The 63,918-nt window shown below is 42.3% G+C and overlaps 1 protein-coding gene across 1 annotated transcript; it reads right to left on the reverse strand.

Moving 5' to 3' along the window:
• Positions 1-19,276: 19,276 nt before the first annotated feature.
• Positions 19,277-43,890, reverse strand: LOC130477341 (lipase member M-like). The gene is made up of 9 exons (XM_056849266.1): positions 43,786-43,890; positions 40,042-40,159; positions 35,570-35,768; positions 33,562-33,671; positions 30,702-30,838; positions 22,470-22,619; positions 22,304-22,375; positions 21,820-21,885; positions 19,277-19,553 (listed from the first exon to the last, which is right to left on the reverse strand). The coding sequence occupies exons 1-9, from the start codon at positions 43,888-43,890 to the stop codon at positions 19,305-19,307; spliced, it is 1,206 nt and encodes a 401-aa protein (XP_056705244.1). The 3' UTR covers positions 19,277-19,304.
• Between the last annotated feature and the right edge of the window lie 20,028 nt (positions 43,891-63,918).

The following is a 63,918-nucleotide window of genomic DNA, read 5'->3' on the forward strand; positions in this document are numbered from 1 at the left end:
CCTCAAACCAAGGAGAGAGAGACTCGAGGGGGCACACACACCCAGACAGAATGGGCTACCCACCCACCGAAACTGCTCCCTCCCCACACACACACAGACTCTGCTTCCCCCCCCACACACACACACACAGGAGAAAAATTATAGATTAAAGCCCCAAAAGGGGTCTTACTGTGGATGTCTTCTGTTCCATCAGGAGGGACGTGGAGGACTGGGTAATCCAATAAGGTTCCATTTAAGCACGGGAAGTTTTGCCTTGGATTTGCTGCTGTCGAGATGCACATAGGATCGGCTGATCCCATCCATCCCAATAGGGAAAAGGGGGGGCATATCTCAGCCCCCGCTGATCCAATTTTTACAAAACTTGGGGATTCTTTCAAGAAGGCTCCTCTGAAGCTACGCTGAAAGTTTGGGGGCTGTGCCCCAAAAAATGCGCCCCCTGCAGCCACAGAAAGGAGCGAATGTGTGCTGTAAATAGAATAAAAATGCACATTAAGGGGGAACCCCTTTTGGGGCCCATAACTCAGTCCCCCACCCCGATCCAATCTTTACAAAACTTGGGGATTCTTTCAAGAATGCTCCTCTGAAGCTACGCTGAATGTTTGGGGGCTGTACCCCCAAAAATGCACCCCCTGCAACCACAGAAAGGAGCGAATGTGCACAAACACCCCCCACGGGGATTTCTCTCTCATACAAACAGATACTCTCTCTTTCTCTCCCTGGCCAGGCCGTGCAGCAGCTGGGCTCATGTACTCAATCGCGACTGATTGGCCAGAAGAAGACCCAGCTTGGCCACCGATTGCCCGGGGGAGAATGCTGCTTACTAACTGACGGTTATGCTGCTGTGCTGAACCCTGAATTTGCCAAATTTATTCACCGAACACCCTGAACTCGTTGAATTCGGCTCCCCGTTTTCCCGCCTTTTTTGAGTTCGGTTCCATCTAAACTAAAAACCGCCGAATCGTGGGAAATTCGGCTGTTTTTCGGTTCGGGATGAACCGAATCGACAGCCCTAGTTATGGGTTCTTCTGCATTATTGGAGTAAACACGCTGCTGCTATAAACAACCACATATTTGACCTGTATAAATAAATGCTAGTAGTTTTAAAAGAAATATACTGTCTAGCTTTGAATAATATTAGGCTTTATGTTGGAAGATTTGTATGGAAGAGATATTCACAGCAAATTATGCTGTGGATCAGATCAGATTGTCTCAGCCCCAAATAACTTACAATGAGGCTTGAGATGCAATTTGTTATCCGCAAATCTTGTCAGCCAACCAGGAGTGGGTGGCAGGCTGCTTTATTCAGCTGCTCCCTCCCACCTAGAGCATTTTTGCTGCAGCTGAAGAACCCACCCTCCCTAAGGGCAACACAGGATTAATTGGTCATTATATTTAGGGCTGAGCAGGGATTTTGGAGGGGTTTGCCAAATGGGCTAAATGCAAAGCCCTTTTTTTTCGCCCGCTCTGTGCTGTCTCTGTGGGCAGGGCTTTCCCCCCATTAAATAGGCCTGGTTGTAAAACTGGTTAGGCCACAACTAGTTTGACAGGAATAGGGCAGGCTGTTCAGGATAGGTAGGGCTAATTGGCAAACACCCTGAGACATCTGGTGTGATGAGGGGGGTGTCCAAAACAGGCCGTCACATGCCTTGCAGCAAGGTGATCTGTGAAGAAACGTCCTTGGTCCTGAATGGCATCTTTTGAACCTGGCAGGAGCCTTGTGCCCTGACCTGGATGGTCCAGGCCAGCCTGATCTCGTCAGATCTCAGAAGTTAAGCAGGGTCAGCCCTGGTTAGTATTTGGATGGGAGACCACCAAGGAAGTCCAGGGTTGCTGTGCAGAGGAAGGCACTGGCAAACCTTCTCTTGCCATGAAAACCCCCAAAAAGGGGTCGCCATAAGTCGGCTGTGACTTGACAGCACTTTACACACACACAGGAGCCTTGTGGCACATCAGGGGAGAGAGATGAAGTTTGACACCTCTCTGCACATGCAGCTGTGCAGGTGGTGATAAGCAAGGCTGGCTTTCCTTTTAAAATTTTTTGCTCCTTCAGATCATTATATTTGGCAGGAGGAGATGGAAAATATAGCAACAACAACAACATAGTATGAGGATCCATCTTTCTTGTGGGGGTTGGGGACAAAAGACACTCCACCTTCAGACTCATAAATAATCAGTCTATCTCCCAGTGTGGCATGTTTTGCTGCCTCAGAAAAATGAAATTTCATTAGAGCTTGGTTGGCACTGTCAGACCAGGTAATTAATCAATTCCATGTGATAAAATAAATGCAGCTATATTACTACTAATGGTAGTAACAGTGCTGAAAAGCCACATTATTCAGCAAGTGATAGTGTTGATGAGCACAGGTGAGACTATTTAGACAAAAAAACTAGTACTCCTATTGATTTTTTTGCAGTTTCAAGATAAATCATGTTGATAAGTTCTGCTCAAATTTCTGCTCAAGAATATAAATCTTTTCAAAGTTTGTTTACCAAGCATTATAAAAAATAATTACTCTTTAAGTAGTGTGTTTATTATTATTTTAAATTAAGAAATATATAACTAGCTGTGTTTTTATAACATGCAACATACATTTCTTAGTCATTTCACAATCTATTTCTCTTTTACCAAAACCAGTAAACATGCACTAGTTATAATTTTAAAAATCAATTATCAGGCTTTCTTACTACAGCCTACATCCCGTATGTCTTTTGTCCTTGCAGGTCTCATGATGCCCAGGTACCTTGTTTGGGTGGTCAAAGGGGACCCCTCTTTCCTTTTCATAATAGAAAAGCTGATTGGTTCACATCCAGTGATTCCAGTGACTCCTGAATTGCCCCTAAATATTGTTAACGCCCCCACAATGATTTGCGTCAGGATAATGCTGCTGCAGTAATTTGTGGGCTTCCTGGTTGGCCACTGTGTGAACAGACTGCTGGACTTCATGGGCCTTTGTCTGATCCAGCATGGCTTTTCTTATGTTTGTTAGGGCCTGATTAAAACATCTCTCCCTTAGGACCTGAGGGATTTAAATCCAGTGTTAACATTTGCCATTCATCTTTGGATATCCAGATGTTCTAATAATGAGATAACAGTTGTGCTAAAGACTATTTCATTGGGACCCAAATCACTTCCATTCGGGAAAGTTTAAAGTAGTGTGCAAGAACTATAAAGATAAACATTCCATTACCTAATCTTGGGATAGAGGTGTGAATCCTAATAGTGCTCTTGTTTTAGAAAATTACCAGTGAGTTGATTGGGTCTGTTTCCAAGTAATAACATTCAACATGAAGCTCTTTAGAAAACTAGCTATGATAGGTGCAATTTACAGAAAGTTAAGTAAGCTTCAACCTCACATTGCCAAAGAATTTCAATAGGATTTAAGCTCTTAATTGCGAGCTTAGCTATTGCTTATTCAATGACATTAAGAATAGTTAATCTGTGCTAATTCATTTGTGTTAAAGCATGCCTAATTTTCACTGGATATACCATGCTGCATTAGTCATTTTATGTATCCTTGTGAAGAAGAGATTTTAGAATATAAAGCTGTTAAAATACTATTTTAAAACACAAAATGTATTACCACAATAAAGACATTCATTGAAGAAGAGGTTCTGCGTACCTGTTCTCCAGTAGATCTTGGTCCTGAAATGGGATGTTGTAGAAGGTGTGGAATTACTCAACAGTAAATAACACATTAAATCTTACAACATGTGTAGATTGGTTGTACGCACTTTTCTAACATGTCTTGGGCATTTTAGCTGATTCACAAATGTTTGCATTTTCTTTGTGCATTTTTTTCTTAGATAAAATTCAGATTAATTCTCCTGGGAATGTGAAAAGAAACAGCCTGGAAGAAAATAGAAAATATGAATGTTGGGTTAAATTAATGTCAACTTTATTTAACAGCTGATAGGCAGCAACGACTACTATGTAATTAACTCCCTCCCTAACTTTTAGTGTAGGTCTCCTTAAAATTATATAGAGTTTGTCTCTTGTGACTTCAATCACCCAGGCAACCCCACCCTGGCAAGCAGCTCAGTACAAGTCATGTGTTGTGCATTGCCTTTCATTGCTTATACAATATTCTGGCTGATAGGTTACTTCCCTCTAAGATCTTAGAAGTAGGGGTGTGTACCATTCCCCTTCCCTCAGTATTTTTCAGGTTTGGGCTTAATAGACCTTGAAATTTTTGAAAAAGCCAAAAAAAAGCAGAATCCCTAAACTGGCTTTTTTTGGATATTCAAAAATTTGGGGGGGGGGGTCTATAAAACCTCTATTCTCTCGGCCAAAACAAGACCAGGAGCCGACTGTGGTACTGATCATGAATTGTTAATATTGAAAATCAAGATAAAGCTTAAGAAAAACACCAAATCATTCATAGCACCAAAATACAATCTAAGCAATATTCCGGAAGAGTTTAAAGACCATGTAAGGAACAGATTTGCATTACTGAGTTCAAGTGAATGTAAACCTGAAGAATTATGGGTGGAAGCTAGAGATATTATCAAGGAAGAATGTGCAAAGACTATTCCTGTAGCCAAAAGAAAAGAAAAACCTCGATGGATCTCTGAGGAAACTCTTAAAATTGCCAGAGATAGACGAGAAGCAAAAGTAGAAAATGACAGAAATAGAATCAAAAGTCTAAGTGCAACGTTACAGCGACTCGCACATAGAGACAGAGACCTATTATAATAACCAGTGTAAAGAAATAAAAGAGAACAACAAAAAAGGAAGAACAAGAGATCTGTTCCACAAGATCCAAGAAATCAAAGGGAAATTTAAAGCATGGTTGGGCATGCTTAAAGATTAGCATGGAAATACATTAACTGAACAGGACAAAATAAAGAAAAGGTGGGAACAATACACTGAAGAGCTATACAGAAGAGATGAAAGAATAAAAGATTCTTTCCAAGAAGAATCTTTTGAAGAAGAACCTACAGTTTTAGAAAGTGAAGTGAAAGCTGCGTTGAGAGCAATCGGGAGAAACAAATCACCAGGAGCAGATGGGATATCAATAGAGCTATTCCAAGCCACAGAAATGGAGTCCATCAAAATCTTGACAAGAATATGCCAACAGATATGGAAAACAAAACAATGGCCCACAGACTGGAAACGATCCATTTACATTCCAATTCCCAAGAAAGGAGACATCAAAGATTGCAGCAACTATCGGACCATCGCATTAATTTCTCATGCAAGTAAAGTGATGCTCAAAATCTTACAGCAAAGGCTGTTACCATATATGGAACGAGAAATGCCTGATGTTCAAGCTGGTTTCAGAAAAGGAAGAGGCACTAGAGATCGTATTGCAAATATACGCTGGTTACTGGAGCATACAAGAGAATTTCAGAAGAAAGTCAGCTTATGTTTCATAGATTACAGCAAAGCTTTCGACTGTGTGGATCAGGAAAAGCTATGGCTGGTTTTAAAGGAAATGGGTGTACCACTACATCTGATCATTTTGATGCGCAACCTGTACTCTGGACAAGAGGCCATAGTTAGAACAGAATATGGAGAAACGGAATGGTTTCCAAGTGGCAAAGGTGTCAGACAAGGATGTATTTTATCTCCCTATCTCTTCAATCTATATGAAGAACATATAATTAGGAAAGCTGGATTAGATTTAGATGAAGGTGGAGTGAAAATAGGAGGGAGGAACATCAATAATTTGAGATATGCTGATGACACTACATTATTGGCAGAAAATAGTGAAAATTTGAAACGACTACTGCTGAGTCAGTTATAATCTGCAGTTAAACCCTGGTCAACCAACTTAATTACCAGGCTTATTAAGTATACTGCCCCATGGGCAATCTAGAGGTCTAGTTCTAAGACAATGAGCCTGTCCTGTGGTGCACAACAATTTGGGAGGTTGCTGTTTCCACAGTGACAAAAACCCTCAAGAACAGTGTGTGCCTTTCAGTTTATGGCACTCTGACCACATCACTACATTGGCCTTTGACTCGATTCAGAGGCCAGCCTTTGTAGATCTTGTTTTGGCTTCTTTCAGGTTTAATTTAACCCAAATATTAAAACGGGGAATAAAGCCAAAGCCGGATAGCCAACTGCTGAATCAGCCGAATAGTTATTTGGCTTTTTTCAGCTTTGGCTTTCCCCAGGCTTTTCCCTATGGGAATTTTTTAATGAGTGAACATTTTAACAAAAAAATGTTGAAATAAGAAAGAAATCTAGAATTAAATTTCAAGAGAAGAATCAACCAAATTTTGGCAATCTATCCCCTTATACATGTCAGATTGATGTTGGAAAAATTATCATTTTAATTCCATATCATAATTTAAGAAAAGGAACTTGTATTGGTTTTAACAATTCCTGGAAATGTGGTTGTCACATCACGAAGACTCATTGGGTTCTGTTTCCATATGATTAAGACTGGATCTGATTTCTACCCATTATTTTCCATGAAGAAAAAAATGGCAAATTTTCTTGAATAGATGTTTTTTTCAACAAAATTATATCACAATATCAGGCAACCTGGTCCACCCTCTCTTCTAAAGACTTCCAAGTTTTAAGTGAATTCAACAAATTAATTTGATACAGGCTCGTGAATAAGGACTTCCCCCCAGCCATTCTCAATGCACAGTTGAAAAAGGCATGAAAATGGCCATTGATTTTCGGGAGCAATTGTTTTAGCAAACTTAGTAACTGTAAGTAATAATAATCCTTCCCAGAATGTCAGAAGAAGAAGAAGAAGAGGAAGAAGAGGAAGAGGAAGAAGTGGTTTTTATATCTCAATTTTCTCTACCTTTAAGGAGTCTCACAACCCAGCTTACAATCACCTTTCCATCTCCTCCCCACAACAGACACCTTGTGAGGTAGATGTGGCTGAGAGAGTTCTGAGAGAACTGTGATTAGCCCAAAGTCACCCACCAGGCTCCATGTGTAGGAGTGGGGAAACCAACCAGGTTCACCAGATTAGAGTCCACCCCTCATGTGTAGGAGTGGGGAAATCAAACCTGGTTCTCCAGATTAAAATCCACTGCTCTTAACCACTACAAAACCCTGGCTCTCAGAGTGGTACCCACCCACCTGCTAATCATGTTGCAGATAAATAAGAACATATTTTAATTGAGTCAAGCTCATGTTGCATTGCAATTGGTTCATTGGGAGGGGGAACAGCACAGTCTCTCTTTGCAGAGCAACCTGAGACCAGGAAAAGGAGCCTACCTATCCAAACCTAAGCAATGAAAAATGTGATGGTAATAGGCAGGCATACTCTGTTAAATTTCCAACAACTAAATCACAATGTAAAGAGATCCAGGAGTTGTTTTGGGAAGTTGCCTCAGATATAGCTTACCCAGTTTGATGCCAAGTAAATCACTTTTATGGTCAGCAATATCAAAGAACACATTGCAGAGACCTGACCATTGCAGTCATATCTTGAGTTTCCAGACCATTACAAATACTCAGAGGTTGCTTACAGGAGCTCCACAGTATCTGGTCCTCCCTTATCACTCTTGGCTTTAGAGTCAAACCTATGGCTCTAGAGTCAAAAGTGGCTCATTACAGATTCAAATATGAGTCTTTAAAAAAGGAAATGAAATCTTTCAGTTAAGGCATATTGGAGGGGTAAGTGGGATAGTAAAGTAACCAGCATGTGAAGGCAAGCAATGGCAAGCAATGGCAAGCAAAGACTGAAGCAGTTCTTCAAGATGCCTTACAGAAAGGGAAAGGGTTGAGGTGAACAGTTGCAGTAAGCCAAGTGTGAACCATGTACAGGGTTATCCCAGAACAGTAAAACAATTGTGCAGGATATTCCTGTGTTAATTGATTATTTATTGTGAGACTTCTTGTGTTCCAGTTCCCAGTAAAGGACTCACAACAACCACTGTTTGGGCTGCAGAAACTTTATAGATTATTAATCATCATGTCAAATATCAGTAAAGTTGTATATCTTCAGATATTTGAAGAGGCCTGCTTCTATTGGCGGTTGGCAATCTCTTACTCTATAGGTTGACATTGCTTGGATCTTTAACTATGAAAGACTGCTGATCCCATATCTATTTAATGAAAAGCCACAGTGGTGTCCATCAGTGCAATGGGTGACTGCATGAACATTTTCAAAAAGAGATTGTTATATTAGCATGGAATGTAGGCAGGTTATGCCTCTCTGAAACATTTTATCTGAATGAGTGCATCATGTAAAACACCTCTGGATACAAAATCTGCATGTCGACAGTCCCAAAAAATATTGTAGGAGACTAGGGCCAAGTCCAAACCATCTGTTTGTAACGTTTCTTGAAACAGTTTAATTATTCATGTCTGCAATGTTTCTCTTCTATTTGGGATTGGAAATGATTTGCAACTGTTTAATCTCTGTGTTATCAACAACCATGTATATGCCAATATTTCCCTTTACTCCGTTGCAAGGATGACTTCCCCTGAGGTGCGGACATGTTTGAATCAGTATTCATTTCTCCACCCCTCCATTGTCAACATCCACTGAGTAGCAAATGTCTCCTCCCCCTCCTCTCCTCGTGGCAGCCATTGTCTGTGCTCTTAATTTTTTTTTGAATGTACTAGAACTACCAAAGAATCGCTGGAGTGTTGAATGAAGCTTCTCCCTCCCTTTCCTCTTTATTCAGGGCAGCTTACAATCAGTCATAGGGGTCTTACTCAGGTTGGGTAGCAAGGACAGGATCCCCCACTGGGATCCGAGATTGCAGGGCTTTTGAAGAAGATACAGCAAAGGCACATAACCAGGTGTGGGAAGCGGGAAGCAAGGGGTTGCTGCAACCATGATGGCTCCAGAGCTTCGGGGCTTCTGCTGTCCAGCTTTCACTAATGGCTGGCTTGTGCCTCAATGAGGACTACAAAACCATGGATATTGTGGGGTGCTGTGTTTGTTTTATTTTGTTGTATTGTGTTTTTGGTTAAACTCATTCTGGAAATCGCCCCTTCTCGACCAGCCCCTCCCCTGCGAAGCACCCTGCACTTGTCAAATGCACCCCAATGTTGGTGATTTAGCAAGCATTGCTGAAAGGGGTATCAAAGGCAGGAAGCAGTCAGGCAAAGAGCAATGGAGGGGTCGATTCTGTAGTGCTCAAGGAAGTAGCAGAGAATGGCAGCCAATCGGAGTGCACCATTGCACCAATGCTGGTATGTATGTACAAAAACAAAAAAAAAGGGGGAAAGATGGGGGAGCATCTGTGACGTCATGAATGACACGGCACTCCCCCAGGGGAACATATCAAGTTTTTGTGAAGGAGTGGACAGGATGAAACGGAAGGACTACAACAGCGAAAGAGGCTGCATGCAGAAAAAACTTTGCATTCAATGCCAAATCTTAACTATTAAACATGAGGATACTCTATAGTGAGTTAATTGTGTGGTAATAGCCTAGATTAGTGATTTGTTGGAGCAACCATTCAATATCCTTTGGGTTCATGATGTTGTCACTCCCACCATTCCACAGTGCTGTTGGCACACACATGTCTTCTATGTTGTAAAATGGAGAAGGAGTCTGTTGAAGAAAATATTAGAAATAGGAAAATGAGCCCCACTGGTATAATTTATATATTTTCTTATTTTTAAGACATTCAAATTTTCTATACCATTGAACCCTTCAGTGTGTGACATTTGGTTATAGAAAATTATTCTTCGACAATTTATTCCATTTTCTTTTCATTTAATACACAAATCTTTTCCTGAGTTAGTAAAACCTCTTACATTAAGTGATCAGCAATGTAAAGCACACTGTTGCAGAACAATTATCAGACTAATTACTCTAGCTTGGTCATTATGCTATAGCACATTGAAATTACAGTGCATCAGTAATTACAGAACGAATTGCTGTTGATTATAAAATATTTAATAGCAAGAATGGTTTGGTATTTTCATCCGATAAGGTAATATGCTAATATACATATTTAATGTTTTACTTTGACTTGAGATGACATTTTAATGCATTCTTTTAATGGTTTCTGATGTTTTAGAACTGAGAAAGCAAATTCCTAACACTGCATACTCTAGTTCTAACATTGCTGTACCACAACCCCTACATTATATTTGTAGATTTTTTCTTATTTGCTGAATTCATCATCAAAACTTGATATAAGTGGATCGTATTTGCTCCCCCTAGTTTGAATTATGATTAGGTCTCCAAATCTGAGCTAGTTGTCCCTTCACTTTTAGTATCTGCACTATCACTTGGGAACTGTAGTGTAAATGGGGGGAGAGGGAAGGTACCAGATTGCTTAGGCAACAGTGAAATGCTCCCCTTCCTTCTACAATTGGTATACATCATCATGACCCCTTGTGTCATGTTTCACCTTTACCAGCATGGATCTCCTCTTGGAAAGAGAAGAGGAGAATGCTGCTATTCTAGTGACATTTACAGTTTCATTCGTAAAAACTGCATATCAGTTTCTGTCATCAGGACATTTTCATCACCAAGTAAGGGGATACAGCAAATCCTGTTCTGAACCAAGAGCAGATACTATCCTTGACTGCCTCATTTGATGAAGACCAATTAGGCTGGTACTACAATTTGCAATTACCTAGCATGGAATATGAATTTACATAGCTGGTAACTTCTTCTACAAGCTCAGAATACAAAATGAGATCCTGCTTTGCTCATACACAAAATGTACTTCCTTTATTTTTAATCGAAGCCCTGGACACAGTGCATAGACTGGTTTCAGAAACTGCCACAAAGGCTTATTTCAAAGTTGCCCAGCAAAAGGATGCATCAGGGTCTTAGCACAAGGAAGATATGCAAAGAATTTTATCTGAAGCCAAAATTCCCCAAAACTTCCAACTGAGAAAATCAAAGGCGTTATTATATTACTATCCAACCTGTCTGTTAAGATCTACCTCTCAAGCCCTATTGTCTGTGCCTCCATCTTCTGAGGTGACACAGGAGGCAACTAGAGACAGGGCATTTTCTGTGGTGGCACCTTGCCTCTGGAATGCCCTCGGTCACCCAGCACCTGCTTTACTTCCTCTTAGGTTCAAATCTATACACCAACATTCCCCATGACGACGGGCTACAAGCCATTAGAAATACCATCCCTGACAACAACACTGCAGATCTGGCTACACTACTCTGCAGATTTGTTTTCACTCACAACTACTTCCGGTTTGGTAAGGACTTATACCTTCAAATCAATGGCACTGCCATGGGCACTCGCATGGCTCCACAATATGCCAACATTTTCATGGCAGATCTAGAACAACGTTTTCTGAACTCATACCCACTGTCACCTCTCCTTTACTTGAGATTCATTGATGACATTTTCTTTGTCTGGACTCATGGCAAAGAAGCCCTTGAAAGATTTCACCAGGCTTTCAACGACTTCCACCCCACCATCAATCTAACTATGAATTATTCCGAACAAGAAATCAACTTCCTAGACACGACAGTACGGATCCATGGGGGACACACAAGCACCACATTGTACCGGAAACCGACAGATCGGCAAACGTATCTACATGCGTCCAGCCACCACCCCAACCATATCAGACAATCCATTGTCTATAGCCAAGCCCTACGCTATAGTCGCATCTGCTCCAATCCTTCAGACAGAGATACACACTTGAGAGACCTACAGCAAACATTTTTGCAACTACAATATCCTGCAGATATGGTGTGAAAGATGATTGAGAAGGCCAGAATGATACCCAGGCACAACTTACTACAAGATAAGCCCAGAGAGGATGACAACAGAACACCTCTGGTTGTCACTTATAGCTCCCAACTGAAACCAGTCCAACGTATTATTAAGGACCTACAACCAATGCTGGATTGTGACACTTCCCTCGCTGAAGCACTGGGGCGGGGGCGTCCCTTTCTTGCTTACAGACAGCCGGCTAACCTAAAACAACTTCTCACCCATGATGATAAACTACTTAACAAGAACATGGACTCTGGCACCAAGGCCTGCAACAAACCAAGGTGCCAACTTTGCCCTCATATAGATTCTAGGAACACCATCTCTGGACCCACCAATGTCAGCCATACTATCTCAGGTTCATATTCCTGCTCATCTTCTAATGTGATTTATGCCATCACATGCCAGCAATGCCCTTCCACAATCTACATTGGACAAACAGGTCAGTCTCTTAGACAAAGATTAAATGGACATAAGTCTGACATCAGAAACCACAATATTCAAAAACCAGTGGGTGAACATTTCAACCTTCCAGGACATTCTGTTGCAGATTTAAGAGTAGCAGTTCTCTTACAAAGGAATTTTAAAGGGAGATTGGAAAGAGAAACTGCTGAATTACAGTTGATATTCAAACTAAAGTCAATGCATTTACCTGGGCTGAATAAAGACCTTGCATTCATGGCCCATTACCAATGCTGATTTCTCCACACCCATCTCTCCCCTGGACATCACAGACTCTTCTGCATATCACACCTAATCCAATCAAGCCTGCTATTCACATTTACATACTGTTCCTCTACTTAAAGACCGATGGATTCACATTCTAGCTGTATCTGAAGAAGTGAGCTGTGGCTCACGAAAGCTCATACCCTACCAGAAAATATTTTTGTTAGTCTTTAAGGTGCTACTGGACTCTTGCCCTTTTTGACTACTATAAAATTGTACCGTATATACTCGTGTATAAGCCGAGTTTTTCAGCCCAAAAAAAGGGCTGAAAAAGCCGGCCTCGGCTTATACATGGGTCAATACGGTAGAAGGAGGGAGGAGGGAGAAGGAGGGAGGAGGGAGGGGGGAACTTACCGCCGCCGCCTAGCCACCGCCATTTTCTCCCGCCGGGAGGGGTCTTGGGCAGCCTCTCTGCAGCCGCAGAGAGACTGCCCTGGCCCCCCCAGCCCCCGCCGCCATTTTCCCCCGCCGGGAGGGGCCCTGGGCAGCCTCTCTGCAGCCGCAGGGAAGCTGCCCTGGCCCCCGCCGGCCCCCGCCATTTTCCCCCGCCGGGAAGGGCCCTGGGCAGCCTCTCTGCAGCCGCAGGAAAGCTGCCCTGGCCCCCCCGGCCCCCGCCATTTTCCCCCGCCGGGAGGGGCCCTGGGCAGCCTCTCTGCAGCCGCAGGGAAGCTGCCCTGGCCCCCCCGGCCCCCGCCATTTTCCCCCGCCGGGAGGGGCCCTGGGCAGCCTCTCTGCAGTCGCAGGAAGGCTGCCCCGGCCCTCCCCAGCCCCCGCCTCATTTTCCCCGCCGGGAGGGGCCATGGGAGGCCCCTGCCCGTCACGCCGCTACCGCCCACGCGCCTGGGCGCCTTCCTCCGGCCGGCAGCGGCCTGGAGGGGCCTCCTGCCGGCCCAGGAAGGACGCGCCGCCGCCGCTTCGCCGCCTCTCCAGGTAAGTAGTGGGTTCAGGGGCTTTCCCCCCTCCCCCCCTTGGATGGCACTGGGGTCGGGGTGGGTCGGGAGGGCCTGGGAGGCGGCGGGAGGGCGACCTGGGGCAGGGGTCCTGCGCTCTAAAATGGCAGCCGCCATTTTAGAGCGCAGCATTGCGGGTAAAGGAAATTTCTTATTGCCCCTTGGCTTATACGCGGGTCAATAAGAAATTCCCTTTTCTGGCCTCTAATTTGGGGGGTCAGCTTATACTCGGGTCGGCTTATACCCGAGTATATACGGTAGGTTATACCTGAAGTAATTGTTGTCAAAGATGATATCCACAAGACTAATTTTGGTTTGAAGGGTGTGGATACTGTATCTGAGTTATGGAAAAATTCTTTTAATCTTACATTTCTGAAAAACTTAAAAAGATCCACACGTGTTTGAAATTGGGAATAATTTGGGGTTGGAACTAAACCAATCCCCAAATTCAAAATACGTAATTCTTCTTCAGTGAAGACCCGACTTGATAAATTAATTACTGTGTTGGTTTCTTTTGCCATCCTCGCAAACGGGGGGCATAGTAAAAATCCTTCTTTCCAGATCTGAGTGAGTATGAGGACCCATAAGAGCCAGAGCTTGACGCATTAGACGAGTCCCGTTCAGTGGCAGAGCCCTCTCAGGAGAAGGTTGGTCGGGGAAAATTCCCTTGAGGTCTGCGTAAGCTTTGTCCATTCCAATAATAGACCCGGTTTTGCGAGCAATCCTCTTGATCACGAGTAAATTTTCTGTTTTTATAAGAATCAATATTTTTGGCATATTGTTCTAATTCATGGTCTATTTTAACAAGTTGTGCATTGTAGGTTTCCTCAGGAGTAGACTGTTTTAATTCATCCTTTATCCTATTGGCCTCTTATTTGGCAATGACGGTTACTTTTAGAGATTCTTCAATGATTAATGTCATAAGGTCTATGGAACATTTATTGAGAATTGCTATCCATTTCTCATTAAAGTCTTTATTCTGTTGATAAAGCGCTGGTGCTTTTTGCATTCTTAATCCCCGTGGGATAATATCTGCCTGCAAATACTCTGACAAATTTAAGGCATGGGCTTCACTTCTAATACTACATTTTAAGTGATTAGTAACTGCAGAAAATCTTTGGTGGCAGTTGGCAACCCTAGTGGGCAATGGTCCAAAAAAGCTACAAGTGCTGGCTGTATCAAGAAATACTAGCTAGCCTCAAGGGGAGAAAAACACATGAAAGCTCTGTCTTGAATCCAGGATAATGTTTTCATACGTGGAAGGATTTCAGCCAATCAAACAAACATTTCTCATCTCCCTTCTACTGCTAAAGCCTAAAATGCTGCTCCTTGCAAATCCCAGGAAGGGGGGGGGGAGGATGGCCAAAAAAGTTGGATGTACTATGCCCATGAAAATGTGCTGTATCCAAGCCTCTGTGACAGCATTCTGATAATAACTGGCACAAAGATGCGCCCACAGGCCTGACAAACTGGAATTTCTCTAGCTTAGCCTTACAATACTATCCTAATTAAAGTGCTGTGTCTGCATAACTTTCAGTCTTAGTACAGGAAATAACAAATCACATTTCATGCACTCTGAGACCTTAATGCAGTATGGAAGTGTTACTCCCTTCACTGATTGGTAAAGACCCATTAAAAAGCCCCTGCTTAGATGCCACTATTCAGCAGATGACATTTTGGAGCCTACTTAATCTTGAAACTGCTTTAGCACCATCCTTTTGGCATAGTTAACATCTTGCATTGAATCCATAAGGACTTCAACCTTCTCATTAAGCAGCTTACAGACCTCATGAGTTGTATTCATAAATAGGACTAGAAGAGGCATGGATGATGAAGACCCACCTGTATTTTCCAGATAACAGCTTCCCTAATTTGTTGTCCCTATCTTGAAAAGCTGTTGTTAACTTACTGCAAATAACAGTTACATCAACACTAGCAAAGAAACAAAAAATTACCCAAATTGTGTGCAATGAGGGCACTATCCAACCCCCTCCTCTTTACTACTTGAAGTTAGAGATAGGGGGGGAATTCAGCATTTTGTTAATCTGATATGTAATTATTTTTACAGGGTTGTGGCGGGGTGCTGTTCAGAAAATTCATTTGAGGTTTCCATGAATGGCCATGTATAGATGCTGCTCCCACATAACCCAGATGAAGATACCTGATAACAACAGTATGGGTTAAGATAAGGTTTGTTGTGAGCCTGACTGCTTATTAGCAAAGGCATCCTCAGAGGCTACGTAATGGGTTTGCCAGTGTTTGAGCAGACCCACTATTACCTGAAGCTTGGAACAGCAATATCTCCTTTCTTTGCCTGCATACCAAAAGGTGCCAGGAGCAGCTGTTGGTCCTGTGCCGATCAGCTGTGGGTTCATATGATGATGTTCAATGCCAGGACAGTTCCCTCCCAGGCCCTTGAGCTTGTCAGCCCACAATATTTCAGTTGGCTAGCTTCCCCTGCATCCACAGGTACCTCAGAGCTCCTACTGATCTAATTAAGTTGAAGCACCAAGCCTAAATAAATACCGCATACCCCTTATCTAGGGCACAGTCTTATGAATACTGCATACCCTTTATCTGGGGCACAACCAATCACAGGGAGACTGTATCTATTCAGCCTAACCCCTCTGACACAAGCAGTATGAATAGAGTACCCAGATACCAGGTAATGACGGGCAATTACCAGGTAATGGTGGGCAAAATGTGCCAGGAGCGACTGTTCATCAACATGATTATCCTGTGCCGGTCAGCTGTGGGTTCATGATGATGTTAAATGCCAAGACAGTTCCCCTCCCAGGCCTTTGAACTTGTCAGCCCATAATATTTCAGTTGGCTAGCTTCCCCTGCATCCATAGGTACTTCAGGGCTCCCCCCCCCCCGACAACCCTAAGTATGAAGCAGATGAGAACAGAAACATCCTTGAGCGATTTGGGAGGGGAGGGGTCAACAAGCTTGTGCATGCAGACCTCCCCAATCTCTCCATTCCTGGGAGAATGGAGGGACGAAGTGGCCATGCATTAATGGCCTCAGTTTCCTCCTTCTCCCCTGCTTGCATTCTGTCTTCTCCTCTTTAAACTGCCTCCCATACCTATCCACACTATTTATGCAACAATATATGCAGGAGGCGGACTGCTTTCCACTGCTTGTTATGTGTAGACAATTTCAATGCATTCTTTTTATTGCAAATTGAAGCTGTTTATTTCCTGTTCTTTTGTTTTCATAAGAAAAAAAAGTTGACCAATTGAATAAGGAACTGCCTTCTTCCTGGCTGTCAGATTCAGGGATGCTTGCAGACATAGCTTGGATATGTACACATAAATGGGCAACTTATCCATAGTTCTTATAACATGTTAGCATAGGTCTGGAAGAACCAGGCATTGTGTGTGTGTGTTAAGTGCCGTCAAGTCGCTTCCGACTCATGGCGACCCTATGAAAGAAAGTCCTCCAAAATGTCCTATCTTTGACAGCCTTATGCAGATCTTGCAAATTGAAGGCTGTGGCTTCCTTTATTGAGTCAATCCATCTCTTGTTGGGTCTTCCTCTTTTCCTGCTGCCCTCAACTTTTCCTAACCAGGGATTAGAGGTGTAGTATTATAAGTACAGATGAGGGCTTCACTGAAAATGGGAGTGGAGTAATTTTAAATAATCACAAAACATTAAAAAGAAAAAGGCTTCAAAGCAATGTATTTCACTGAGAAATATTCAAGATAATTATTTAAGCAACAGCTGCATTGATAAGCAAGATACATTTTCAAAATATAACATACTTCTAAAGGGTGTGAGAGAGAAATAAGAGAAAGAAGTTGTTAATAATCCCTTTGCTAAATACTTCAGTATAGGAGGTGTTTTTTCATGTTGTAAAATGGAAATAAAATGACCTGCTGTTTGTCAAAATTGCTGTAATAGGTGAAATCCAAAGAAGTTAAGTGTGATTTCATACACATTGTATATGTGTGTGTGTATGTGTGTGTGTGCGTGCATGTGCCATCAAGTCACAGCTGACTTATGGCGACCCCATAGAGATTTTAAGGCAAGACATGTTCAGAGGTGGTTTGCTATTGCCTGCCTCCATGTAGACTGAGAGAGTTCTGACAGAACTGTGACTAGCCCAAAGTCACCCAGCAGGTTTTTTCTGGAGGAGTGGGAAATCAAACCCAGTTCTACAGATTAGAGTTGGCCGCTCTTAACCACTACACCACACTCGCTCTTATACATTATGAAGTGCATAAATCATATCAGTTTCACTGGGATTTACATACTTGTGATCTTAACCATTGTTCATTCAAAGGGATTTAGCATAACTAATTTTTGTACTTTATAATAATAATAATAATCAGATCAACTATTGCTAAAAGAGCAACTGATAATTATTTATATATGTATAACACCCTACTGGAAACCTCTGTCTTCATAAAGTTAACATTAACCATTAAAGAAAAGGGTTTTCCTTGCCTGAACCCTTCTCCAGTAGAGCTTCGCTTTAAAATGGATGCCTCCAGAGATCCAGAATGAAATAAACCAGGGATTATAAAGTGAATTTAGAAGCAAAGTACTATATAAAGCCTTGATTTAAAAAAAATGAACACTTGACAAATTAAATCTTTCAGAATGTAATTATTTTGCACCTGTGATTATGGGTAGCTTTAAGGTGAGTCAAATCTTTGATCTAGTTTTTGACTTCTGGAGAAACTATTGTCACCATTAATGTTATGAAATATAAATATCGTATTTGTAATGTTTGTCTGGGGAAATTTTTATTCAACCTCAAGGATGCTCCTTCTCAGGACACACCCTCCATCACTTCTGATGTCTCAGGGTGCTTGCCAATCATCCCTATGTATCCTGAACATCCTGCCATATCCCTGCCACACAAGGAGATTAGCCTAGTTTAACACCCCTTGCCCCTCCTGCAGGCTTTAATGTCTTTCAGGCCCTGATGTAGATCAGCCAGATAAGCCTCACATCCTTCAATGGATCAATGCATGACATCACACGTACCAGGGAGGCAGTAGTATATTTTACTACTTCAGAGCTGATTGCAGAAATAGTGGGGCTGCCAAGGAGCCTTAAATAGCTCTTTAAGTAGCAAGAAGAAGAAGAAAAGTTGGGTTTTATATGCAGATTTTCACTATCTTTTAAGGCAAACATATCCAGAGGAGGGCAATAAAGTTGGTGAGGGGTCTGGAGACAAGTTCTGTGAGGAAAGGTTGAAGGAGTTTGGTATGTTTAGCCTGCAGAGAGATGACTAAGAGGTGATTGGAGCAAAGTTGAAATTAAATCAAAATAATTTTCAGCTAAACTTTATGAAGAACTTTCTGACAATTACAACGATTCCTCAGTGGAACAGTCTTCCTTGGGAGATGGTGGACTCTCCTTATTTGGAGGTTTTTAAACAGAGGATGGATGACCATCTGATAGCAATGATGATTCTGTGAATTTAGGCAGATCATGAGAGGGAAGGTGGGAAGGGATGAGTCAGTGCTCAGCTCTTGTGGTCTTTTCTTACATGCCCAAGGTAATACCGATCTCTACTTTGGGGTCAGGAAGGAATTTTCCTCCAGGCCAATTGGCCAGGGATCCTGGAGGTTTTTTGCCTTCCTTTGGACATAGAGCAGGGGTCATTGAGGGACTGGGGGGAGGTAGGTGTGAATTTCCTGTGAAGTGCAGGCCGGGGGTTGGACTAGATGACCCTTGAGGTCCCTTCCAGCTCTATGCTTCTATGTTTCTTAAACTTTCTCATTGAAATCAGTGGAACTTCAAAAGATACCAAACAAATTGTTTAAAATTATGAACTCTGATGATATATCATTTTTAAAACACACACAACCATTTATTTTATTTTATTTTAATTCATTTTTCAATTTCTAGCCCGCCCTCAATCCCCAACCAAGGCCAGGCTTCTAAGTGAATTGCTCTTGTTAACACTGCCAATTTGTCATTCTGTTAATAGTAAAAGAAGATTCTGGAAAGCCAGTCTCATTGCTAATCCTTCAAAACTTATTTTCTGGGAATCAAGTCTATTTGCTTGATCATTTGAGCAAGATCATCATACATTTGTTGACGTGCATCAAGGCCAAATACAAAATCATAATGAAACCACTCAGGAATCTGTTTGTAATATATCACATTCCTAAGAACTGAGAGTAAAAATTCAATATCTTTTGGGGAAGCTACTATGTCTTTTCCGCCACTCCATACAACTGTTGGTACTTTCATATCTTGTATCTTGTATAAAGGAGGAGTCGTCTGAGGAGAGAAGGGGGAGAAAATGATAAGGATCACAGATTGCAATTAAAACATTTGCCAATATTTAATTGTTGTCTAAAGTTTTCATATTCTAAGCTATTAGGGTTTTCTTGGCTTTTCCTCTCTTGTTCTGTCTGTTGCTTGTGTGAGGCTGTATGCTACACATTTAAAGGCCACTATATTTTTAATTTCATGTATTTTTTTCCCAATATCTTTTTATTGATTTTCAAGAAAGAAAGAAAAAAGGGAAAAAAATGATAGGTATATATGTACAATCGATACATAGATAGTTACATAAAAAACGAACAAGACTGGGGAATGGAATAATTTCATGTATTGTATGTATTTATGTATTATCGATACATAGATAGTAACATAGAAAAATGAACAAGACTGGGGAACGGAATAATTTCATGCATTTCATGTATTTTAAAGGACTTCCCTAGACCTTTGATTTAGCAAACTCTTCCTCTTGTGCCTCTTGCTGCTTTGCCTCCATGCAAGTAAATGATTTCCCTATGCCATGGTAGTACCATTGTCTTTCCACTTTACTTATTTTCCATAGCATTCCTCATAACCTCCATCTTTGAATTCATCTTCCCTTTCTGGTTCTATTTTTACATCTATTTCTTGCCATACCATTGCTGAGCACTTACAGTGGTCAGCCACGTTCTTAGTTGTACACCTTATATGAATGACAGAATGCCTTTGTACTGGACTTTACCCTTGCTTCTGCCCTTTTGCTCTACCCCAAAAGCCATTGAAGGCTCTGCTATGTAACCCAGAGATTTTGTAGCCAGTTAACAGAATTTGTTTACTTGAAGACCTGGGCAACCTAAGGAGCTCTATACATCCTCTTCCACACTCCTACTTAGATCCGTTTTTCTTCATCCTCTCATGAGTACCCCATTTCTCAATTTCTCATTCCTTTTTTTACACTTAGGGTTGTGCATATCAATAAACCTGAACTGAAAATAAACCTGAAATTAGCCGTTTCAGCAATATTTAGGTTTTGGTTTTACTGAGTGCCAAAACCTGGGGATCTCTCCAAAGCCAAATAGGGTTTGATTCCCGAAACAGCTGAATAAATATTTGGCTTTTTCGGGTCTGGCTATTTGCCTTTGCTCAGGTGCATGGCTCAGTTCTTTCTCCCATTTTTCTATCTTTTTTTACTGGTTTTGTTAGGGCCCCATACTTGGAGCCAACTTGGTCTGACCAGCCATCCAACCACACAACTATCCATTCATCACCATTCAGTGGGTTAATTTGTATAAAGCATAAGTGTTGTTTAAAAGATGGGGCTCACCCAGTCCCGTCTGGAGGTATATACCCTCCAACTAAAAAGAGTCAGATTTGACTGCTGCTATCACCAGGCTTCCAAAGGAGATTTCCTCACCCATGCAGATGAGAATGTCCTTCAGACAGCCCCTGTGGTTGAGATTTCTGCTGGCTCTGATATCAACCCTCCCCCCCGAAAATCTGCTCTTAAACTGAAGGTCACTCTGAGTAGAGGCTTCGTTTCCCCACATGGTGACCATCTCTTGAAATCAGATTTTTTATTACCATAATAAAGGACTGTTCACAGGATGTCATTTGCCACCATTTAAGCCTTTTCCCTCCTGGCACCCATGCCACTTATGCCACCCAGGGTGGCATGGATGCTGGCGGTGGGGGCACATGCCATCCTCCTAGCACTGTTGCGGCAGCACCACCCAGGGATGCCGGCACAGCCTTGCGCCAGTGTCTGGACAGCGCACTTCCATGTGCCATCCTCCCAGGGGTGTTCCTAGAGAATTCCCATGACGTTCTTGCACCGGGCCAGGGGAGGAGCCACCTTTAGGTGGCCTCCTATACCCTTTCAGGCCCGCAATGCCCCCTTTGCCCTTGCCTGGAGATATGTCACCTTTTAAGTGATGTATCCCCATGGAACCCAATGGAGCTGTTCCATGGATTTTCCAGGTAGAGGCAAGGTTTTGGCTTCAGTGGGGTGGGGTAAAACCTCCTTGGGAGGCAGTGGGGCTGTGCTGCCTCCAACCACCAGTGCAGCCCCTTCCCTCAGGAACAGGTTGCCGATGTCTCTGTGCTTTTAAAACTGGCTTGTGTTGAATTTTCAGCAGGGAACGTCTTCACTAATAGTAGCACACTGTGTGCAAAACAAAATATAGATTAAGCTTTGACCTATGGTTTCACATTGCTAATTAGTTTTAAAAGAATGTTTATCTTCCACCTTATATATCAGCAAAAAACTTCATTATGTTTTCCTTACCTGATTATATTTCTCTAAATTTTTAGAACCATAGTCAAACATTATTAACGCTCCACTTTGAACTGTCTAGAAAGGAAAGAAGGAAAGAATGAGAAACTGCATGGCCTTGTTTTGCTTTGACGTTTTAAAAATCGGAAGAAAGGAATTTCAGAATAATTAAATAAGTGTTGTATTGTCTTTCCTTATAAAAGAATATCTTTCTCATATGATATGCTCATTCATAATTTGGGCATTCCCTCCATAAAGATCAATCTTTATCAATTGAGCTCTGTTAAAATGCCAGAGAAAAGAGAAGAGGAGATCATTCTGGAAAGGCACAGATAGTGTGAATATCTAGTTTTTGAATGAGATATGAAAGCATTCACTCATATCAAAATTTGCCCATGAAAACAAGTATTTTTAAAAAACCATTCCCGCATAAAGAACAATCACTCTTCACCCTAAATTTGTCGATCAGTCATTATTAAAATTTCAGAATTTCTACCTGTGACCAGTGCAGGATATTTTTGAAGGAGGTACAGCCTATTAAATGTGCTGCGTAGACATCCGTTCGACTCTGGAGAGGGGAGAAATCAAGCAAAACTCACTGCACACAGTGTAAATTTGTGTCACAAATCTTGTAGAATGAGCTTAATATAACGAATACATACCATATTAACGTTATTTTTACCAATTCCACCAGCCACGAAAACCAATTTGGAACAAATTTTGTCCCAGATGTTCTTCCTGCACAACTTGGAAACAAATATTCTTGAACCATTCGTTGGCAGGACACAGTATTGTTTCGAACCTAACACAGCCTGCAAAAGGTAAGAACAGTGAGTGTGCTGAATCTCCAGTTCATTTGTACTTGTCCAGCTGCTGCCAATTGTACGAAGTCAAGCTTGACCTTTCTAGAACTGTTGAAAAGTCAACTTTAGATGGCTGCTCACAACATGCTAGCAACACCACTTCTAAATCTGGTCTCACTGTAGCTTGACTAAAGAAAAGCCAGGCTCAGGGCGGGTAACATCATTTGAATTATACATTAATAATTCTAAAAACAGCAACATTCATCAGTAAGCCAATACTTAAAACAATAAAATCCCAATTAAAATCAAACAAAATCCCAGGATGGCACCCAAATTTAAATCAGATTGGCCAAGGCAGAAAGGCAGGCCACCCCTTCAGATCAAACCAACATAAACGTAAGAAGGGGGGGATAGGGAGGCCAGCAGATATACTACCCGCCGCTGCCCTCAACTATAGGTCTGGCAGAAAAGTTCTGTCTTGCAGGCCCTGCGGAACTCTTTAAGGTCCCGCAGGGCCCTGATGTCACCAGACAGAGCATTCCACCACGCTGGATGGGAGGGGTGGATGCACATTTTCCCCATTCAAATTCTGTCTTCCTCCGTCCTTTTCTTTCCCTACTTTTCTTTCTCTTTCTCCCTTGCTCCATTTCTTTCTCTCCCCCTCTCTCTCCCTCTCTCCCTTCTTTCCCTCTTTCCGGTGGCTTCTCCAGCACCCTCGGGAGGAGGGGCGTGCAGTCCTATTCCACCTTTGAACTGCCCACAAGCCACCCTCCAAACACCTTCCCATTTGTCTTGATATGTAGAGAGAAAACAGTAAGGAACTAGGGTTGCCAATCTCCAGGTACTAGCTGGAGATCTGCTATTACAAGTGATCTCCAGCCAATAGAGATCAGTTCCCCTGGATAAAATGGCCACTTTCGCAATTGGACTCTATGGCACTGAAGTCCCTCCCCAAACCCCGTTCTCCTCAGGCACCACCCAAAAACCTCCCACTCATGGTGAAGAGGAACTTGGCAACCCTAGCCTCCCCCCCGCCCCCCTGCGGGGAGATAAATGTCCAGTATGGCCCCTGATTGATGTTATAAATATGCAGATGCCCCTTGGCAGGAAAAAGGTTCCCCACCCCTGTGTTAAGGGCTTTCCTCTGCCCTACCAAATGCTCAAGCATGGTGTGGGTGGAGTTCCAGTGAGTACTCACATTGCCGAACAGGCAGTGCTCTGGCACACCTTTCATTGCCTGCTTCTCATGTAGCAGATAGGCCACATGGTATGAGAAGTGACCCATGATATGCTGGCATTTCTAGAGAAGATGCCAGAAATCACAAGTCGCAGTGTCCAGCTTGGATTCCTCCACAGAACCCAGACCCAGGGCATCCCACTCCACGAGGTGGAGAAGGTGGGCTGCACAGTAAGAGCACTCCTCCAGGCCCAGTTCCACTGCACTGATGTTTGTGCCACCATCCATTACCATGAAGCCCATGTTGAAGCCCCCGCCTACCCAGCCCACTAACTGGTCTCAGATGACGGTGGAAATATTATCCAATGTGTGCACCTCGTTAAAAACCTCAGTGTTTTATCCAGGGAGTGATATAGTTATTTCGTACAAGTCATCATCATCATCATTCCTTTATTGGCATAAAAACATAATACAGAAAAGTGCAAAAGGAATGGAGATATTAAGAAGTGCCCTTTATGGCATAGTTAAAAGACAGTTACATCAAATAGCGCTGTTTGTTGAAACTGCCATCTAATTAACCGTTTGGCGGGCTTTTAAAACAAACTTTAAAAACTGTGCCCCCGTCTCTACTATATGGGGCAAACGGTTATTCAATAAATAGGGAACGTTAAAAAAATCTGAGACTTTCTGTCTATTAACCGACAGGGGGCTTAAAAGTTCTACACAAGATTCTGTGTAGAAACTGAAGTAAAATAAGACATGAGCAACCGTTTCAATACAATTGATGCCACAAGGGCAAAGCCTGTCAGACAGAGGAATTTTCTGAAATCTGCCTTCAAATAGCGCAGATGGCAAAACATTAAATCTGGCCAGAGAAATGGCTCTACATTGAGAAGGATCACACAGGTGAGATAAGTATGGAGTGGGCTGATTAAACATCAAAAGGTACCCCTAAATTTGATGGGAAGCCTGTTTTATTAGCAGCGCTGTTTAGGTCTTGAAGTCCTATATTTAAGAGTCTGCATTTTATCCTTTGAAAAGCTTCTGCCTCAGTAAGCATAAACAAGGAGTCGAGGTTAAAGCCAATAGATTTAATTTTGCTCTCAATATGTTGAAGCCACTTAGAAGCATGTGACTCCATGAGCATATAGTAGATAAGGGAAGAGGAATCTGCCTTAAAATGGAGGCGTAACCAGAATTTTACAGTCATAAGCCACACTCTTGTTTCAAGTAGCATTTGGCCAGTTTCCAAGCACAATGCAGCATATGGGACACAACACGGCATACCCATTATTTTTCTGAGGAATTTGGCTTTGGTACATTCCAGTGGATAACCTAGTGCACTAATCGAGACAGGACTGCCATACAGCAATTGCACGTTGACTTTGGCGTTAAAGACCTTAAGGGCAGAAGGGATATATTGATTTCCTCTATTGAAAAAAACAAACAAATAATTGCTAATGAGCTAAGTTCTGCTGATTTAGTTGCAAATTGATAATGGGTTTTTCAAGATGCATTATGATGGAAATAAATGCCTAAATATTTAAAATATTTGACCTGCTCAAGTGAGTTGCCACCAATTATCCATTTAAGTGGTTTCCAGGACTTTGAGAATACTAGGACCTTAGATTTTGCATAGTTCCACACCAGACCATTTGCTGTACAATACTCATGGCACTGGTTTAGTAATCTCTTTAAGCCAACCCTTGAGCAGTTATTTCATACAATATTATTTTGTGAACATGCTAAAACAATGTGGGCTAGGGAGTCTACTTGATCCAGGTAAAAGGAGGAATTTGCACTCTTCTGCAATAATTTTATTGTATCTCCTTTGCATCTCAGCTAAATCTAAGGCATTACACCTTACCAATAAAAAGCTCACCTAAATTTATGGATTTCTAACCAGCAGAAATAGTTTGGCAAGGAAAAATTACCGTTAAAGGTATCTGAAAGAAGAGAGGTCAACATTTAAGATTTGTGTCCTTAAACACTAAGGACCAGTCCTCATTTGCTTTCCAAATACTAGTCCTTGCAGTTTTCAGTCACTCTACTGAGAGGGAAATCTTTTGTCTAACCTACTAGTCCAGGTGGACATAGAGATATCTGAGTTTAACAACTGAAACGTATCAGGAGCTGTTGATGGCTCAAAGAAGGAATACCAAAATTTAGTGACAGGTTGATGTATAATAGATGATAGGTTTGGAAGCCCCAGTTCTAATCATAGAGTAGAGAAGAAGATACATCACTGAATACCCAGCAAGTTTCTAAAAAAAATTAACTTCAAGAATATCAAGATGCTCTATATGACCAGTGTACCAAACTGGAGCAGCATATCTATCAACCAAATGTATGATTGCTCTATATAGGATCATAAGGGCCGGTACAAATTCCCCTTAGGCAATTTGTCTATGATCTTCTTTGCAAATAGTTGATTACATTAACCTAATGACATTTTCTGAGAAGTGGATACTGCATCAAGTAGATCAGTGAATTGCTTGAGAGACATGGTAACTTTTCTCTTTATAGTGTCAAGAAAAAATTAATTTTATTCCCCACCTTTTAAAGTGTTAAATGGCAGTTGAATAGCTAATGGCTGTTAAATCTAGGGAAAGGAAAGCAGCCTTCATGTTTCTAGATGCTGAAAAGCATCTGATAATATTGCTTGGCCTTTTTTATTGAAAATGCTTGGAAACTTAAATTGAGGCTCAGGATTTATGAACTGGATACAGAGTATTTGTTTATTTTAAAAAAGGTAAAGGTCCTCTGTGCAAGCACTGGGTCATTCCTGACCCATGGGTGATGTCACATCCCAACGTTTACTAGGCAGACTTTGTTTGCGGGGTGGTTTGCCAGTGCCTTCCCCAGTCATCTTCCCTTTACCCCCAGCAAGCTGGGTACTCTTTAAAACACAATGCAAAAAATTCTGATAAATGGAGTGTTAACTGATGGATTTCAAATTGAAAAGGGGACATGTTAATGATGTCCACTATCACCACTTTTATTTATTTTTGTGTAAGAAGTGTTAACTACCAAAATCAGACAAGACCCCAGAATTAAAGGATTGAAAGTAGATGGAGAAAAGTTTAAAATGAAAAGTTATGCTGATGATGTGCTGTTGACAATCTCAAATCCACAATTGTTGATGCAGGTTTTTCCTGGTGCAGCCTCACTGTTCTCTGTGGGGGTAAATTCCCCATTTTAATTTTTTAAACTTTATACAGGCTTTTTTTAGCCTGTTGGAGGGCAGGGAACCTCTTTGGAGGTGCCACAACATTGCTTCGGCTGGCTAAACTGGCACTAACACTGGAGCATGTCCACCAATGTCAGCTCTGGGGAGCAGCATGGCAGCGCAAGTCATGGGTGCTGGAGCAACCTTGCCGGCAGCATTTTCCCAGCATCAAAGGGGGTGTTCCTGGGGGCAGAAGCCCTACTTCCATTGTTTCAGGGCACCAAGTTACACCTACAAAAAGGCAGGCATAGCCCCGTGGAACTCAATGGAGAGTTTCATGGGGGGTTCTTAAAAAAGGCACTTTTATCATATGTGGTGGATGTGTAAAAAGACAAAACATACTGGAAAGAAATGCATGCTGAAATCCAGAAAAATTTAAATTTTCCATGGAAGTGAAGAGTATGCTATTGGGTATTTTACCAAAAAATATTCCAAAATTTTTGGAAGAACAGCTATATTATTATGGCAGCTAGAGCAATATTTGCAGCAAAATGGAAAGCAGACGAGCGCCCCTGTAGAGAGGACTGGCAGAGCAAACTAGCTGATTATACAATAATGGTAAAATTGACAAAGTACGTGAAGGGGGTGTGAATGGCCTTTGGAGCCGGCGTGATCTCTGCTCCAGCATTGGTGACACTTACACCAACTAAGTGGAAACTAATGCCAGCACAGGGCAACTTACGTTGGCTCCGGGGAGCAGCATGGCAGCACGAAACTCAGGCTCTGGCACTGCCTCCCCAGCAGCATTTCCCCAGCACAAGGGCATTACCAGGTGTTTCTGGGGCTACCCTGGGAACACCCCCTTTTACAGGCATGAACTTGTGCCTATAAAACTTGTCAAACCCAAAGGAGGAGTTCCATACGCCTCTGCACTGCTGTGCCGCTCCCTAACTATCCCCCCTTCAGGATTGCTCTGTTAAAGACCAAATAAAGAATTTCAACATAAATGGAAAGCATACTATTTATATTATCCCTAAAAATGGGGATCAAAAATGGACAGAGGATTTCTTCTGCTTGAATTGTGCCTTTTTAATATTGGCTTTTGTGAGCATGAAGTCCTGAGCGTGAAGTCCTGAGATAAATTTTTTAGACATCCTAAATGACTATGCCCTCGAACAGTTGGTCATAGACCCAGCCAGAGGGGAGGCGATCCTGGATTTAATACTCTGTGGTGCTGCCAGTGCGGGATGTGGATGGAGTTGAGCCAGTTCGTAATAGTGATCACAATGGCATCAAATTTAATTTATATGCAAGTGGGGAAGGGACTGGGAATCTCACACAATTACCTTTGACTTTAAAAGAGGGAACTTCTCTAAAATGAGAAAATTGGTAAAGAGGAAGTTGAAAGGAACAGTTAGGAGGGTTAAATCTCTTGAAAAGGCTTGGGGGTGACCTCTTGGACTTATTACTAACGGGTAAGGTGAAGGAAGCAATTAGAGAAAAAAATTCTTCCTTCAGAGGCTGGAAGGTTTGCCCAAACGAGGAGAACAGAAGCAAACACAAACTTGCACAAAGGAAATGCAAGCAGATAATTAGAGATGCAAAAAAAGATTTTGAGGGACATATTGCTAAACACATCAAAACATACAATAAGAAATTATTTAAGTATATTAGGAGTAGGAAACCAGCTAGGGAAGCGGTTGGACCATTGGATGACAATGGGAGTAAAGGAACTCTAAGGGAGGATAACGCGATTGCTGAAAAACTAAATGAATTCTTCTCATCTGTCTTCACTGTTGAAGATACAGGGCAGATTCCTTCTCCTGAACAGAGATTTTGGAGAGGGGAAAATGAGGAACTGAGGCAAATAGTGGTAACAAGGCAGGAAGTCCTAGAACGTCTAGACAAACTACAAACTAACAAGTCACAGGGACCAGACGGTATTCATCCTAGAGTTCTTCAAGAACTCAAATGGGAAATTGCTGAACTTCTAACAAAGGTATGTAATATGTCCCTTCGATCAGCCTCTGTACCAGAGGACTGGAGAATGGCCAATGTAACCTTCATTTATAAAAAAGGTTCCAGGGGGGACCAGGAAATTACAGGCCAGTTAGCTTAACGTCTGTTCCGGGTAAATTAGTGGAATGCATTATTAAAGATAAAATTGTCAAGCATATAGAAGGGCAAGGTCTGCTGGGCAAAACCCAACATGGCTTCTGTAAGGGTAGGTCCTGTCTCACTATCCTATTAGAGCTTTTTGAAAGCGTCAATAAGCATGTGGACAGGAATGAGCCTGTGGATATTGTGTATTTAGATTTCCAAAAAGCTTTTGACAAAGTCCCCCATCAAAGACTGCTAAGCAAACTTCATAGTCACGGGATAAGAGGACAAATCCTCTTATGGATTGAGAGCTGGCTGAAAAATAGGAAGCAGAGAGTAGGAATCAATAGTCAGTTCTCCCAATGGCGGGATGTGAGCAGTGGGGTGCCTCAGGGATCTGTGTTGGGACCGGTGCTTTTCAACCTGTTCATCAATGACCTGGAGTTGGGGTTAAACAGTAAAGTAACCAAGTTTGCAGATGACACCAAATTATTTAGGGTGGTTAAAACAAAATTGGACTGTGAAGAGCTCCAGAAGGATCTCTGCATACTGGAAGAATGGGCATTAAAATGGCAAATGAGATTCAATGTAAGTGTAAGGTGATGCATATTGGGACAAATAATCCCAACTTCACATATACACTGATGGGATCTGTGCTGGCAGCAACAGACCAAGAAAGGGATCTTGGGGTGGTAGTGGATAGCTCAATGAAGATGTCAACCCAGTGTGTGGCTGCTGTAAAAAAGGCAAATTCCATGCTGGCCATAATTAGACGAGGAATAGAGAATAAAACTGCTGATATCATACTGCCCTTGTACAAATCTATGGTGAGACCACACTTGGAATACTGTGTACAGTTCTGGTCACCACACCTAAAAAAGGATATTACAGATCTTGAGAAGGTGCAGAAAAGAGCAACCAAAATGATTAGGAGACTAGAGCAACTGTCCTATGAGGAGCGGTTAAGACGCTTAGGACTGTTTAGCTTGGAAAGAAGGCAGCTGAGGGGAGACATGATAGAGGTCTATAAAATTATGCATGGTTTGGAGAGAGTGGACAGGGAGAGGTTTTTTTCCCTCTCCCATAATACTAGAACACGGGGTCATCTGCTAAAGCTGGAGGGTGAGAGATTCAAAACAGATAAAAGGAGGTATTTTTTCACACAACACATAGTTAAATTGTGGAACTCCCTGCCCCAGGATGTGGTGATGGCTGCCAGCTTGGAGGGCTTTAAGAGGGGAGTGGACATATTCATGGAGGAGAGGGGTATTCATGGCTATTAGTTAGAATGGATACTAGTCATGCTGCATACCTATTCTCTCTAGTATCAGAGGAGCATGCCTATTATTTTGGGTGCGGTGGAACACAGGCAGGACGATGCTGCTGCAGTCATCTTGTTTGTGGGCTTCCTAGAGGCACCTTGTTGGCCACTGCGTGAACAGACTGCTGGACTTGATGGGCCTTGGTCTGATCCAACAGGGCCTTTCTTATGTTCTTGGGAGGTCTTGGGAGGGGTATGACTACCCAATGTTTAGAACAGAAGCATAAGTTACTGGACCTCCCCAATGGACGAAGAGAGACATTAGCGGAAACAAGGCTTAGGATCCAAACCTATGGAGATAATATGTTAAAAATTCATACATACCTTCATAACGTTGGCAGGCGTATATCCAAATATACCAAATGGGGATTTGTTATTGTTCAGCAAATACACAGGAGCAAGTGCAAAAAATATTTTGATTTTCTGAGCCAGCTCAGGCATGGCTGAAAATGCTATGAAACCTGAAAGAAAAGAAAATGATTTACAGGAGCTGTAGAAAACTATCCAACCCCTTGCTTGCATGGGTGAAAGGTCACATAACCCTCTCACAAGAGAGGGAAAATTATTTTCTAATGTCCCTTCCTCCTAGTTTTTGCACATCTCTGTCATAGCCTGTGACTTTCCTGAGGGGTTTCTGACCCTTAAGAGCTGGGCAGAGGGGGCCCACAAGGCTGCAGAAAGAAGAGGAAGGGAGCAATGTTCCATTTCGTAAAATGAGTTATTTCTTTATCTGCACCAAAACTAGAACCTATATGTTTAAACCAGTGAACCAACTATCAACCGTGCTGGTTCATTTCAGGTTTGGGAAAAACAATGTGGGGCAAGGTCTAACTCCCACCCCACTGCAATTCCAATCTAAACTAAAACATCACACATTGGCTATTTTTTTTAAAAAAAAAAATTATCCAACAACTAGTATGTCTTGGCCTTAAATTGTTCAGATGTAAATCTGACTAAAAGCTTTTACCGGGGTCAGGAATACTGTATAATCCACTGTAGCTGATTTGTATAAAGAGGTTTCCTTGCCCAATCACCCTGTAGTTACTTTCTTTGTTCTGTTCTGAGTGGTGATACATAGACTGAATCTGCTGTTAGTAGCGGAAGACAAGTTGTCAACAGCTGTATTATGTGGACTGTGGTTTTGGCTTTTGGGATTTTGGTAGCTGAAGGCTCAATGTAAACATGAGTGTTGGCGAAATGATAAAACAAAGTAATAATCCCACTAGGAATAGCATCAAGATTAATCAACTCCCAGACGCAGTATAAAGATAAAGGTAAAGGTCCCCTGTGCAAGCACCGGGTCATTCCTGACCCATGGGGTGATGTTACATCCCGACGTTTCCTAGGCAGACTTTGTTCACGGGGTGGTTTGCCATTGTCATCCCCAGTCATCTTCCCTTTACCCCCAGCAAGCTGGGTACTCATTTTACCGACCTTGGAAGGATGGAAGGCTGAGTCAACCTTGAGCCAGCTACCTGAATCCAACTTCCATTGGGATTGAACTCAGGTCGTGAGCAGAGCTTGGACTGCAGTACTACCGCTTACCACTCTGCGCCACGGGGCTCTTAAGACCCAGTATACAGAGACTTTTTTTTTTATTTATCTAAAATATTTACATCTCATCTTGTATACCTAGGTGGCTCCAGAGCATGTGATCATACTTCCAGAGCATACAATCATTGCTTACTAAACAAAGTTTACTAAAAGACTAGCATGGAGAACGAAGCAAAGAAAGATTTGCTTTCAAATCAGGTTGTTAATATTGTCGAAGGCTTTCTCTGTCAGAGTTCATTGGTTCTTGTAGGTTATCCGGGCTGTGTAACCGTGGTGTTGGTATTTTCTTTCCTGACGTTTTGCCAGCAGCTGTGACAGGCATCTTCAGAGGAGTAACACTGAAGGACAGTGTCTCTCAGTGTCAAGTGTGTAGGAAGAGTAATATATAGTCAGAAGGGGGTTGGGTTTGATCTGAGTCATTGTCCTGCAAGGTATTAAAGGTAATGTGCAAATCATTGTCCTGTAAGAATCAAGATAATGTGCTAATGAGGGTGTGGTATGTTAATGTGGAACCATTGTATCCTAAAGTGATCTGTTAACAAGTGGAATCCAAGGCTAATCCACATGGCTATTGTGGACTGTAGTCTTTGTTAGTCTGGAGGTTTTCAAGACAGGAAGCCAAGCCTTCTTCATTCTTAAACTCTCTTCTTTTCTGTTAAAGTTGTGCTGATGTTTATGAATTTCAATGGCTTCTCTGTGCAATCTGACAAAATAGTTGGTAGAATTGTCCAGTATTTCAGTGTCTTGGAATAAGACCCTGTGTCCTGTTTGGGTCAATTTATGTTCAGCCACTGCTGATTTCTCAGGTTGGCCAAGTTAATGTTTCTAAAAACAAATTCAAAACAGCTTTCTGGCCCCACCCTTGAATTCCTATCAATTCTTCTACCCACACACAATATTAATGACATGGATATTGCCCTGTTTGTTATTCCCTGCTTTTTAGGCAAGATTGTTTTGTAAACAATTCCCAGAAGTTTATGAAGGTCCTTTTGACCTCTGCAGTTTGTAGCGGTCCTTTTTACCTCTGCAGTTTTAGACTTCTAATTTAAGTTTCTTCATGCATCTCTGTGTTCAGATACAACACCTACGGATGAAAGATTTAGCTCTGATTTCAGTGATAAGATCGCATACAGCAGAGGTGGATTGTTTCCCCCATCATTAAGATAATTGGGGAAGCCATTATATGTAAAAGAGATTCACAATTGCACTGGAACTCCCTGGCATATGTGGAACTTCAAGACTGATGTAAAGATTAATAATTTTAGGTATAGCATGGAATTTCCATTGGTTTTGTCATTGTAGTATCAACAGGGGAAACAGTAAACAACATGAGATATACCTTTAATGGTTAATTACACCTGTTTTGTTCAGTTAATCTTACATGGCACATTCTTCAGCAATGAGGACATATTCAGTTCTATCTTTTCTCGACAGTGGATGCAGGTAACCTAAAGTGAAGCAAGCCCTACTCTAGAAACATTTAATCCTTGCACCATTCAGAAGCACACATCCTTCAATAGATGGATAAATAATCCTCTGTAAAGAGACCAGCAAACACAGTGTAGGGTAGTTTCACCATAACTTGTTTCGCATTTTTGTACAATAATATTGTGCAAATTGGACAACATACCTATGGTAGTACCCTGGGAATAGCCTATGTAATAGATCTGCTCCTGTCCAGTCTTGGCAAGAATAAAATTTATAATGGCTGGCAAGTCACTCATTGCCATTTCATGAAAACTGAAACAAAATAAAACAGGCAAGGAAAGTATGTATTATAATTATCGACAGTGCTATAAGGTGACCCAGTATACATTTACTGTATATACATTTGTCTTGTTTTAGAGCTAGGGAAGCCTGAGGATGGACAGTGACTTGCCAAAGGCAGAATGTGAACCCCCAGCAGAGGTTTCTTAAGCAACGGTCCAATGATACAAGTGAGAGAGAAGTGAGAGAGACACAATAGAATGTCTTTGGCAGAAAATACTGAAGAATAAAAACAATAAATTCCATGTTCATGAGAACACACATCTCGGATGCAGAAACGTTATTATTTAACACCTCCTAAATTGCATTGTCTAGTTTAGCACGCATGAAATGCCTTCTGAAAATATTGTTTCTGTAAAAATCTGTAAGATATTAAAAAGGTAAAGGTCCCCTGTGCAAGCACCAGGTCATTCCTGACCCATGGAGCGACGTCACATCCCGACGTTTTCTAGGCAGACTTTGTTTACGGGGTGGTTTGCCAGTGCCTTCCCCAGTCATCTTCCCTTTACCCCCAGCAAGCTGGGTACTCGTTTCACTGACCTCGTTTCACTGACCTCATTTCACTGAGCTTTGGACTGCAGTACTGCAGCTTACCACTCTGCGCCACGGGGCATGACACAAGTCTTTTTTAATGAGTTGTGTCAAGGTTCTCAGGACTTGAGTTGCTTTTGCTAAAGCCACACCACAACTGCAGGGACTGTCGTTTTCCACATATATGCCCTCCAAAATAGGGCAAATAACTTCCCCAGGGCCATTTTGATTTGGCAAAATGGCAAGGATAAAAGCAGAACCCCTCCATGCCCCATGCCATGGTCCTGGCAACCCCCACACACTTTTAAAATGATATTTCCTGCAGATGCTGGGTGTCTGCAGGGAACATGAGTTGGGTCTGGGGAACCCCAGACATGACTTGTTGAAAACATCTTATGTAGTTTGTACCTAAATATTGGAAGGGTGGGGAAAGACTTTACCAGTCACACTATATATGAAAACTTGGGCAGGTTGAATGCCGAGGAAGCCTCACCCCTCTAAAAGATTATGCATACATTCCAGGAGCTATACAGAGGTTTAGGAAACTTCTTCTGTGTTTAAATTACCTACATAGTTGTCTTTGTTAATGCTATAAAAGAAAAGCTGTATGTGAACTGATGGGGGGATAATACATGGACACAGGTGAGGGTAGAGAGTTGGGAACTGCTACAGGATGTGGCTCAGCAGAGAAACACAAAGAGTCCAGGAAATAGAGAGTTCAGAAGTTAAAACCAAATTTGTTCAACAAACACTTTTCCATGTTATTCTGGCCTATCTCTCAATTAATTACTAGCCCCACTTGAAACTGTCCTGGCCCTTCTGCACCAACGCATCAGGGGTGCTTGGGTAGGGTGGGGACAGCAGTAATCAGTGCAGAGAAAGAGCATGCATACCCTGACTCCCCCTCCCTGCCATCTGCTGCTTCCACAGCAGGAGAAACTTTGCCATCCCCATGTTGTTTAAATGTTCTGTTGTTTAAATGTTCTGCTGCTTTTAAATGTATATTGAAGACTGTTTTAATGTTATTGAATTTTTAAAATTTTTATTGTTGCAGGCTGATTTTACTGTTATTACCCGCCCTGAGCCTGGCTTCGGCCGGGGAGGGCGGGGTATAAATTGATGCTGATGATACTGCTGCTGCTGCTGATGACTTAGTGGAGACCTTAGTGGAGTAACTTAGTGGAGAATGTTAAAACATCTGGGCAGGTAGAAATCATATGCATAAGATAATGTACTAGCTATGAAGATATACCCAAAACAGTTGCTTTTTGGCCTTAAAGAAGAAGAAAAGATAGAAAAACACTCACACTTCTAGGTTTGTGGATTCCTGTAAAACCTACCTGAAATCCCAGAATTCCTGTTGATCCAATGAAAAATTTTGGTGTCTTCTACACCACCTGCAGCCTCTGTTGTTTGCCAACCAAACATCAAAGCCAGCATCCGCCAGCACAAATCCCAGGCTATTGTTGGGCATACTAGCCACCCAACTCGCACCATTTGTCATTATGCCAGGCAAAACTAAGACAGCAGGTTTCCGACCTGAAATTGAACAATCAGGCATGAACCAAATTGTCAACAAACCCGGCAATTCAACAGAACATCACATTTGAAAAGCTGCTCCCAGGCACATAAGTGTTCCATTGTTAAAGCCAAATAGATCAAAGCCAGGGTAGGAGATTGCCTAGGGCTTTTCATTTGAATCTTTGTGTTGTTGCTAAGAGTGGCTAAGAGTGTGGACTCTAATTTGGAGAAACGGGTTTGATTCCACACTCCTCCACATGAAGCCTGCTGGGTGACCTTGGGCCAGTCACCATTCTCTCAGAATTCTCTCAACCCACATGGAGGCAGGCAATGGCAAACCACCTTTGAATGTCTCTTGTCTTGAAAACCCTACAGGGTTGCCATAAGTAAGCTGTGACTTGATGGCACTTTACACACATACACGTATACACATAAGTCACTGTACACTTCCAGTATTATAAGATTATAAATAAGATTATGGGAGGGGCCATGGCTCAGTGGTAGAGCATCTGCTTGGCATGCAGAAGGTCCCAGGTTCAATCCCTAGCATCTCCAGTTAAAGGGACTAGGCAAGTAGGCTATGTCAAAGACCCTGCCTGAGACCCTGGAGAGCCACTGCCGGTCTGAGTAGACAATACTGACTTGGATGGACCAAGGGTCTGATTCAGTATAAGGCAGCTTCCTGTGTTCATTATTATAAGATTATCATAATAATCCATTTAAATGTTACATCGGAGATGGTGATTATATGTGCATCATTCACTTGCATTTCTGATATGATGCACAAAGTGCAATCTATGAGTTTCAGAAGTCATCTCCACTCTGAAAAGGCTATTTCAGGTATTTCTATGCCTATGGCTATAACTATCCCTATCGGGATCTATCGCTAACATCTTATGGTTAGGGATGCTCAAATACCCACCAGTTCAGCTCACATTCTGTTCCCCAATGGCAAAAAAGGAACTGATTTCCATTGTTCATTTGGCTGTTCTCGTGTAATTAGTGCCTGTTCATCAGGTTTCACACACTGAGACACTGGTCTTACTGTACACCACTCAATTGGCAATTGATATAGATAAATAGCAAGCAAATTAATCAGTCAGTCAGTGATTATGAATGAACAGGCTGGTTTTTAAAAAAGAAAAAAGTATTGAGTTCATTTAAGTCTGCATGGAGGAGCCCCATGGCTCAGAGTGGTAAGCTGCAGTACTGCAGTCCAAGCTCTGCTCACGACCTGAGTTCGATCCCGATGGGAGTCGGTTTCAGGTAGCCGGCTCAAGGTCGACTCAGCCTTCCAGCCTTCCGAGGTCGGTAAAATGAGTACCCAGCTTGCTGGGGGTAAAGGGAAGATGACTGGGGAAGGCACTGGCAAACCACCCCGTAAACAAAGTCTGCCTAGAAAACGTCGGGATGTGACGTCACCTCAGGGGTCAGGAATGATCTGGTGCTTGCACAGGGGACCTTTACCTTTTAAGTCTGCATGGATGTTTGTATACAGTATAATGGGAAGCTCAGCAGGGTCAGCCCCGGTTAGGACTTGGATGTGAAACCAGCAAGGAAATCCAGGGTTGCGCCCCAGCGGCAAGCAATGGCACAACACTTCTGTTTGTCTCTTACCTTGAAAACCCTGTGGTGTCATCATAAGTTGGCTGTGACTTGATGGTAAAAAAAAAAGTTCCTCTTCCACATCATCTATTTACTAAGGGCAATTATCCATTGCCTGGGGGAAGAATTGATTTCACCTACAAAGCTGCTAGATAGCTGTTCAACTCAGACAACAATAAGCCAAACAGACACAACTTGTGTGGGATTGCAACTGTCAAACATGGTTCGTTCATCTGCAGCACAACCTGTTTGTGGCAAAGATCATAGCATAGAAGAAGAGTTGATTTTATATGCCAATTTTCTGTATCTTTTTAAGGAGAAATCAAACCTGCTTACAATCTCCTTCCCTTCCTCTTCCCACAATGGGCACCTTGTGAGGTAGGTGAGGCTGAGAGACTTGAGATAGGTCTTCAAGAACTGTGACCAGCCCAAGGTTACATAGCTGGCTTTATGTGTAGGAGTGGGGAAACTAACCTGGTTCACCAGCTTAGAGTCTGCAGCTCAAGTGGAGGAGTGGGGGAATCAAACCTGGTTCTCCACATTAGAGTCTACCTCTCTTAACCACTACACTATGCTGCCTCTCATGATAAGCAAAACAGGCATCATATCGTGAATCATGGATCACCCACTCAATTATCTCATTGTAGGGCCAAATTTGCAGAGGTGTCTCTTATTTTGGTTAAAACATTAAACTGGTCACTCGGGAATATACTATCAACATTCTCAAGCGGATCCATGGCGTGGGCTTCAAGAAGCGGGATCCACGAGCCCTCAAGGAAATCCGTAAATTTGCCATGAAGGAGATGGGGACACCTGATGTACGCATTGATACCTGCTTGAACAAGGGAATCTGGGCGAAAGGAATAAGGAATGTTCCTTATTGCATCCGTGTGTGTTTATACAGAAAATGCAATGAAGATGAAGATTCACCCAATAAATTGTACACTCTGGTGACTTATATGCCAGTTACCACTTTCAAAAGTCTACAGACTGTCAATGTGGATGAAAATTAATCTTTCATTACAATAAAGTTATAAAAACGAAAAGAAAAGAAAAACATTAAACTCCTTTGCATATACATTGGTTTAATGTAAATACCCTTAAAAATGGAGTTCATTATAATAAAAAATGTATCTCTTTTAGCATTGTGAGCAATTAGGATGGAGCAGATAGCAATTGTCTTGGTTTAGATTGAGCAAGCAACCTGTAGCCTAGAAAAGAAAGGGAAGACGCACTTGTTTCAGGGACAGCAACATCTGATGGCAGCTGCCCATCCTGCCTACAGATTGAAATTTCCCTAATTCTAGATGCACCATAGCAATTAAGTAGTTGCTCATTTTAATGTGAACTATACTGATCACGTGGATGTCTGTTCACAGCAGCTGCATGTAAAATTACATAGACTTTAAGAAAGTGAAACCTAATTTAAGGTTGAGGTTCTCTAAGCTCATGAACTTCAACACGTGCTATCATGAAATCACTGGGCAGGCATTTCCAATATTTACTAGTGCTGTTGAAAAAAAATTCGGTATAGTTCGGATTTGGCAGAATTCGGCCCGTCTCGATTCGGGATATGCTGAAGTCTGAACTCCCCCAATTCGGATCTGTGGAATTCGGCACCTAGTTCAAGTTTGGGGGAAAATTCGGCCGAATAAAGTCATAAAAAATGCACTCGAGCCTTTCTGCAGCTCCCGGGGGGGGGCATTTTGGGGGGTAGAGGTCTCAAACTTTCAGGGTAGCTTGAGGGGAACTTGCTTCTTGCAAGAACCCCCAAGTTTTGTAAAGATTGGGTCAGGGGGTCCCAAGATATGGAGCTCGGAAGAGATTGCCCCCCCAAAAAAATCGCCCACAGTGACAGGAATAAAGCCACTTAAAGCACATTGGCGCTTTTCCGCGGCTCCGGGGAGGTGCATTTTTTGGGGTGCAGTCCCCAAACTTTCAGCGTAGCTTCAGATGAGGCTTCTTGCAAGAACCCCCAAGTTTTGTAAAGATGGGATCAGGGGGTCCAGATATATGGGTTCCCCCCCTTTTCCCTATTGGGATGAATGGGATCAGCCAATCCTATGCATCTAGAGAGTGGCAAATCCAAGACAAAACCTCCCGTGCTAACTATTGCAATGCAAAGCAACACGCGAGCGACCATGGAAATGAACAGAGGCGCACTAGGCTAGCTATAGCAAAAAGGGAAAAAGGAGCAGGTGACTTGGACTGTGAAAATGTATTGTGAAAGTCAGATTTTGCAAAAACATTTTTGAGTGAGCAGCAAAACAGACCGTGCAAAAAAAACCCCCAGAGTTTGTATTTTCTGCCCTGCTCCTTCTTCTCATGGTGGAGGGACACTCCCCCCTTATGCAAACGACCCCACCAAACTCAAGCAAGTCTCACCAGCACCACCCCCCACCTCTCCAACCAATATGGCGCCATGGTGCACCCCCCAAATGGGGAAAAAATCCAAGACGCAGGGGATATCACGCAAGCCGCCCCGTTGCACTCAACCCCAGGCTAGAGGCAAAAACAGTGAAAAACACCAAGGAGGAGGCTTGACACCAAGGGTGCCAAGCGGAGAGAGACTCGCTAGCCGCCGCTTTACATAAATTGAACATAGTTTCCAAAATCCAATAAAACATGATATGTAAAAAATGTTTTAAAGGGTCTTATCTGTTTTAAAAATTAAAAAAAGGAAAACCTGTATTGTCTGAATTTTCTCTGCCATATGGAATTCGGTTGATTGGAAGATAATAGCCATCATCTGTAAGGACTTCATATTCTTCGTTAGGATAGTGTGCATACTGTATGATCTCAGACTGTTAAATAGATTAAAGAGATTAAAATGTTGGATTTGGATTGTTACCACATCCTACTTGAAGCTGCAGAAACTTTAGCTGAACAGTTATCCTTTTTATGGAGCCCAACCGTGTGCATAGTTTCTATTACCAAAACCTGATTGAGAGGGAGGGGAGTATCATTTACCTATAGCTGACTTTTGTTACCAATGGTAGATACCTGCTAGAATCACTAAACTTATTATGGAGCATCAAACTCCTTCACAAACCCAAACAACCTCACCACACATATATCCATATAGCATAAGTGCACTAATATGCGAAAAGCGTGAAAACAGCAGGGGAACACCTGACAGAAAGAGAACTGCCATGAATAAAAGAGAACAACCACTTAACAAAAAGCATCAAACCAATCATAATCGTTCAGCAATTTCTGTCTTGACATGGCATCTTTGAAACACTGATATTTTACGCAAAGATGGTATGTGCACCCTGATGCATGTTTTTTCATCTAGGAAATACTCCATTTTTCCTGGACTTACTGTACCCTCTTTTTAAAGGGGAGATGCAGACATAAGGTTGCCAAGTCCCTCTTTGCCACCAGCAAGAGGTTTTTAGGGCAGAGTCTGAGGAGGTCAGGGTTTGGGGAGGGGAGGGACTTCAATGCCATAGAGTACAATAACAAAAGCGGCCATGTTCTCCAGGGGAACTGATATCTATTAGTTGGAGATCAGTTGTACTTGCAGGAGATCTCCAGCTAGTACCTGGAGGTTGGCAACTCTATGCAGACAGCATAGTTGCTACCCCTGGTAAGCCATTTGGGTTAGGAATTTCCAGGATGAGTAGGCACTCACAGAGGGAACTAACAAGCACCACTTGCAGGTGGAACCCAAGAATTCATGAATCTAGTACATGCAAGGTCCCTGTGAACTGCCTAATGGAGCCTGATGACATAGGAAAATGACAAAGAAATGTGGGGAACGGGAAGAGTAAAAGGAAGGAATAAGATGCATACAGTACACCATCGCATGGATAGCTTCAGCACCCCCATAAGCATTTCTGGTACTGACATGAAAATGTTTCGTATGGTGGAGCTGATGGACACTGCGATAGTGGCTGTGTGTGTGTGTAAAGTGCCGTCAAGTAGCAGCTGACTTATGGCGACCCCTTTTTGGGGTTTTCATGGCAAGAGACTAACAGAGGTGGTTTGCCAGTGCCTTCCTCTGCACAGCAACCCTGGTATTCCTTGGTGGTCTCCCATCCAAATACTAACCGTTTGGTGAACTACTTTTGCTGGCCATCATTGATGTCGCCATGTATTTGGATCTAATCAGCGATATCATGGCTTCAAGGAAGTCCTGTCTTATAGCTCATCTTTACCCCTCAATTTTCGAGGAAGTAGAAGGACAGCTTCTTTTTTTAAAAAAATGGTGCCGAAAGAGAAATTCAGAGCTAAAAGCAGCAGCAAACTGGATCCAGACAAAAGGTAAAATATGGAGGAATTTTTTGAAAAGTGGTTTTACTCCGCCATCTCTCTCTTTTTTAAAATTTTTGCACCAAAATTCAAACTGTGAGAAAATCCAGTGCAGCACTATTCAAGAAGTAGTAGTACAATAGAGAGAGGGGCTTGCTACAAAAGGAATCAGAAACTGTTGTGTGGCTCTCGGTGCTGGTGGGTTGCCCCTGTTGCTTGTCTCGAACCAACCAATGCCTACTTCAGCATCTGCATGATGGGATGTCTTTATATGTGTGTCTGACAGATGAACATGCCTTTGGATCTGTGCAGAACATGACTGTATATTTGAACAATGCTATGTATACCAAAGAGAATGGACTCATGCTCTATCTTATATATACGGTATGACTGTATCAATGCATGTATTTAGAACTGTGAATCAGGCAAAATAAATGACAAAATAGATTAATTTAAGTATTCAGTCATCTGAATGTATAAAACTAGAATCCATTGCCTTTTACTGGCTTAGGCAGACATCAAGCCAGTTTATATAACTGACCTAACCTGGAATACTGAACTTCTAACTGAAGTGGGGAGGGCAACCCAGGCTTGAATGGTCACCCACAAAACAAAAACTCCCTCCATGTCAGGAAGATTTCAGCTAAAGCCCATTCCCCCAAGAGTTATGCCTGTGTGGGTTTTCCACTGCAGACCAGTGTAACGTGTAATTACTCTCTACCCCTTTCTGCAATCTAAAACTCCAGGAAACACCGTTGCTATCAATTGGCTCAGCAATCAAAAATTCGCAAAAGCCTGGGGAAAGCCGAACCCGAAAAAACCGAATAAATACCCAGTTTTTTGGGGGAATGGCCAATTTGGCTTTGGCTTTCACCCCAGGTTTTGGCATTTGGTAAACCCAAACCTAAAATTTACCAAAATGGCTTTTTCGGGGTTATTTTTGGTTTGGGTTTATCAATATGCACAAGCCTACTCCCCAGCAGCTTTTACTATGACCCAATTGTGTGGTGCTTGCCATTGAGCCAGACTTACATGGATGGCAAGGAATGAGCTAGATGGGAATTTGAACCTGTGTCTCCCAGACCTAGAGATGCCAGCTTCGAGGAGGAATTTGGGGATTCCCCAGAATTACAGCTCATCTCTAGACTACAGAGATCAGTTCTCCTGGAGAAAATGGATGCTTTGGAAAGTAGATGCTATGGAATTGTCCCCCACTGAGGTCCCTGCCCTCCCCAAGCTCCATCCCCAAATCTCCAGGAGCTTCCAAACCTGGATCTTGCAACCCTACCCCATCCCCTGCCAGTGGCCAGCAGGGACCTAGCAACCCTACTCAGACCCTATTCTAAAGCTTTAACTGCTACACCACACTAACTTTCAAAGGGTGGCTGCTGCTGAACAGCAGCAAGCAGCCAGGACTAGTTGAATCATGCAACCTAGAGGTTGCTGTCAGGCCCTAGGGATGCCAACCTCGAGGTAGGACCTGGAGATCTCCCAGAATTACAACAGAGATCTGTGTCCCTGGAGAAAATAGCTGCTTTGGGAGGGTGTGGCATTATATCTAACTGAGGCCTCTCTCCTCCCAAACCCTGCCCTCCTCAGGCTCCAACACGAAATTTCCATGAACCTCCCAACCTGGAGCTGGCAACCCTAGTCAAGCATGGCCTCAAAGTGTCCTTCCTCAAAGGCCAAAATAGGTCTGGATAGCGCTCTGCCCCCTCCCTCTAGCTTTTACTGACAGAATCAAGCCTTGGATCACTGAGGTTTGTTTAGCAACAGCCATTCAGTGCATCTGTTGCTTAAAGCTACAGGTGCTCCTTTTACCATTTTTAGGCTTTTTAAACCCCCATGTGTTTGTTTGTTTTTAATTTCACATTTTTCTGCAAACCTGGGGCCCTTTTCAAGTTTGTAGAAAGATATGGCTTGCCTGTTCACAGGTCCAGTCACTGGATTTAAGTAGCCAAAAGTTTAGCCAACACTCATAGCTTTAACTTCGGTATTTGAATATAAGATAATCAATGGTTGTAATGATCAGTATGTATGTATGCAATCATATAAGAGAATGAATGGATTGCCCCTCCATGAATGTAAAAAACAAACATATACCCATATGCATGCACATAGTTCTAACTCTGCGGCCAGATTTTAAAACTGGTAATATAGCTGACCAACTTACAATATTCATGAATGCTTCAGGATTGACCTCTTTTTTTTTCTTTGGGGACTGTTCTGAATGTATAACTCCCAGGGCCAAAAAAGTCATTGCTAGCAACCACAGCATTTTGAACCTCTGTAAAACAGCAATGTGATTAAACATTCAGTTACAATTTTGTTTTAAATAAATCATTTATTGGTTGAGGTGTGTTTTAAAACTGGAGAAAAGATTCAAAGTAGTTTCATTACTTACAAACTGAATAGTAAGGAAAACAATTTGTGAGTAGTAAGAAAAAAATTCACCAAACCGTTTACCAGTAGTTCATATGAAGAAGATGAGAAGCCACTAACATGCTCCAAATGGATACTCATTAGGATCATATTAGACATAATTTTGTATATTTATGTATTTACTTCATTTGTCCCACACTTTTCTCTCAAATGGGGACCCCAAGTGGATTACGGCACTCTCCACTTCTCCTTTTTATCCTCACAACAATCTTGTGAGGTAGGTTTGGCTGAGAGAGTATGACTGGCCCAAGGTCACCCAGTGAGCTTCCATGGCATGAGCGGGGATTCAACTCTGGGTCTCCCAGGCACAAGTCCAACATTTTTAACCTCTACAACACACTGGCCCAGATTGCTCAGTGCCCCAAATTCCCAAAGTATAATTACAGCCAAACAGAGACCCAACTCAGATAGGGACCATACTGGTGGGGGGGGGAGTGGAATTAACCTTTCCACCCCACACCCTTTGGCTAATCAAAATCTGCCCCCATTTAAAGCCACTTAAAGGAAAAAAAGATGACTACCCATCTTTTGCCCATATTTTTGTCCTTTAAAGGACTATAACAGCAGTTCTAATTTGCAAAACCATTCAAGGAGTAAATGGGTAACACCCTCTCCTTTCCCTGTGCAGCCCCAATCCAAATGGAGACCATCCATGGTCATAATTGTGCTTTAAAAATGCTGGGAAGATATTGCCTAGGGACTTGGTTGGGTTTTGTCCTTTTCAAATCTTCAGCCCTCTCCAATGGGTCAAATACTGCAGAATAAGGGAATAATGTACAGGAGCATTCTGGTGTGCTACTGTAGGTCATGATGATCATGGTAATGGATAAATTGTTGGTATTAATAAAGACAAAACCATATTCAACCTTTAAATGCTGTTTCTTTAGGTCTCCATACACCTAAAAATGCAATGGTTGTCTCCACGCTTCCAAAAACACAAAGCACTGACTTTGAGGCAGTACTGGATTATATATTGGTTTCCTGCAATCTGTATTTGACATGATTCATGTTACCTTAATTTAGGAAGAAAACGATCACTGGATGAGCTTTCACATCAAAGTTTAATTGAAACATCGACAATTAATTGAAAAACAAGCACAAACAGATGTGCGGCAAACAGTACATCGAGTCCTGCATGCACATAATAGAAGAGGATCTCCACCAGTCTCAGTGGAGTCTTTTACTTCCCTTCCTATCTTTTTTTTTTACTTTGAATGGACCTCACATAAGGTGTTTAAAAGCACATCTAGATAACAAGATGGCAGTAAATTCATCCAGAGAACAAACACAGGGCACGGTGTAACCTTTGAGCTGAAGCCAGCAATAAGGGTCTAGGACAGCCATCTGGATTTATTCTCATTTTTATTTTATGCACATGTAAAGTGGAGTGGGAGGGTTTATTTCTTTTACATGAAAAGAAGTTTGCAGGCAAAGACAGCAAAAAACAACAGCAAAACCCATCCTGCTCCCACAGTTGAACTCAGTGTGCATTCAAGCTTCAGACATAAGAATGTGTTATCAACCAGATCCGTCTCTTAATTCACTTCAATGAAACATTTATTGTATTGAAAAAAGATTACCTGATTGATTATCTCAGTCATGTGAATGTTGTATAATTCAAATCAAATCAAATCAAATCAGACCTTTATTGGCATGAGTCTTCTATATTACACAGTGATTAGAATGTAGTCCCTAAACAATAAAATATCAACAAGCCAGTTAAAACCTCTGAGTATCAAAATGTTATACATTCAAAAAACCGACACACAATCTCTGAACGACCAGACATCAACAAATTGATTAAAATCTCTGAATCTTAAAATGCTATATAGTCAGTTTGATAGAGTTTGGCTCAGTGAAGGAACTTGACGCAGTGCTCCTAGGGAGATTTCCAAAAAACTCGCTACCATCAATGTTGTGTGTGCATGGGTGTCTGTATAATTGAATAATACGAAGAAAAATTTACCAGTGTTAACTCTAACTCACCTCACCAACAATCACAAGCACAACAATCACAAACCCTCTCATCACGAACGTATGGAAGCTGCTATACCGTAGTGCATACCACAGGAGTGCACATGAACATAGTGAAACTGAATGAAGGGTCCAGTCAGGCAACTCTGTAGGTTGGGGGTGTGGGATGTGATTGGTACTCCACCACCATATTCATACATCTGCCCCAGCAGCATGATTAAACCACACTAAAGCATCTCCAACACACTGCAGAACACAGGCGTGAAGAGACATCAAATAATGCCTCATTATGAAGATCTGTGCATTGTAGAAACCCATTGCCTGACTGAATATCTAAACTAGCATAAAATCCCAAGACATGTCCGTATTGAGGTACCCAAAGTATGAATAAAAACACGGTATGGGAAAACATTACCTGTGGTTGTTGGTCAGAGTCTCCTTTCTGAACAAGAAGTTCTACAAATAAGTAAACAGTGGGTACTGTGCCAGCTGCCACAACTTTAAAGGGCATGGAGAGGGCTGAGACTTAGTGTATCACATGCCCTCCTAGTGTCTGCCTCCAATCAATTGCAGCCTCATTTAATTGTATAGATAGCCATATGAGTAAGAAGCTATTACACCTCCCGCATCTTCCCATTTACATCTAAAGATGTTATTAGCATGTGATGTAGTAGCTTTTATTTATTTTACTGCATTTTTATCCTATCTGTCCTTTAAGCAACTCATGTCCCCTCACAACAAATTTATAAGATAGGTTTGACTCAAGCTCCATAGCTGAGAAGTTGATTGGACACAGGTCTTCCTAAACCAAATTCAGAAATCTGTCTACTATGCCATGTATGGATATCATAAAAACCCTGGCTGGAGTTTGGCTGCCAATTGTGGGTTGCTGGAGCAACCATAATAGATATTGAGGTATCTGCCAAGAGATTCAGCATGGACACCGTGGAGGCAGTCAGGGAGAAGGAGGCCACAACTATGGGAAATGAGAAGGGGAGACGACAGTGTTTTGGGGAGGCAATTGCACCTAGGAGAAGGGGGAAGATGGCAGCAAGCAGCAGGAAGTGAAAAGCAAGGCAAAAATCAGGAGTCTGTTTCAAATCAATTCAGTTTTGATCAAAGGGAAATTCAAAGAGAGGAGGGGCTGGAAGAGAGCTTCTGCAAGGTTATGGAATTTCACTCTGTTGATGCTCAGAGGTAGGTAATGTGATCTCAAACCATCCTACCCACCTATTCAAGCACCACTCTATGGCACATAACAAAACAGCTTCCAGGGCTGAATAAACAAAGGGTGTATTGATTTCTCTTTGTAGAAAAATCTAAGAAATCCCTCTTTATAAAGCGAAAAGAGAGAATAAGAGGAATCAATCATTATATCTAAAAAAGTTAGTTTTGGAGAAAGAAATTCTCACCCTCATAACATTATTACCACCTTTAAAAATAAAAAAGCCCAGATTTTTGAGAAAAGTTTTTGCTATGGCATAAAACCTAGTAGTGCCTGTGGTTACCTCATCTTTTTTACCTCACTGCCCATTTATGATTAACAGTTAGTTTAACCTGTGCCATTTTACTGATTTCCATAAATGCTTTGGTCCCCAAACATGATTGAACAAGGCTATTATATATGATTATGTGAATTAATACTTTTCATACCACATCCTTTCCCATAAATAGATAGTAAATTCTAGAGAGCCTTGATGCAATATGATACCACCTACACATTATTTGTAATGTGTATTCATTATGTTTATTCAATGTACAACAGGTCATTAAATACTGTCATATATTGAACATATTGTGCTGTTACCAAACGGGTTGCCTAACTCCCGGACTGGTCATGGCAACCCCAAACAGCATATGTGTGCTCCCTGTTCCAGCCGCGTACCTGCCCTAAACACTATAGGGAAGGCTCTTGCACGCGCCAGTGAAACTGACACAATTGCTCCTATGTATCCTGAGCTGCTGGCAGCTGAGAAGCGAAGCCAGGTCAGCCTCTCCAGTGAGCCAGAAAGACTCCATTTTCCTGTGCATCTTGGTTCCAGCAGAAGCCATGTCAGAGAAAGCTCAAAGACATGTAGGCTGCGTCTACACTCCCCCCTCCCTTGCAACATCGGACTGGTTAAGCAAAGCCATTCAGAGACATTGAGATAACGATCCCCATTGAGATAAAGATCACACCTATTGTTTTAGATCATTAAGCTCATCAGCAAGACTCCCTGTTTTCTCCTGGGGTTGCCCAAGTCACTGGATTTAGAATAGGTTTCCAAATCACCCTCTCACCACCCGGGTAGCCGACCATTAGTTCTTTTGTCACCTTTTGTCATACTGGGAACCACCTGGATAATCCAATCACCTCCCCCCCCCCCCAGAAAACAGTATAACTGAGCTGCTGTAAGTCCATATTTTTTTACCTTAGGGCTTCCCATTTCATACAGCCTGCCACTCTGCCAGAGTGAGCAGCCATGCTAGAATACACAGGGGGCTACCCCTGCCCCCTTTTTATCCCCAATAGTCTAATGGAACTCAGGACGGACAACTCCTCTACAAGAAAGGTGCAGTATTGCCTTAATCTGCCAGCCATACGGCAAAAGTCTCTCTCTCTCCTCCCTTTTGATTCTTAGATTCTCTGTATGTTTGTGTTTGCAACATTGAATGCCTGAAAACAACCTCTCTTAATTCGGAATCCAATGTCTCTGTCATTATTCTAAGGTCACAGTTACGGGCTGTGGTATAGTTGGTTGCAATCCCCTTTATAAATATTGTAGTTACTGATTGCTCAGCTAATTTCCCCATTTAAAGGAGCATTTCGGGTAACAGTGTACATGGTTAAAAGATCTGATGGGAAAACACTGACCACAGCTTGTATGGCTTATTGTTGCCTCTACAGTGCAATCCTAAGCAAAGTTACACCCATTGACTTAAATGGATTTTGAAGAGTGCAATCCTTCTTCGGACTGCAATGTCAATTGCTTAGATTGTACATCCCTCCACATGGTTCTACCATCTCAATTTTCTTATGGGGACTTTAGAAACCAGAGCAGCTTTCAAGAATGCCCCCTTGTCTAAATCAATCATTCTTCTCCAAAACATCTTAGGTCTGTTTATTAAATTGCCCCTTTCTACCATAGAGTGTTGCACTATGGACTTACACCAATGGGATCCCAGATCCTGAAAAGGCACCAACCGGAGGACAAACAAAGGTCCACTAATGGGCAGCCAGATTCAGAGGTTTAGGCCCAGTGCTATCACAGATTCTAGTTCTGCACCAAATTAGGATAATAGCAGACTTATTCCATTGGCACACACCAGGTGTATAAGACGGACATTCAAATCCCTCCATCGCTGTGCCTATTTCACCTCCACAACCATCCTCCATTACCACGAACATGACATCACTAGTTCCGTTCTCATCAGGACAAATGGAATATAATTTCTTTTCTCCCATTCCTCCTTCCCTCCTGAAACTATCCCTGTACGTGCTTTTACCTATTTGCCTTATCTTAGCTTCTCCATTCAAGACATATGTGCTTTATTGCCTGCTAGCTCCCATGGCACATGATTAGAACTCTCCCTCCTTTCTACCTGAAGTTCTATTCCTGTCTATACACTGCACCTTTTGGTCCCAGTTTTCACATCCTCACTTATGGTGATTTTGCAGTACTCTTAATGAACTCCATCCCTTTCATGCAGGCATTTGGCAGGTGCTGCTGACCCACCTGCCTTCCTATGGATATAGTGGGATTAACTGATTGTTTAGGAGCCAAGCAAGAATGTTCGGGTCTTCCCTTGACTGTTTTTTTTGAAAACAATTTTTTGCCTCTTGGTGGTTGTGGGGGGGGGCGGGATAAATAGACCTGGTCATTGACTGGTTAGGCCACAACTAGTTTGATAGGAATAGGGTGAATTGATCAGGTTTGGACAATTGACAAAATTACACCATTTATTTCAAGCTACTAAAACCAGTTCACTTTTGAAATGCAAAACTACCCTTCAAGGTGCATCATGTGTTTTAAATGACCCAAAGCATCTACAATACACCAGATTCCTCGAACTGCACTGGGCACCTTTAGCTGTATAGGGTACTTAGAAGCTAAGGAGACCTAAAACTTCAAATGTTTCAAACAACACAACGAACTAAAGCTCTCTAACTACTACATACAATTACGTTAAATCCCATGGTTAACAATAACACATATACCAATGAGACACAGTTTTGCCTCTCTATGCCAAAACTTTCCACAAATATGTAAACCTGTACCTTCAGCTGACTAACTGATATTTTCAGTGCCAACCAATTTCCAAGAATATCAACTTCAGAATCCTTTTAGAACACAGAACGGGGGTAATATTGGGAGGAATCATTGAGTGGTGGGTATTCAGAAAGAAGTTGGAGGATTGTCCTTCACATACCGCCTGGCTTCTGGTGTCCTACAGGATTGTATCTTGTTCTCATGCTGTTCAGTGTATACATGAAACTCCTGGGTGAAGTCAGGGAGAGAGTTGGGACTGCATTTCGCTGGTATGCAAACAACACCCATCTCTATCATTCTTCTTCATCTCGGTTTTGTGAAGCAATGAAAAAAAATAGGCCAGTCTCTCTAGTCAGAGATACTAGGCTCAAGACAGATTTAATCTGAGACATCATCTCGTTGAAATGAAAGTGCTAGTGGTCGTCAGATCTCAAAAGCTAAGCAGGGTCAGCCCTGGTTAGTACTTGGATGGGAGACCACCAAGGAATACCAGGGTTGCTGTGCAGAGGAAGGCACTGGCAAACCACCTCTGTTAGTCTCTTGCCATGAAAACCCCCAAAGGGATCGCCATAAGTCAGCTGCGACTTGACGGCACTTCACACACACACACAGTGGTTGGTGTCATATTTGAGCCTGGAGAAGTTATGCAGCATATTCTGAATGGGGCTGTACTCCCTGTAAGGACTGAGGCTCATAGTCTGGGCATAATCCTGAATCCTGGCCCTTGGATGGCAGTGGTTTCTATCAGCTTGGATGGCCAGTGTCAGCAGTGGTTTCTATCAGCTAGAAAAGCCATACCACGATGGTTATGGTGGTCCTGCTCCTATGTAACTGGCTACTTTATAATGCTAACCAAGACTGAGGGATTCTCTTTTTTGAGAGACACATCCTTACTGTATCTTATCTAATTTTTAGAAATCAAAACAATTGTGGTTCAGAGGGCATTCTGATTTTGAATGTCAGGATTTGTTCCTAACCAGTGAGGGTTTTTCTTCTTTTTGACTTGGGCTTTCTTGCTGTTGCCACTTTTTTCTTTTAATAACAAGTTTAAATTCTGTTATTTTCAATTTACATTTTAATAGATTTAATTGGTGGATCTCAATCAGGAATGCCCAATAACCCATTTGGCTTGTGACATGCCTGCTGCAATCAGAGAGCTGAACATTCACTGAGTTGTAGATGCATCCAAATGCATCCAAACAAAAGACTTGTCAATTTGCATGAGTTTGGACTGCTTTCTCACAGCTGTCAGCTGTCCAACCACTACCTATCTGCTACTACTCACCCTTTCAATTTGTAAAAGGTATGTAGCTAGTATAGAAAAGTGATTACAATACTATATGGATCTAGGGTGGCCCTCTTCCAGGTGGTGCCTGATTCCCAGAATTACAGCTTATATCCAGATGACAGAGATCAATTCCCCTGGAGACAGGGCTGCTTTGGAGGGTGGACTGTATGGCATTATACCCTGCTGGGGTCCCGTCCCTCCCCAAACCCCACCCTCCCCAGGCTTCACTCCCAAATCTCCAGGAATTTCCCAACCTGAAGTTGGCAACCCTGGATTGATCTGGTAGATCTGGGTTCGAATCCTCACTCTGCCATGGAAACTATTAAATCATGTACAGCCTCCTCTTTGAGGGACACAAGCCACAGTTCTCTGCACCATGAAATTATTTTACCTTTCTTGGCAAATGCTTTGCCTAGAGAAGGAGAGGCATCTGTCAGAGCAAAAGCCATTTTCCCCCTAAGGGACCACACCTCATTAAAAAAAAATTGCTCCCCCTATAAAACATTACCTTTGTCTGAGAATAATGAACGCTATGAAATTTTATCTTAGCCCTGATTGCTATTCCATCAGCAAAGTTAACACTTTTCCTGGACCATTCAAAATCTCCTTACATGTGCTTCCACACTGCTTTCTAAAGCCATTTATGCATCGGTTCGTTGATTCATGTTCTACACCAGACTGAACTGGTTCTTCGTGGGAACCATGCATGATTTTTTCAGTTCAGCTCGCTCCCACCCTGTGCATTCCCCACATCTTCACGATGTTGTTTTAGCATGAATTTAAAGGCTGCTCCAAGCTCAACTCTGTTCAAATCAATGCCATTTGTGCGCATAGTGAAAACAGCTGGTCTCTCAACCCATGCCCCAACATGCCCCCTTCTCTTTCCCCCCTCCCATTCCCCCTCTAGCCAGACTTCTGCCAACCCCTCAAAGCCCAAGAAGCCATCTTGTCTCTGGATGTTTAAAATGTTCTGCCATTAGATTGCATGTGTCCTTCTCCCCCACCCCCTTCCCAATAGTTAAGAAGAGTTGGTTTTTATATGCTGACTCTCTCTACCACTTAAGGAAGAATCGAATGGCCTTACAATCACCTTCCCTTCCCCTCCCCACAACACCTGTGAGGTAGGTGGGGCTGAGAGAGTGTGTCTAACCCAAGGTCACCCAGCTGGCTTCATGTGTAGGAGTGGGGAAACCAACCCAGTTCACCAGATTAGCGTCCACAGGTCATGTGGAGCAGTGCAGAATCAAACCCGGTTCTCCAGATCAGACTCCACCACTCCAAACCACCACTCTTAACCACTTACAAACCTTTTCTGAGTACTGCTCTAGGGAAGATCTTAAAATAAACCATCACAAATCTAAGATTATGATCATCTCTAAGAGGAGGAAAATCCCTCTTTTTTGCTGGGTATTAGATGGCTTTGAGGTTGACCAAGTCAAGGAGTTTGTTTATCTTGGCATTCTTTTTTCCCATAACATAACAGAAATTGGAATGTCCATCAAAAAGCAGTGTCCATCAAAATTAAACCTGAGGTTGGTGCTATTGACAAATTTTTCCATACCAAAGGTGGCAAATATATTCCAGGGGCTATTCACGTTTACAATCTAAAAATTATTCAAATTGTTCTTTTTGGTGTTGCCATTTAGATAACTGTTATCAATGAATCTATAGATCGCCCATTGCTTCAGTTTTTACGAAAACTCTTAAATGCCCCTTGATATGTTGCTGGCATTACCCTTCACTCCGAGTTTGGCCAAATATTGCTCGAAGCTAGGGCATGGTTGGCTGCCTTTAAGCTACAACTTAAGCTGCGCTTTAGCACTCAGGGGCTCCTAGCTTCTCTAAAGCACTACCCTTTTAAATCCTCATGGCAAAAAATCTTAAATGAGAAATTGTCATTGTTGGGCTTCTCGCATGATATATTAGATATTGGGAAAACTGAAGTTTTCACCAAAATTAAAAAGCGCATTAAAGCGCTTGATTATAACAGAACTACTTTTCCTGCTCGCCGCGTTTGTTCATCCCAGTTCTTCGGAATACCACCACCACGTGGTTTGCCTGTTTGTCCTTATTATTTGACAACTCCTTGTCACAGGCCTGAGTGATAGGGAGCCTGTACCTGTGGCATTCCTATGAATCTTATGAGTAAAGCATAGAAGTAAAAGGTTTATAGAGGCTTATTTCTCTGAACAGAATTGATGTGGAAAATAAAGTGGAGTAAAGGTCATGCTGGCTAAAACTATTCGGAGATGAATAAAACTGCAAGACTACAAGGTAAAGATATGCAATGTTGCCCACCTGATGGTTGTGTCTGGAATAATATCAGCTTCACTTATCTGAGGCGCTTTCACCCCTTCTTGACATAAACAAGAAGGTCATTTCTGCCTGGAAGTTTAGCCCCTCTGATAGCTGGGAGGGAATAATGCCACCATCTAATGATTCAGATGTAGTCTTCAAACCTTGCACTGGTGAACTTTGTGACTCAATGCCAAGAACATGGTAATTCTTTCTTCACAGACCAGGTGACAATGGCACACCACCACCATGAGTCACCATGCCAGGTGCAAGGATACAGGTATTAGTGTAGCCACCTAGGGCAGAAGCTTCTAGCCTCTCAGTTCAGATGACCACTGGTCTGAGAGAATAAAAGCCAGAACCAAACTGCCAGAAGGCAGAGAGTAATTGGAGGACAGCTTCAGCTATCTGGCCTTGCTCTCCCCACATCTCCAAAGATGTAAAACTTGGAAAGGGAAGTTGACGGAAGATGGCTTAGGCTGTCTGACCTCACTTTCTCAACATCTCCAAAGATGTAAAACCCAGAGATGTGAATGGAGAACAACACTGGTTGTTTGGCCATTAGCTTTCTCCGTCTTTTGCATAAGACGTAATATTCAAAAATGTAGAAGTGAGAGTGGAGGGCAACACTGTTGTCTGGCCATTTGCTCATTCTATCATTTCATATCTTGCATGATATGGAACTCTACCATTTCACAAGCTCTTTGTGGGAAAGACTCTCTTTGAGAGGGATTCATGTCCAGATGACCTGCTAAGGCTGGATGTCTGGAATGAATGCTTGTGGACTATTCCATATGATGGAGGCTCTTAGTATTCCTACTAACCTTATTGTGGGGTCTAAGAGTATTGGATCAGTTCCATATTGGGAAACACTGACATCTCATTAATCCTAGCAAGGATTGATGGGTTCTCACTGAATGATCTAAATGGTCTGACTTGGCTTTCTTTGAGAAACATGGAAGTTGTGAAACCTAAGTTACACAACTGGTCTCTTCAGTTCTCAGAATCAGAAAGAGGATTCTTAGATACTTTTAGAGATTCCTCTAAGCAACAAGAGATATCTCTCAGGGTAAAGAGTCAGAGGTTTCCTCAACAACACAGAGGAAGCTTCTACACTCAGTGACAATGAGTGGCATACACAGTATGCATACACAATTACATTATATAGAGAGAGCTATAGAGCTCTTACCTGGAACTAAAGTTCATTCAGGTTCTCTCTACATATTGAATTTAAAGCTACACATAGTCTTGTAAATTACTGACTTCAGCTTTACAAGAATCATCTGTCTCTGATATAGAACAGTATTCCAATGAACCAAAAGCTCATTAAGTATTTTGGACTATAGCTCTCAAATAAACTAAAAACCAGAGAATCAAAGATATGGTAAAGACATAGAAACATGAGAAAAGACTATGTTCTTACAGAAAAGGTTTGCAATGTCCTGAATATAAGCTAGGAGAAGTTTAGAAATAATATAAGGTTGTATTTTGCATTAAGATGTTTTTAACAATGAATTTCTCTCCTTATACTAATCATATTTTGACAGGCTTTCTGTAAATTGATTTATTCCTGAATGAAATGCATTACAGGTTTAAGGTTAGAAAACCTTACATATAGAAATTGCTTATAAAGATTGTTAGAAACTGCTTGCGTATATCATAATGTATTTTATGACATGTTTTGAGAGTGTGTAAATATTCACATGCATATATATATATTATGTGAAATAAATGTTATTTAAAGGAAGTTCATTGTTTATAAATTTTCTAGCACACCTCAATAGAAAGCCTACAGTAGTAGGAATTATCATTGACTCCTGTCTGTGAGGTCTCGCTGAATAAGATAACTTCACTTCTCAGTAAGTGATACATTCTAAGAGTGTAGACCCTTAACGACATGAGCCGTGACATCTTTCTAGAGCCTTCTGTTTAGCTAGACTGAATGCTAACCCCTCTACGGTTATGCAGGGCAGAATTTTGAATATACCATACCCAGGCAGGACCTGTCCTTGCTCTTCTGGCCCTATCGATTCATTAGCTCATTCCCTCTTGGAATGCTGCTTTTATGAGGAACTTTGATCACATTATATCTCTCCCCTTTTAACATATAAATCTAATGCCTCTGTGTATGACACAATGTCTTTTTTACTAAGTGACAGGGATCCCAAGGCTACATTGTCAGTGGCAAGATTTGTTTCAATCCTTATATCCCTTAACCATTAGATATATGCTGCTCAAGATCAATGGATCAAGGAACTTCTAAGGGATAAAGGAAATGAAAGGTTCACATTGGTCTGTAATACTGAACATTAGTAACCTTCTTATCCAATAACGTACCTATAAATATTGAGAGAGAGAAGTATACCAAAAGGGATGGGGGAGACCACTCACAATATTCTTGGGAAACTGTTAGAGAACTGATAGCTACTAGTTTAGTGTGATACCCTAAGGGTTAATTTTCTGCGCTGTGCTGCGGTTGGGGGCAGGGTTAAAACATTATTAAACTTGGTTCCTACTGGAAAGCTGTTTCTGGGCTTTGTTTTTAATATTCATTGTAAACTAAGCCCGTTCTACAACATTTACCTATTGTGTCCATGCTAGCTCCTCATCTGAGCAATTTCATATGAACAGATAATTATAAAGGCCATGAATCTAAAACAATTGAAGGAATCTGAAGTGGGTCCATAACAGGCATGCCCTATTCAATCATGATTTCAGCATGGAACAGCCACTGGGCCTATCTGAATGCTCTAAGGAAGGTAAGTTCCAAGAAGTGATTTACCTGCTTTCCCAGTTTCTGAAGCAACTTGCAAAAGAGTGACATGTTGTCACCCAGGAATTCCTTTTTTTTTTTTTTTGCTGTTGCAATTTGCAGAAATGTGTTTCAACATTAGATGAGATATGCCTCTCCATGTGTGCATCTCGTGGAAAGATGGGAAATGCCATGCTGAGACAAAATGTGCAGGGATCCAGAGATCCCCTTGGGCAAACAGGAGGCATTCCACTGACGATGCAGCTCTCTGTGCTGCTCCAGAGGATCACCCAACTCTCAGAGGTGGCTTCCAGGGAGTAGCAAGGGGCCACAGGAGGAATGAGGAAGTGGGAAAGACACAATGCTGAGAAGTTCGTTGGAAGATTTTTGGAACTGATCCAATAAGTTCAGAACGTAGTTGTAAAAACACTCGTGGCTTGAACCTAAAAATAGCCAAGTCAAGGGAAAGAAAAGTACTGAATATGCTTATTAAGGGCAACTTACTTACAATTTACTCACTTGCTTGGATTATGCATGCCCCAGGATTATCACGGCTCTCAGAGTCAGTATTGGTATAGTGATTAGAGTGCCATACTACAATCTTGGCGATACAGGTTGAAAGCCCCACTTAGCAATGGAAGCTCACTTGGGTCAGTCTCTCTCTCTCTCTCTCTCTCTCTCTCTCTCTCTCTCTCTCTCTCTCTCTCTCTCTCTCTCTCTCTCTCAGATTAACCTGTTGTTGTGAGGATAAAAAGGAAGAACAACTGTGTAAACTGCATTGGGCATCTGTTGTAAAGAAAATCAGGGTATAAACATCTGGTTACACAAACAAATAAATTGGGGCAGGCCATGTACAGAATTCGTGAGCTGATTTTGTGCTTGCTCCATCAATGGCATTCAGCAGGCGGTGCCACTCAGTGTGTTGGTACATTCTAATAACTTTCTAAATTGAATTACATTTCCCAAGCAGCAATTGTTTTAATGAATATGTATAACTGACTGTAAGATTATTTTAAGTATTTTTATCTGCCCTGAGCCTGGCTTTGGCTGGGGAGGGCGGGATAGAAATTTAAGGCATACATAAATAAATTAAACAAACACATCCAAATAATATAAATTTACATGGAGCATGATTAAACAGAGAGGCAAAATGGGCCAGCATAGAAAGCTAGAATCTAGGGGTGTGCATTCAGTAAGGACAAACAGGAAAAAAATTGTGATTCAAACAGCAGTTGGTAATCCTGATGCTGATTTTTTTTTTAAAAAAAAAAACTTTTTGTGGGGATCTTTTTGGGATTGCCGGCTAAAACCTGGAAGGAGGAAAAAAACCTGTCCCAAAAAAAAAAATGCTTGGGCACTTTAGCACCAGTTTGTAGTGCTTTAAAGTTTAAATCCTTCTTCAGCCCCATTATGGGAAATCTTTCTAGGATTCTGGGGGGAGTGTTTTTAAAGGTAGAGACACCAATTAGGAGAACCCTCAAGTTTGGTAAATATTGGGTGAAGGAGTTCAATTTTATGGGCCCCCAAAGACAGTGCCCCATCCATCCTCCATTGAAAACTGTGGATGGGGCACCCTCTTTGGGGACCCATGAAATTGGACCCAAGGACCCAAAGTTTTCCAAACTCAGGGTTTTTTTTATTGATAGTTGCCAGCAGGTATGCTTCAAATTTGGTGTCTTTATCTTCAAAACGTTCTCCCAGATCCCCAGAAAGATTCCCCATATGCTATAATGGAGCTGAATTTTTTCAGATTCCCGAAACCACAGTCTCCCGTAGATCTATTGGAAGCGTAAGATGGATGGCATCTCATATGGATGGCAACTCAGTCCAGATCTCCAGATGACCTCTTCAAGTGGCTTTATATAGATGCAGAAAAGCATGGGAGACAAGATACAACCTTGAAGGACCCTGTAGGCCAGAGACCAAGACTTACAGCATCTGACACCTCAGTTTCTCCTCATTCTGCTACATTTATAGACCCCAATGTGCATCCCCCACTTCCTTGAATTCCATGTAAAAAAGCTTGGTGAGATGTTCTCCATTCCATAATAGATCAACGTGGAAGGATGGCCCTCCAAATAGTTGCATACAAGTCATGGTAAAATGGTGAGCTCTATGTCCATCCAAATAAGTGTACTGCAAATATTTTAATGCTGCTTTCCATCACAATTGTTCTCAACATGCTTCATTAACACACTTTAGATATCTTTGCATGGACCTTTTCATCTGGACAATCATTACTGGAACAACGGCAACTTTTCACTGAATACTTGAATCTTGCCAGACCAAATGAGAAGACATCTAAGTTAAACAAACTAAAGCTTAAAGCTATTTCTTCTCTTTCTCCTGTATTCTATGTTGTGTATGTATATAGTTGGGGAGTAAGCAAGGGAGACTTAGGAGCTTGAGTCCAGCACGAAGGATCCTAAACCCTGCTCACCCTCTTGGCTAGGCAAACGGATCCTATTGGCCCTAAGCCAGCATGTCCCATTGGTCACCGGGAGAGTATTCCCCCCTATCATGGATCAGGGGGGAGTGGCTGCAGGGCTGCCAGGGGGCTTATAAGCAGGGCACATTCAGTGTGTAAGTTAGTTCTATGCTGAAATCAAAGCTGTGTTGCTGAACCCCGTCTCTGATCTCGTGAATCCTTCCCACGTGGACTTAACATTCTATATATGTTTTAAATATTGTTATATTTTATGCTGAAAAAAATAATTCACAGAAAGCATAGGGTCCAATCAGCCAAATTTAAAAGTATATGCTTGAAGATGAAAACTGCCTTGAGGGTCCTCTGGTGGAAAGGAAGTCTAAAAATATGTTCAAAGTCCAGTAGCATCTTAGAGACCAACAAGATTTTCAGAGTATAAGCTTTCAAGAGTCAAAGCTCCATTATATCTCCAAAGCTTATACCCCCCAATTTTGTTGGACTCTAATGTACTACCACACTCAAATCTAGCACTTCTACTGCAAACCAAAGTGGCTACCCTCTGAAACTAGAAATATGTTCAGTAAATAATACACAAATGGATTAGCAGTTGAGTCGGCTACACAAAAACGCTATCCCAAATGACACACAGTTTTAAAAGGTATAGCAGACACATGGCAAAAGGGAGGCAGAGAACATGAAGACAGAAGGTGACCTAGCTAAAGCCATACTTCAAGTCAACAAGCTCAAGGTGTACTCCTAATAACATCCTGTTTCAAAATCTAGCCAGGAAACCATCCTAGGTATGTCTGTGACACATCACATTATTTTTGAATATTAATACTGTTTGGCTTTAGGGGCCAAGCTTGACTGGATGAAAGGAACAGAGTGTTACAGGAGACTTGACAAAACATTGACTGGTCTTTTTTTAAAACCCACTTCCAGCTGAGGCTCAAAGGGAAAGCTCAAAGGGAAAGCAATAGCAAGTTACTTTTGCTTCCAAATACCTGACCTAAGCGGGTCAAAGGGAAATGATCATATAGATTTCCTAAATGTTTGCAGCACCTGTGCATTGATAAGAAAATAGGAAGAGACTCACAGCCCATTCCTGAGCTGTGCTGGCGGCCGCGCTCACAGCACTTTGGAGGCCGGCAACGGCCCACGCCGGCGCAAGGGCCCACAGTGCCAGCATCCGGGAGGCGCATGCCAGTGTTTGTGGCCCCAGCACCAGTGTGCCGGGCCGGACACTGGTCTCCGGCTGCTGGGGCGGCAGCACCAGGCCTGAATGCCAGCAGAGCATGACACTGGTGTCCGGACACCGGCAAATGCAGCGGCGGCGACCTGGTAGGCATTCCTGAGGCATAACGGCACTGGCCAGGGGGAGGGGGGGCTGTTAGGCGTTTCTGAGCCGTTTCAGCTTGGGAACGCCCCCTCCCCCCCAAGATATGCCACCTTTTCGGTGGCGTATCTCCCGTGCAACCCTACGAGGGTTGCATTTTTTTTGTGTGCCGGGCGTTTTTGTGCCTCTGTGTTGCCTCCTAAGCCTGGTGAATATGCATTCATCGCAGGAATGCACTGTCACTGCATCCGAACCAAAGTTCCACCAAATGCAACAACCTATTTCCACAGCATCTAGCTGGATGCTTCTGACTTCTAAAGGAGCAGTTAAAATGGGGATACTGGCTGGTAAATCCCTAGTCAGAGTTACAGTTCAGCATATCACACTAAAACCTAAGGCCGTGTTGGCGAACCTACGGCACGCGTGCCGGACTTGGCACACTGAGCACTCTCTGTGGGCACGCACGAGTAAGTTGAGCAGCCGTCGCGTCTGCATTCCCTGGACTGCCCGCCGCCCAGCTGGGCGGCGGGGGCTTTGAACTGCTCCACACAGCGCAGAGCAGTTCAAAGCCTCCCCCCCTTCCCTGGACTCTCAGCCGCCCGGCTTAGGGGCTTTGAATAAACATTAATTGTTCAAAAGCATGCCAAATGCAAACTTTTACCTTTCAATAAAAAGTTGTTTGTATCATTGAAAGCTCCGTTATTGTGTTTTGCTTTTAAGGCAAAAGATGTTAATGTATGTGTTGTTTTTTCTAAACTAAAACCTCAGTATTCAGGTTAAATTGCCATGTTGGCACTTTGCAATAAATAAGTGGGTTTTTGGTTGCAGTTTGGGCACTCGGTCTCTAAAAGGTTTGCCATCACTGACCTAAGGTGATCTGATAACCACAGATCTGCATCTCATTTCCCCTCCCCCAGTATTTCTTCTTTCCCTGGAAGCCCCCATAGCATCTCCTCTTTCTCTGCTTCCTTCTCACCTTTCCATCAACCAGCCGACCTAAGCTTTATATCCCCCCCCCATCTTCTGTTTTCCTTCCCTCCCCCTGGCAGCTGAGAAAACTCTGGCCAAGTTGCACTGTGCTAGTCATTGGGCCCTATTGTGCAGTGCTGGCATCCATGCCTGGGCCCAGATGCACTGTGGATCTCACGAGGTCGCAAAAGGGCATCTCACTTTCCCCAGTATGCTCTTACCTACAATATTTCCTCTTTCTCTCCTCTTGGCAGTCCCCTTATGATCTCTCCTTTCCCTGTTTCCTTCTCACCTGCCAACCTACCCTTTATTTGCTGCCACCTTCAGCTAAATGGATTATTTACTTCATTCATACCCTGTCTTTCTCCACAATGGGGACCCAAAGCAGTTGACATAATTCTTCTCTCCTCCATTTTATGATCACAACAACCCTATGAGGTAGGTTAGGCTGAGAGTGTGTGACTGGCCAAGGTCACCCAGTGAGCTTCCACAGGAAAGTGGGGATTTGAACTTGGGTCTCCTAGATTCTAGTCTGAAACACTAACCACTACACCACACTGGCTTTTGTGTGGTGGCTGATGTTTTATACTAATGAGCAGCCAGTTGAGGATAAATCATGTAAGTTGCATGGTAGCAAGTTGTATGGTTGCTTTTGGGGCGGGCCCATTGAGTCTTCCCTCAAAGGACTACTAAATAGCCCTGGAAAGGGTCATGCCCTCTCCCCCTGCCTTTACTGTTGTGGTCGCCTAGCAATGGCCACTGAGAGCATTTGTTTCTTAAAGCTACGGGAGAAGGTTCTATTATTGGTGGGGTAACTGACCCAATGTATTTTTTGTCTGGTCCCAGACTCTGGATTCAAGTATCCACAGATGGGGCTACATTGAAAATTAGATATACTGACTAGATTTTGCAATCATATCTAAAACGTATGTCATATCAGTGAACTAGCTGCCCATTTCTTTTCTTCCTTCCTTCCTTCGTTCTTTTTTTTTTTTGCTGTCAAGTCACAGCCAACTTATGGTAACCCATAGGGTTTTCAAGGTGAGAGAAATTCAGAGATGGTTTGCCATTGCCTGCCTCTGAGTAGCAACCCTGGTATTCCTTGGTAGTCTCCCATCCAAATACTGACCAGGGCCAACCAGGGCTGATCCTGCTTAGCTTCTGAGATCTGACAACATCAAGTGAGCCTGGGCTATCCAGGTCATCTGGGCACAAACATATACATCTATAGAAATTATTACAGAAGTTATTCTGCAGATGCAAATTCAGAACTTGCCCTCTATGATCAGCCTAAAGTATTAAAAGTCCAAGCATACCACCTTTGCCAGAAATCATGCAATTAAAAGAATGAATGGCATGTAGGTTGTCAAATCAATAGTCACCACATCCCATGAGTCTGCTTGTAAGAAAGACCTAATTTTCTTACTCTGTTGTTAGGTTATGGTAATCTGTAAGCTTGTCACACAGCATGATGCTGGGTGACTTCATAACTAATGATGGTAGAAAGTCCTTTAGTAAAATATGTGTTGCTAGTCTTACAACTACATGGCATATTAGCATAATGTAAAAGCTTAGTATCAGATCATAGATCAAAAACATTTGGTGGACAATTAAAAAGTGGAAAATTAGGAATTTTGTGGCAGTGTTAAATATTCCAGATTTCACATCACACCTGTTTCTCCAATGCTAATCTTTTCTATACTTTAGAAGGGAAGCCTGCTGACCTCATATTCCTGAGAATCTCATCTGACATACTTTTAAAAAGTGAAACTCCCTATGGAGGTTGGAACTTGTTTTAAAGAATGGGAGCATCTGCTCGAGGCATACCTGCATAGGAACATGAACTGTAAGCACTGATTTACAATATATGCAAAACTGGTCCAACTTAGTACTCAATCTTTATTTTACGGTCATTTGACCAAAAATAGAACACATCTAATCAAGAGTAACATAAATTTGTAATAAAACAGTGTCAGTCAAACGAAAAGTCCACAAAATAAAATATATCAATAAAGTCCCATATCTAAAAAGGTGAGCAAGAGGACTTCCGGTAAGGATGCTGACCGAAGCGCAGTGCCTCACTGGGACCGAGAAAAAGTCTAAAATTGGGGCAAATACTGCCCCTTGCCCAATTCCTAAAAAGTGGAACAGGAGCCAGGAATTCTTCTGCTGCCAGTGAAGAGTGGTTTGACTCCTGAGCTCTTCGAGAGTGCTTTTTAAGACTCCCGGAGGCTCAGATGCTGTCCCGCCAGGCTGAGAGGATTTAAATCGCCGTGGATGCTTTCTTTCGGAATTAGGCTTCGCTCTTCCTTACCCAACACCATCAACGCAACTATTTAAGGGAACAAAAGCCTCACCCTCCGAAACCCAAGTGAGTGATAAGAATCTTTTTGTTTACATTGGAAAATAAATAAAATAGAACTTTAAAAATATGAACATAGCTTCCTAACCTCCAGACTTTGACAATAAGTACATGGGACTTTGTAAAGAGCTTGAATTAAAACAGCGGGACGCTCATTAACGCTATTGGAGGATAGACAAAACAAACGGGACTGAGAATTGATATACCAAG

The sequence above is a fragment of the Euleptes europaea genome, chromosome 5 (genome assembly GCF_029931775.1).
Source record: "Euleptes europaea isolate rEulEur1 chromosome 5, rEulEur1.hap1, whole genome shotgun sequence".
Taxonomy (NCBI): Eukaryota; Metazoa; Chordata; class Lepidosauria; order Squamata; family Sphaerodactylidae; genus Euleptes; species Euleptes europaea.

Excerpts from the sequence above, each read along its gene's own strand:
- LOC130477341 (XM_056849266.1), bottom strand. The coding sequence starts at position 43,890 with ATGCTGTGGTTGCTAGCAATGACTTTTTTGGCCCTGGGAGTTATACAT. Across the intron at positions 40,160-43,785 it reads CTGAAGCATTCATGAATATT|TCTGAGATCATACAGTATGC; the intron begins GTAAGTTGGTCA and ends TCTATTTAACAG. Across the intron at positions 33,672-35,569 it reads CAGGAATTCTGGGATTTCAG|TTTTCATGAAATGGCAATGA; the intron begins GTAGGTTTTACA and ends ATTTTGTTTCAG.